General features: G+C 43.9%; 2 protein-coding genes and 3 pseudogenes across 3 annotated transcripts; 2 read left to right on the top strand and 3 right to left on the bottom strand.

Moving 5' to 3' along the window:
• Positions 1–59: 59 nt before the first annotated feature.
• On the bottom strand, positions 60–15,546 carry LOC123641473 (calcium/calmodulin-dependent protein kinase type 1D-like). Its single transcript, XM_045556321.1, has 6 exons — positions 15,446–15,546; positions 10,359–10,471; positions 9,120–9,198; positions 3,120–3,207; positions 2,038–2,161; positions 60–685 (listed from the first exon to the last, which is right to left on the bottom strand). The coding sequence occupies exons 1-6, from the start codon at positions 15,544–15,546 to the stop codon at positions 663–665; spliced, it is 528 nt and encodes a 175-aa protein (XP_045412277.1). The 3' UTR covers positions 60–662.
• A 12,393-nt stretch (positions 15,547–27,939) lies between these two features.
• LOC123641414 (patched domain-containing protein 3-like) lies at positions 27,940–33,599 on the top strand. The gene is made up of 4 exons (XM_045556197.1): positions 27,940–28,011; positions 28,994–29,989; positions 30,949–31,070; positions 33,361–33,599. Exons 1-4 carry the CDS (start codon positions 27,940–27,942, stop codon positions 33,461–33,463), a joined length of 1,293 nt encoding a protein of 430 aa, XP_045412153.1. The 3' UTR covers positions 33,464–33,599.
• A 9,242-nt stretch (positions 33,600–42,841) lies between these two features.
• Positions 42,842–49,170, bottom strand: LOC123641365 (annotated as a pseudogene).
• A 347-nt stretch (positions 49,171–49,517) lies between these two features.
• LOC123625195 lies at positions 49,518–51,021 on the bottom strand (annotated as a pseudogene). Its single transcript, XR_006730419.1, has one exon. The product of XR_006730419.1 is annotated as a serine/threonine-protein phosphatase 2A catalytic subunit alpha isoform-like (transcript).
• A 93-nt stretch (positions 51,022–51,114) lies between these two features.
• On the top strand, positions 51,115–51,676 carry LOC123641298 (annotated as a pseudogene).
• Positions 51,677–71,372: the final 19,696 nt, after the last annotated feature.

Genomic DNA, 71,372 nt, shown 5'->3' with positions numbered 1-71,372 from the left:
TATTAGAATTTTTAAAAATACCTTTAAATTCCCCTTGGAGGAAAAGAAAAAAAATCTCTTATAGGTTAACATAAAACCACTATTAAAGAGCAAAAGATATAGATCATGTAACTGAGAGATACAGTCAAAAGGACATATTTCTTAGAAGGAAAAAAAAACCCTAATGCACAATATTTACCAATGTTTAAATAATCCAGTTGAAACCATTTTTTTTTTGTCATGAATGAAAAAATACACCATAGACGGTTACCTAAGCCGAGGAGAGTGGACACGGTGGCGCCGGGGCAGAGGGATGAGAGGCCCGTTCAGACACAGCTTGGCCAGACGCGTATGTACAGCACCAGGTCCTGTTAGGTCGGCTCCCCGTGAGTCAGTACAGTTTGTGAGAAATGAACACTTCAGAATCGCAGTATAAAATATGGCCATAAAAAAAAACTTCTGTCTTCCGGTCCGATGCAAGGAGGTGCACCATGCAAGATGGGGGGCTCGCTGGAGGGGCTCGCGGCACCGGCGACCCTGGGGCTCCCCTTCCCCGGCCCCGCCCCGGGGCCCCCACCTCCAGAGCCAGTCACTTGCTTCCCGTGTGCACTGTCGTCACAGTGGTGGGCCTGGGTCTCCGCTCAGCTCCGACTCCTGAGACCCCTGACGAAGAGGACATGAAACTACACAGCGTGGAAGGTGCCAGGCCTGCGGGGGAACAGCAGACACGGGGTGGGGGGTCAGAGCTCCAGAAGCAAGTTCTCACCCCTCCTCCCCACCACAAGCGTGTCAGCCTGGCTGGATTTGTGGGGGGGGGGCAACTTTTACTCATGTGACCCTACATCTGTACCTACCTACAGGAAGGCCTTTGCAATGTGTCCAAAATGCTTTATTCTTAGACCCAACTCTCCTTTCTTCATTATAACTGATTTCTATTTGAACACACCACCATGGCTTCGCTACCATGATATGCCAGGTTCCACGCACTGAGCGCTTACTATGAACTAGGTGCCAGGCTACCTGTGGAACACACACTGTCATTGTAAGAACTGCTCTTGTCTTATAACAGCTCTGTGAAGCAGGTATTTTAAGAACGAGGGAAGATTCTGACAGCTGCTTCTGACGCCTGGTTGGCGTGTTGTTGGCGTGTTGTCTAGCTGAGAAGCATTTTGTGACACAGAGCACTTGGAAATAAGGATGTTCATCTATTGCCGTGTGAACTCAGCAGTCCCCTGGCCTGGGAAAGCTCCCAAGCGTGTACGCACGAACACAGGGAGATCCATGACGTAAATTCCTAAGACGGGCTTCGCTGTCAACGCCATTGTTTGAATCTTTAAAGAAACAATCAGTCACAGGGCTCCCTTTGAGCAGAAGGTGGGAAGGAGTCACGTTGGAATTGTGAGTGTGGATCTTCAATGTGCAACGCGCCGGGGGTGGGGGGGGCATGTGCTGAGTTCTTGGGAACGTGTAAGGGCAGGGCGGTCCCGAAGGAGATTAAGATAAATGCAGAGAAATGCAGGAGATTAAGATAAAAGCGGGAGAAGGAAATGAGGGGGGCGTAGTGTGCCCTCAGGACGGAACAGCCCATGCAAAGATGAAGGATGATGCAATACTGTTACTATCACTTTTTTTTTTTTTTTTGCCAAGCCAATGCACGCCGTATAAACGAGCTCTAATTATTATCATCCTCATCACGGAAAAAATATATATTCGAAGTCAGGGAGATCAGGCCATCCCTCCCTCCATCCTGAGAGTGACTGCACAGTGAGAGACAAATCAGAGGGAAGGAGACAGATCACAAAGCATCCGGGCCTCTATCCAGACAGAAGCTGTGGAACTTGAGCCATGGATTTCTCATAGATGGAAATAGTGATACCCAGGGTCATGTGAGTGTCAAATGATTCTATTTTCTAGAATGTCCCAGGGCAGGTGTGGGAATGGGATAATGTATTGCAAACGCCCGGCAAACAGTAGGTACTCGGCAACTGACAGTCCTCCCCCCCCCTCCGCCCCCGACATGTCTTCCATGCCACCTAAAGAATTCTGCTTTTGCTACATATGCACAATCTTTTCGGCTGGCCCGACTGAGGTTGCTGGAGACACTTGCATTGGAACTGTCCAGGCTGCTGCCAAGATGTAGTTCTCTCATATGTCTCATGAGAGCTGTGGCATTAAACGCTTGCTGAAATTTAAGAAAGGAAAAAAAGCAGACAAAATATTCCAGCTAATTAGGAAAGACTCTGGCTGTGTCCTGTCCTGTCCTTTATCCTGTCACCCTAAGCGTTTCAAACTTCTTAAGTCATTCTCATGACGCTCTAGAAAGAAAACGTACGTTGCCCTTTCTTTCAAAAGTACACTGATGTATGAAACCCCCTCCCCATCAAAATATATCTTGGAGATTTAAAATAGTTTTCTTCTGATGTCATAAACACATAGAATACATGTCAAACAATTCTCTATAATTTAAGTGATTTTTAGAATAGAAGACATATAATAGCTTAAAATCTGACATTTTAAAATAGTTATTTTCCTATCGTTGGTACTTTTGTCCTAAATATCATTTCCTTTGAATAAAGCAGGCCTGTGGAATGAATTTTGTTTCTTACTGAGTCTCTCATTGTTGGCTCTCAGGACAAAACAGAGGGCCCATAATTCCCCACGCTGATTAGAACATAAGAGTTTGGGTAATTAATAGATGAGCACGAAAACTCTATGGATTCAATCTGTCAATTTTTTAGCAGGAAATACTGGTGAGTTCAACTCAGGTTTCCTGGAGTTTTCCTCCCTTCATATCACTTTTATAAAAGTCAATTATTCAAAGTTCTAGCAAAGTGAAGAAAGACAAAAGGGATTATGTTGCTTAAGAAACAGCAAATTAGTCAGAGCTGTCACAATTGCTGTGTTTGCATTACAAAGGGGCAATGTTTAATCACTCTCTCTGTCCCTCTCACACCATGACGCTCCCTCTCAGTCTTATTTATTATTGGTTAAAATTGGCAAAATCATTCGGGTGAGGTTCTGGGGAATTTTGTCCAAACTCAGATGACCGTAACCTTTAGCAGTGAGAAATGCTCCAACTGTAGAACAAGTTGGACGAGAGTGGCTACATTCACCGGGCATTTAACACACTCAAGACTTACTCTCCATTTGCTTTTGGTGAAGTTCTTCCGGATCTGGGAGCTGACGGACTCATGGATGTTTTTGTTGAGGGCTGTGTCACCAGCGATCCTGAAACAGAGGCAGAGACGCCTCTTTGAAAGGGTTTCTTTGGGGCTCTGATGGAGGCTGGTCGGGCAGAGGGTGGCCACTGCCTTGCCAGCTGCCCGGGCCACCACCTGGCTCTTCCCACTACCATCACCCCCAAGTCCTACCTGCCTTCCATACTCTGCACCCTCCCCCTGGACCCACCAACACCCTCCTGGTTGGCCTCACCTGGTTGGCCTCACCACCTGGCTCTTTTTCGCTCTTTTGACCAAATTCCTGCACCATCGGAATCCACAACATCTCCCACGACGCCTCCTAGGACTTCCGTGCCATGGACCCCGCTCACATCCTGGGACTCTCAGCTCCCTCCTGGCTCCAGTGCAGCTGAGCTAAGCCCTGTGATGCTCTGCTCAGCAACACCTGCTCCGTGCTCAACCCTGCCCATGCGTCCTCTGCCCCTGCATTTCCTAGAAAGTTCTCAGAACTTTGAGGACCACGTTCACTCTGCATTCAACTGGGCCCTCCACGGCCCTGGGCAATCTTTTCTTTGGCTGGTGCTTGTTCCTGAACCTTCTCCGATCAGCAGGGCAGAACTCAGGTGTGCTCATCAGCCCTCTCCGTAGAGTCCTCCGCACCCTACCCTTTGCTCCCTCTGGTGTCTCTTTCCTTGGGTCTTACATCTTCCTGCCTCGCTCAGCTCACAATCTCTAGGCTTGGAATTACCTGGAGGTCGCTCACAGCTCTTGCTACCCACACACATGCCCTTCTGGAAGGTGGCAGCCTCCCCACACTGTCCCTCTCCCTGTCCCCCAACCACCGTGTTCTGCTCTCAGTGTTTCTTGGGCTTTGATCCTTCTATCTTCCTCCAGCTCCAAACTACTAAATTCTAGGTTGGTGTCTGATGCCTGAGATCAGACAGGTGTTTATTGACTCTTGGCAAAGTTAAAGGGCAGATGTCAAGGCCTGGCTGGGAGGTAACTGGTCGGTGAGGAACCGTCCATCTCCCAGACCCTGACTGCTCTGGGGACAAAGCAGCCCTGGACACCACCAACTGCTCCTTCCAGCTGCCTTGAGAGATGAAAGGAACAAGCTCAGGGCTTATTCAGGCAAGAAAGCACCCAACCCAGACTCCCCCTGCGGAACTGCAAACATGGCTGACAGCCTGGATGTTAAGTCTGTGCGGGGCAGGCCTGGGTTTAGAATCCAGTCTGATATCCCCAGCTAAGAGCAACTTCCCCCTAAATACGCTCCTCTTCCTTCCCAGCAGGGCTGGAAACAGCCAAGAGCACTCTTAGAAAGTCACCCCGTGAACCAGGTTTCCGTCTCCAACCAATGTCAATTGTCCCCTCTTCCTAGACACAGCACCGAAACAGAGATGGGATCTCTGAACGGCCAAATCCGTCTGAAACCAGAGTCAGGAGGTTAGGGAGCTGCAGACATCTTCATGAAGCCTTTTCTCCTAGACAGCCCATGGGAGGGTTTCCTCCTGGACCATGTTTAAAAGCTACATCCTCAGAAAAGGATGCCAGTTCCAACTTGTCAGTGGCCAGCTGTTTCTGGGAAACGACAGGGCCAAAGCGGTAGGAAGGAAGGAATTCCTGGGGCCCAGCGCTGCTGCAGGGCGGGGCCGGGCGCCAAAGCAAACAGGCTGGTTGGGGGTGGGGGTGGGGGGGTCAGGGAGACTCCGGGCCTCCCGTTCCACCTGCCTGTCAGCAGCATGGTCTCAAATGCTTTGAGCCTGGGGCCTGTTGCCTGCGCTCTGCTTCCTGTGCCATCTCTGTGGGTTCATGCAGGCCCAGATGGAAGGAAAATGCAAGCTTTCGATTATTTCAGGAATGTTTCCTGCTCACTTGCCACAGTCCCAGGCTGTGCTAGGGCTGGGTGGAGGCCAGCTGTGCAGAAGGTGGCCCGAAGCCTCCCTGTTCGGCAGCCTCTTTTCAGGGGAGGGTGCTGCCACCTTGGGCCACAACTGCATGACATGGTCCTCCTCAAATGGACACCACGATGACAACAGTTGCTGCTGCTCACGTAAGCTAGGGAGTTTACAATAACAACGCAGGGCACTGACACCAGCTTCAGTATCATCCCCCCACAAAACCGAGGCCTGGAATCCTTAAACTTGGAAGAGACCTTTGTGGTCACCTAGATCATCCTAGGAAGCAACCAATACTTTGGATACAGCAGAATTTCCTTATACAACTATAGACACACACATATATGTAAAGTGATGGGTGCGCAGGTTTTATTCATGTCTCTCTTTTGCTGTCTGGTTTTAATACCTACATGGACAATAAAGATGGCATTTACAGAACCACACCTTTTGTGGCCTGTCTTGCTATCCTTATCTGTGCATAGGTCATCAAACTCATCTCTCCCTGCCGCTGGTGTTTTCGCCTCATACGTGGTCTACTCTACCTCCACCGCTCTGGGTCTGCATTTTTCCAGCCACTTGCTTAAGACAGGCTTGGTGATGCTTGGCGGGAATCCCAGGCAGTGCTTTGTCGGGCTCCCGGGCTGCTTCCCGATTCCTACAGCCGATTGGATCTTAGCTGGCTGGAGCCCGGAAGAGGGAAGGGGGTCTCAGTGAACATTCCAGGGTATGATGGTTAATTTTATGATAAACTTGGCTAGGCCATGGTACTCAGAGATTTTTGGCCAAATGCTAGTCTAGATAATGCTGTGGAAGTATTTTTTAGATGAGATTAACATTTAATCAGTAGACTCTCTAAGCAAGGTCTGTTACTGTCCATAATGTGGGTGAGCCCCACTGAAATCAGTTGGAGGCCCTAAGAGAAGAGGAAGAGGAAACACGGTTTCTAGACTGTCTTCGGACTCAAGCTGCAACATCCGCTCTTCCCAGGTCTGCAGACAGCCCTGTGGATTTTTGGACTCTCCAGCCCCCGCAATCATGCGAATCAATGCCTTAATTCCTTAAAATCAATTATCCTCTCTCTTTCAGTCTCTCTGTCTTGCTCATCCCTGTACGTTGCTTGTCAATGCTGTTCACCATTAGCTGAGAAGTTTACAACAACAGCATAGGACGCTGACACCAGCTTTGGTCTTATTCACCTGCAAAACCAGACACAGATGCTCAGAACAACTGACCGGGACACATGAGCTCCTCTGAGGCGCTGCCCTGAGACAGCCATCAGTCAGCAGCCTGGGGGACCTGGCCACACACCAGCGAGAGGAGAGCAGGCCTGCAGTGAAAGGGGCTTGGGAACATCTGGGGAGAGGGCTGCCTGCTTTTTGCAAGGAGAGCTCTGGAAAGAGCCCTCTCCTGCCTGGAGGCGTCTGTTTCGAGGCTAAGGGAAGGCGTCTGTGATTCCTGAGGCCTCAGTAGCCCTGGGTGGTCTTGGTTAAGTTGGAGGCGCAGGTGAGGAATGACAGATGATGCTCCCTGGGTGCAATGGATGTGCTGGGAACACATGTGCAGAGTGGGGACGTGGGGTGCTCGCTCCACTGCAGGAACGGCTCCGCCTCCTGCCGGCTCCCAGTGGAGCCTGCGTTCTCTTCTGCCCTGGCGATGTTACAGAAAACAGACAAGCATGTCATAAACGCAGGCAAGTGAAGAGTTGCAGTGATGCTTGGGACAAATGCATTTGTTTTTGTCATTTTCCAGCGTTTGACTTTCTGGAAGTCTTCAGTAAAAATATAAAGCACTGGAAAATAATCACCTCTGAATCAAGCCTTTCGCTGCTACACTCACAGGCTGGTACACAGGCTGGTCACTGAAGTCATCTAGCTGACGCCACGGGCGCCCGGCTCATTCGGCAGAGCGCCCACCATGGAGCTCCGTGTGCAAGGCTCCCGGGACCTCCAGCCCAGTGTGCCGAGGCTGAGTCCCCTCTCTGCCCCGAAGCCTGCGTCTCCTCCCAGCACAACCATATGGGAACAATTTCCGACCTCTCACTATCTCACGCTGCCTGCCAGCGCTTTGCCAGTGCCTGTGGCTCTCTGCCCAAGTGTGGTGCATTGTCCTCTGCACCCCTGCCCCTCCCTGTCCTGCTGCCCGCCAGGCCACCGTCACCCTCCTCTGGGCCAGCCTCCTCCCACCTCTGCACTGCACCTTCCTGCCACACTCCCCCATCCCCTCTCCCGCCACCCACCCTCTCTCCTCTGTGGCCAGATCGGGCTCCCTAAAATCAAATCTGGTCACCCTGCTTCAAACCTGTCAGGGGCCCCACTGCCCAAAGGGAAAAGCACAAATCTCTTAGTACAATAATAAAATAGTGGCCACTCGTGCATGTGTCAGGGGCCAGGCACTCGTCTTCGTTACATGAAGGCTGTATGTTGCTGCTATTCGTGATCTTGAGTCTACAGGGGCGGTTCCCCAGGGCTAAGGAGCTCGTCCACACGGCAGTGAGTGGTGAAGCCGGGGCTGGGAGTCGAGCAGGCTAGGCCAGAACCTGCCAGTTCCTGCATTCCTTTCTAGCCTCCCCTCCTGCCTATTTCCTTTGTCCACTCTTACTCCAGAAAACCAGGTGCTGGGGGCTCCAGGACAGTTGCACCCCCAGCCCCGTGGCCCCGGCTGCTTGCCCTGCCTGGAGTGCCACCGTCCCCTCCCTGCCGGCCTGGGGGAAGCTTCTCACGGTGCAAGACGTGTGGGCATCGTGTTCTGCTGGGCCCACCTTGCCCCGCTTCCACGCCCCTCAGTAAAACTTACATCCCCTTCTTTGGTTTCTCCTATTGGTCAAAGTGACTTATTAAAAATATCAAGGTGATGCACAATCACAACTGACTACTTTTCCAGAACATTCTTTCCTTCTGTCCCTAGCCCTTTCCTTTCTCCCTCTTTTCCTTTTCTTCAGCGTGGTGGTGAGGAGCATCATTTTGGAATCGGACAGTACTGGCCGCACCCCTGGCTCTGCCGCTAGCTAGTCGTGCAGTCTTGGCTAAGTTTCTACATCTTCTATTTCCTTAGCTCTGAAATGAAGACAAAAACCTACCTCACAGTGTTATTATAAATCAAAAAGGAGACAATACGTTAAAACAATTAGCTCAGTGCCTGGAACACAAAAGAGACTGACAAAGTGACGGGTGTTACCCATTAACATGCTGTGAAACTGGGTCAGGACACGACCTGTGAGCAAGTCCCCTCTGGAAGGCCAACCTGCATGTGTGACCCTGGAGGAGATGCCACAGAAGACAGCTGGCTAAACAGGGGATGGCTTTCTAGAGTGCTTCCTAAAAGAGTTGTAGGAAGGTTCTGTGCATTTATTTTCATTATATTGAGTATTTCACTACTCTTGGCATTTGTTTCAAAACGGATGCTCACAGTGCTTTAATAATAAGAGCTACAATTAGTTGAGCATCTATTATGTACCAGACATCATGCTAAACCCTTACGGCTACTATCTCCATGATTTCTCAGGTCAGCTCTGTAAATTAGGTATTGTTATTTTCATTGTAACAACGAAAAATCTAAGGCCCAGAAAAGTCTAGTATAAGCCCAACGTCACAGCTAGCTGACAGTAAAGCTGGGTTCTAAATGCTGAAAATGTGAAAAAAGCCATAAGCTATTAATTATTCCCTCTAGAACTGAAGAAACACTAATTCGAAAGGTATTTTCAAAGGAAAAAATAGGTAACTTCAATTCATTTAACTACTGAGTAATAAACTCAAGGAATAAAACTCCAATGCCTCACTGGGTGATTACTTTCAATAAAAATGACCCTTAAAAACTTTCTGCAAAGCGACAGAGCGACAGAGCGACAACTGTCTTTTGCACCCTAACTTCTCATGGGTGCATCCAGAAGATCATGTCCTGAAGCCATGAAAGAGTTCAAATGTTGGCTCGGGGAGAGAAGTACAGACGCCAGGCAGAATGGGATGAAATTAACACCCATGTGGATTTCATAAATGAGAATGGCCACAGAGAGCTGACTCTGGGAGGCATAGACGACACAGTCTTCATACCAGGGGATTTCTCTTACCATGGGTGCCGCGTCGCCTGCTCACAGGTGTATCTTTTATTTGGGTCTTTTTCCATCAGATTCCGAATGAAGTCTTTGGCTGTTCATAAAGAAGGCACATCGGAAGGGGTCACTTTGTGGCTGGAGATGGGACTATATCATATATCACCATGTCGCCGGGAGTATCATGTACAGCATGAAAGGTAAGAGACCAGCCCTCCAAGGTCCCTACTGTACCTTGGACCACAAAAGGCACCAGCACTTGGGGAAAAAGAAGGCCAAGGCTGGGGCGTCCAAGGGTGACCCAGTGAATGGGGTGGGCAGCAGGGCCAGGCCCGAAGCCCCAACTCCCCAGCTCTAAGGCCCTTGTCTCCAACTGCTAGTGACACCTTTGGTTCAGAGAAGAAAGTATCTTTGTAATCATGTGCCTCTAATGAGTTCCCCACTGCCTTAGAGGGCTGTTTTGGTGACGTCCTCTCCGAATGTTAGACATGGCTGATCCAGCTAAACCCACCAAGCTTCCTGCTAAGCCTGGAGGCTCTGGGCTAGGCACTGTGGATACCGAGTCCTCAGGGAGCACCACGTGCAGCCCAGGCAGACTATTACAAACCACTCCTGGAGCACCCAGATTGGGGCGTGGTGAGGACAGGTGGGAGAGGGAGTTCCCATCCCACAGCCTGGCCCAATGAGCCAGATGTCCCAAGGTTGCCCTCTGCTTTGCAAGTTAAGTCAAAATATATGGCTCATGAAGCTTCCTTGAGTGCTGTTATGAACTGTGTGCTCTGAGTGTGTTGGCACATGCACATGTCCCTCCAAAGTTCATATGTTGAAATCCTAACCCCTATGTGATGGTATTTGGAGGTGGGGTCTTCAGGAGGTGATGAGGTCATGAGGGTAAGGCCCTCATGAATGGGATCAGTGCCTTTATACAAGAGACCCCAGAGAGCTCTCTTGCCCCCCTTTGCCATGTGAGGACACAATGACAAAATGCTGTCTGTGAACTAGGCAGTGGGCCCTCACCAGGTACCAAATGTCGCAGCACCTTTATCTTGGACTTCCCAGCCTCTAGACCTGTAAGAAATGAATGCTGGCTGTTTAAGCTGCCCAGTCTATGGTACTTTGTTATATAACAGCCAAAATGGACTAAGGCGGGAGCCTCAGGACCTCTTTGAGCCCCCCAAGGGAACCCTGGGCCTATCAGGGTCAGGTGGTCTGGGTCCAAGTGTCGCACCTGCTGGGGGCTGTATGTGGGAGACCTACCAGAGTCAGAGATGTCATCCCAGTAGGAAGAGTCAAACTCATATTCTGCCTTCAGGATCTGTTCAAAGAGCTTGGAGTCATTTTCATCATAAAAAGGAGGGTAGCCACAGAGCCTGGAAGACAAGATGGTGTAAGATCTGAAATGCCTGCATATCCAGTGTGGTGGTTTTATGCTCTGCCTGGAAGGAAGAGACATTATCACTCGGATTAAGGAAACCTGCATTGTGTGTGTGTTGCAAATACAATCTCAGCAAAGGGACCCCACATTTCATGGGCACAGGTGGTGTAGAAGTAAAATCATGGTTTAATATATAGCAAAAGGGTTAATTCAAGCAATATCAAATGCCAATACCTATATTTAAGTCCACCTGAACTCTCTATACATTATTGACCACAGAGTCACGTACACCCTAAGAACTCACCAGATAGCCTTCTGTGCATAAATGTTACTGATCTTACTGTCTGTAAACCTGGCCCCAACAGATGATGGGTCGGTGGAAAAAGCCAAAAACATATGTTTAATATACATTTCAGGGCCCTTCCAAGTTCATTTTATTTAAGAAATCATCAGAGGAAGAAAATGAAATTTTATAATCTTAAGTTTCCAGTTGGCAAAAGTCACCCCAACCTGTACATTGTCACCCAACCACATCCAGATTAGGCAGGTGGAGGGCTGTGGTTTTCCCACAAACATATAGTATCAGTGTGGCTGACACAAGCCGTAAGCCTGCAATATCATAACACCAACCATTTTCCATTGAACCGTTTCAAAGTTGATTTTTAAAAGATCATATTAGGATGTTGGTGCAAGTAACACATAACTTATAGTTCTGGTGAGACAATAGTCACCTGGTAAACATGATAGAGTAGAAATTTTGATTAAATACTACAACCATAATTTGTCCTATAAAATCTTGGATTCTCATTCCAGTTCTGCTATCAGTTCTGATGCCACCTTTACCATTAGTAGGCCACGGATGCGTTTTCTGGGGACCAAAATTTCCTTATCTGAAAATGTAGAGGACCAGACTAGAAAATTCCTAATGTTCTTTTTGGCTTTAAGATGCTGTGGCTCTATGACCCAGTCTGGCTGGATAAAACACTTGGGAAAAGACCTAGAACAGGTTTGGGGGCCTGGGTGCCAGAGGGGCAGGCCCTGGCTGGGATGGGACAGCTACAGAGAGGTGGGATTGAGGCCACAGAGCAGGGGACGGCAGTGCTTGAATCCAGAAGGCCAGGCGCAAAGCTAGTGGCGCAGAACTCGCTTCTGGGCCGCAACAGCCATGACCCAAACAAGCTCTGAAGAGCCTACTGTTGCTCTACACCCAGCTACCGCCTAGAGACCAGGTTAATGAGAACAAACTAGCAGGAATCAGCAGACTGCAGGCCTGCCGGGGATCAGGCTGTCGGCAAATAAGAAATGCAATAAAGGTGAGAAACACGGCCTTGGTACCGCTGTGCTCCTGCCACGGGACTCGGATCACTGGCTGCCACTGTGCAGGGCAATGGTTGATGACAATATTAAAGGCTGAGAGGCATTCCGGGGGCCCACAGATTCAAAATCATCGATTCCCACAAGGTTGTTTTAGGAGCCAAGAGCCTGGAAAATTTCATTTTTAAATATTTGCTGCTTTTGGTGAAATGAACAGGGGCCAGCGCTTCTGAAACCACCAAGCGGTACTTCTCGCCACCCAGGGAAACCCTGCAGCCCGGGGACGCGCGTGGGAATTTCTCCCAGAACAAGCACTCGGGCGAAATGAAACGTGCGTGTTAGGAAAAGCAGACGGAGCAAAATGTTAGTTTGTCTTGGTGAAAAACTACACTTGAGATATGTGAGGTTTTTGTTTATTTACAACCACATGTGTTTTTATTTTACGGTCTGGCTCTCTTTGCAAGGAAAAAATTCTTTAAGAAAATTTCAAGGAGGGTTGATTCTTCTTGTGCCAATTTTCTTAATGTATATTCCAGTCTCTTCTGGTCTTAGCTCTTTTTGGTTTCTTGGGTTTTTTTTTTTTTTTTTTTTTAATATACAATATGGTGTTCACACAACTCTCCCGTGGACACAAAACAAGTTAATGGATCTAGCTTGGTACCTAAAGTTAAAATTAAGAAAGAAGATTTAAAATTAAGAATTGTAAAGGAACAGAAGGGCAAAGAGAAGTTGTAAAATCTTCCTCAGATCTAGAAGTTTCGCAGAGAGCTCCCTGTCATTAGCAGGTGTTTGTGGAGGTCGCCTGAGGAGAGACGTAATCTTCCCATGCAGAAGGTGGGGCTTCCATGACTATAGCGCTGCCTATTTGCACTTGGAATCCCAGTGCAGGAATGTTCCAGAACTGGAACTTATTTTACATATCAAACCCTTGAAATAATCTATATATTATGTAACCACGGGGACTCAAAGACAATAAAGCCATTCCCCATTTTTCTAGGCCTCAAAGTTTGTGGTTCAGAATTAACATCTGAATTTCCCAGTCCAGGGACCGTCACATCCAGTAAGGGTGACCCCCTTTCAAAAGCCTCTTCTCACCTCCACCCAGCCTCGGGACTCTCTTTCGTGCATTTTATTGGTCTGTGGCACATGTATGCAAACTAACTACTAGATTCTAGTTTGCTTTTTCAGTTCAGCCTCGATTGGGCATTTATTTGGGGTCTGGAACTCCTCTAAGAGCTTTGCTGCAATATCTCACTTAAACCGCACTCCCCAACGGGGTAAGAGTCCAGACATCCTCCATGGCCTCCTTAGAGACACTCTCCCCTCCGCTCTGTGCCCCGGGAGGCTGATCTATGCAGATGGATGAACGAGCAGCAGTGAATTCTCTGGGTCAGCGGAGACGGGGAAGGAGGGGAAACTGAGGACAGGCGTCTACTGCCCTGGCCCCTCTCACCCAGCTCTTGGGCTGGTTACACTGCCTGGCTGGAGGCTGCTGCTCCTCTCCTGGACTCCAGTGATTCTGGCGGCCTCCCTCCCCGCCCCCATGCCCTCGGGTGCAGAGGTGTTTCCGGCCCAGCTATGGAGCTCGCACCTCCGTATACAGTCCTTGCACCTCCCTTGTTGCAGAGGCAGAGACAGGCATGTGCAGCCGAATCGGGACCTGGGCCCACTCTGATTCCAGGCCTGCGTTCTTAACCGGCCTGCCTGCTCACTGAAGGGAAGGAGATGTGAGAATGAAACCTTCTGCTTCCGTCTGACTTTGAGTTCTCTCTGCAGGCCATGTGGTTTGTCTCCAACCCCGCCTCCCACAGTCCGGGCCTGCTTCTGGAAGATGCTTAGTGCTGGCTCCCTGCACACAGCATACCCCTGTTTCTGGACCCAGGCAGGGGTATGCGCTCTACTGGGGCTGCCCTTCCTTTGCCCTTCACCTTGACGCTGGGACGCCCTTGAAGACCAGCTGGGAGTTACGAGGAGGACCGGCCCCTCTCTGCCGGGTGGGCAGGTGCTCCCTCCCCAACCACAGTCGGCAGCTCCACGGTGCCACTGCCCGCGCTGTACACAGCTTGGACCTGGCCACGAGCTCCTTAAGGCAGGACCACGTCTCGTCTGTGGATTCTCAGTGCCCGGAGCCCGGATGCACACACACGCTCACAAAGAGCAGGCCCCACCTCTGACTGCTGTCCCCTGGCTGGGCTCTGAGGCACAGATAAGGAGCTAGGATGCAGGAGGGCTCGCCAGGGCCCTAGCCCAGGGAGTCTTCCCCTTCCCCACCTACCCTGAGCCTGCCCTCCTGCATGTGCCCCCTGCGGGGGGAGGTGGAGACAGCATCCCTGTGCACCGGGGACAGGCGTTCCAGAAGAGCCTGGGGTACAGGCATGACGTTGAGGCAACCTGGCCTGCCTTTATGCAGAGAATGCTCTGTGGTCTGCGGTGCCTAAAATGCCAGTCCTGGGCGTGGCCCCATTCCATAAAGGAGAAGGTTTGCCGCGAAGGGAAAGGCTTTTAAAGCAAATGAATGTGAAATTGGCCCTGGCCAATCACGGCTGATTCAGCGGCGCAGTTTGTCTTGGCCACTGAAATGCCACAGTAGCATAAAAGCCCCGTGGAGAGGCCCTGTGAGTTCACACGGCCATTATCCTCCTACAAGCCACGCTCTTCCTGCTCATTTGCCCTGGCCATGTATCTGTGTCCCTGTGACAACGATGTCCCCTGGAAGGATTTCTAAATAACGGTCAAAGAATCATGCAGTATTTGTCTCTCTGTGCCTAGCTTATGTATGCACTTAGCATAACGTCCTAAAGGTCATGCTGTCGCATACTGCAGAATTTTCTTTTTTAAGGTCGAACAGTATTTAGCACATTTTCTTTACTGTCATCTGCCCACGGACATTTAAGTTGTTTCCACCTCTTGGCCATTGCTATGAACACGGGAGCACTCATATCTCTTTGAGATACTGATTTCAGTCTTTTCATAATTGCTAGATTTTATGGTAATTCTGTTTTTAATTTTGTGAGGACCCTCCATTCTATTCTCCATAGCAGCTACACCATCACATCCCCAACAACACTTGTCTTTTGTATTTTTGGTTTCTCAGAGACATACATAGGGCCAACAGGTGTAGGAAAGAGGGCTCAGAGCCACTAATCATCAGGGAAATGCAAATCAAAACCACAGTGAGGTGCCCCTCTCCACCTGTCAGGATGGTACTGTCAGGCAGTGTTTGTGACAGTATTTCCACCTGGGTCTTACAGTCCCTCAATGTCCTCACTTTTAATCAGCTGACATACACATAGTCACTTAGTGCCTTTGGCATACCTAGCATTCATTCATTGGTCAAGTATTTATTTTGTACCTACTATGTACCAGATACCAGGCTTGATACCTAAGAATCAGTTCCTGCGTTTAAGAGCTCAGCCAAGTGGATGAGAGAGACATATAACCAGATAATAAGGACAAGTAGCAGCAATGACAGAGATCTGCAGAGGTGACCACAGGTGTACGGAGCACAGGCACCCACGCCACGTGGCTTTGGGAAACTGCCCACTCCGGGAAGTGGCTCCAGGCCGTTCCTTGTGGCTGGGGGGTGAGTGGGAGACAGGACAGCTGAGCCACCTCAGGGCGACCCACGAGGCAGCCAGACGCCAGTGGATCTCACCTGGTGTGGACTGCAGACTGCGAGGGCTGGGGAGAGGCGCAGAGGCGAGGCTGGGAGAGAGCCTGTGTCGGGCTGCCTTCACGCTGGGGCTTCCGGGTCATTCTTCTCGAGGCCGTGTGACAAACCCCTTCTCCTTAAGGCAACCTGAGAGAATCCGTGCCCTGCAACTAGAAGGAAGTGCCAACGTCCCACAGAGGATAAGATGAGCAATTCCACCAGGCCGGGGTGGGCAGGAGTAGGTGCGTGGGGGGGAGGCAGGTGCAGGCAGCTGGAGGCAGAGGACTGATGCCAGGGCAGGTGTGGCCTGGGGACACTGAGACAGAGCCAACAGCATTTGCACGGACGCCGGGAGAGTGGACAGGATCACTCTGTGTGATGCTGTGGACACGACCCTGGGCCCCAGACAGGCCCTCCTGTCTGATCTGTCCTGCAGATGTGTGTGTTTGGCCAGCAGTCATTTCAAACAAATGTGACTTTGAATGAAAACAGACAGGTGTTGGTCTAGCCAGGTCACCACAGCCCCCACAAGTCACCAGAGTCTTGGCACATATAAGCGCATTGTGCATAGGGACCAGAACTCAGAATCCCTGGAAGTTTAGCACAGACTGGATGGCTGCGTGAGAACGGGCTCATTTATCCACGTCTTTGCATGTGCCAGGAAGTCCCAGCATGAGCAAGAATCACCCAGCTGATCACACATCACGTTATCTCCAGGGCTCTCCGCCTGCTAAGTTGGTGACTTTGAGTAGAGGGCCAAGGACAGAGCGTGGGAGAAGGCCACTTTCAGGGAAGCAGGAGCTTGAGCACTTTGTTAGGCATGTCGGGCTACATGAGCCACACAAGGAGTGAGTCCCTCAGGCCAGAGCCCCCAGGCTGCATGCTCCGGGGCAGGAGGATTCTGCCTCCACACCTGCTGCAGGAAGGCCGGGAGAGTGGACAGTATGATGGGGTAATCAGGGAAGGCTCCTCAGAGGAGATGTGAGCTATAGTTCCATCTCTGATTCAGGCTCATGCCCCTCAGGGTCACCTGGGAAGCTTGTGAAAACTTAAAAGATGCCCACATCCTCCCCAACCAAGCACGTCTGAATCTCCGGGCAGGGCTTGAGTATTTTTATTTTAGTGATGCAATTATATTCTGAGGGTTTATGTGAATAAATATTAGCTGAAGATAGACAACCATTCAACAGGAGTGCATATTTGGAGAAAATGGAGGGTTTTTCTTTTTACCTTTATAATCAGAATTTCCTTGATCAATTGTCATTGATCATAAATGAATAACATTAATGTGGATCGCATTTATTGGCTTTGTGAGTGTGTGGTTAGCTGACAGAGAGGGAAGGGAGGAGAAATAAATCCACACACAAATTCTTCTTGCCTAACTCCTTAAGCACAGGAATTCGATAATATTAAACTGTTACAGTATAACATATCTGGCATAAATGTCCGTATTGACAGCTCCCCACCCTCCCTTTGCAGAAAGGCAATGAAATGCTGAGGTCTTTATCTTGCTTCACAAAGCACTACAAAGTGGAGTTCAAGATGATGAACTCTTAGCACCCTGGTTCCCAACCTCAGATCTCAGTATGAATTTAGGGCTATGAAAGTCCACTAAATGTTTAAGAAAATGTTTAAAGAAAACTCTAAACATTTTTCCAGTAAAAAGTAGGACAAACTCTGAAAGGTTGTTCTGAGAAAGGGCTAATGGACCAAGGAGGACATTTCCAAGGGAGCTCCCCTTCATCCTCTTAGGAACCCAGAGCCTGTGTCAAGAGAGGACTTCAGGTGGCTCCTGAAGTGCTTCCTGCCTGGAGTGCCAGGACACTCCCTGACCTTGTCATCCCTGCTCAGCTCCAGATACTAAGGACATTCAACCCATGGGTTCAGGCCCTCCCAGTCTTTAAGCCAACTGAAAGCAAATTTAATAGGACATTGGAAGGTCTAGTCTCACCAATTTATGAGATTTGGCCTTGCTCTTGCTGCCTTAAACCCAGCCCCTATGTGGAATGCCAGGTGCAGCCTGTATCAGACCTGGATGTCAATCTCCCTTTAAAACTGTAATTTGGATTTCTGGCTACCTCTTTTGGGGCCAGCCCTACAGCGCAGCTCTGCTCAGAGACCAGTTTTAACAACTATTCTCCCCTTCCCATCCTTGAGGTCCTAGCCTATGGCAGATGTTCTGTGGGTTTTTCCAACCAGGAATCAGGGGTCAGGAGATGGAAAGAGACATGAGAGGAGCCTTCTCCTAGACTGAAAGAAGCTGATCCCAATATTAAAATTTAACTAGAATTTTATTTTGTGAATATGTGTAATGATATCTCAATATTATATATAATCTCTATATGCAAAATAATCATAAGAGTCACACATGCATTTTCTCAACATTTTCTTATGTAAATATTCACATATAGGTACAAATGGAAAGAAATGTACAGTAAGCACACATATATCCACCACCTGGATTCTACAATTGTTAACATTTTGCTATAGTTGCTTTATTATATTTTCACTTATCCATTTTTCTATCTATTACATTTTTTTGAAGCACACATTGGTACATTTAATCCCTAAACATTTCTGCATGTACATGTGGTTTTAAAATAGGGTCTATCTACTTCAGATCTTGTCTGGGCTTCAAAGTTGTAAAGATCTCACCGGTTCCCACGGTGTTGGGAGGAGTTGGGAGTGTGAAGAGGATGGTCAATAACAGCTATAAAGGTTTTAAGAAAGTAGAGACTAGTCATACTAAACTTATTTGTTTTAAACTCCTGGATGTCATGGAGCTATTATAAGGTGTTTGTGAATTCATATATGGACCAAACTTTGTTTATAGACTGAAAAAAATTTGCATAAGAATGTACCAATACACATCAAATTTACATAGGTAATGTTGTAATTACCAGTAAAGTAATATACATGTATTTAAAGGTGTGATTTAATTTGTAGTAGCTTTGGTCATCATGTATTTTCTCAAATAATGGTTAACAAAACACAATGACTGACATGGAAGATTATTAGAAACGTTTTCTCCTTCAACAGGAGGCTTACACTTCACAACATTGGAAATGACCTCTTTAAAGAGGATCAGAGAATTGCCCACTGATGGGGACTTTGGGGATGCCTGTGATGTCTGGCACTGTGCTCTTCACTCAGGATAAGAGTGTGCTGTAAATGAGCTACTTTAAGCTATTGCCCAAACAAACAGCAGAATACACAGCTGTTCAAGCCATCAGGTCTAGGTCAAAGTCTGCAACACTAAATAGTCAACTCTGTAGCCTTTAATCCCATGACAGAAGTTGGTTGGGGGCTAAGGTGTGGGAGCACAACATAGATTCCTGGGTTTTGATGCTCACAAAGAATAAAACCATATTGATATTAATTCAGCAAGAAACAAGGGGGGTGGCCTTTTGACAGCATTAAAGGTTTCCTGCAAAGGTGCACTTGTCCTGTGCCTAAAAAAAATTTTTTTAATTAAAAAAAAAAGTTTCTGGAAAACGTGGTTGTGCTGAATTCTCCATCTCTTTTAAAAGTCATTTTCTAGAGGTCAGTTACCTACCCGTTTTGGATGTGCTTGGTGCACCAAAAACAGAAACGCAAGTTTGCCTTTGTATGTAGCTGATGCTTTTATTATCTAAAATTGACAGATATTGATGCTGCTAGTAAATTATCTCTAACAAAAGAACCATAGCTATATTTTCCTAAAAATAAAGGTTTTATTTATGAGAGGTGAAAATGTAGTTGCTAAGCAAATGTGTTCTAGATTTAGACAACCATCTCTACTATTTGTGAGCCTATTTGACATGAGACAAATTATATGACCTCACTCTACCTCATCTGCAGATTAGTAGTAGTAACAGTTTTTGCCATATAGGACTGTCATGAAAATTAAATGAGATAATGCATTTGAAGTGCTTACTTACCACACTGCTTGGCTATTGCAAACATACAACTAAAGTTTATTATTATTATTTTAGAAAATAAATCTCCAGCTTTTAAATTGGTTATAAAGAGAATTCCCAGGCAAAATTATTTTTCAAAATGAAGCGTGCCTGTGTGTACCATTATTTTATTATAAAATTTCAGGATTGAATGGTGTCTTGAATATTTGGCTTATTATGAAAGATTCTTCTAGAAGTAGAATTGCTCAAACCTGGCATTCTGGGAGTTAATAATTTAACTCTGCTGAAGTGAAGGTCTGGTTACACTTGTCTTACAAATTTCAGGCTAAAACTATTTTGCCCCTGGCAATGAAATGGAACTTTGGGAGATTGAGTCATTGACCATTTATGGGAGGAAAATTCAGAAGTAGCTGAGGATGATCTTGGCCCAATCATCAGGTTCTCCCTCAGGTCACTTCAGTAGCTTGGATTTCTGGGTAGGCAAGAGCCCTTGTTGGTTTCCGTGTCTGGATGTTGACTGACTGACCCATGGTTGACAGCTATTAAGAAAGCTGAGTTGATTCTCACCTGGCTGCAAAGAACAGCTCTTGTCCTGAGCTGCCTAGAGGACCAACCGTGTGTTCACTGCCCTCCAAATGATCAAACACAATATGCAAGACGGAATGCTTCAATACATCCCTAAAGCAAACGTTTGGGAGAGAGGTAGACACTAGACACCTAAACTACAATAATTTGGCCTTTCTAGGATTTGTTTAAACAAAGTATAGATTGCTATGATGTCATAATCGCATGTAAGGGCCTTACAGAAAAGGCCGTGAATATGTTGCAAAGATATAAATTACGTTGCACCTTGCCCTCTTTTTAAGGAAGCCTGGAGAAATTCCCATCTGCACCTAGAATCAAAAATAATTGTAATTTTTCTGAGCTGTTGTATTTGCTTTTATCTCACAAACACTATAAGTCAGATCTGTTCCGGTGCCTTTTGTACCCTGACTGAGATCACTGTGGTGGGCCTTCAGCTGCCCACCAATGTCTCCTTCCACATGGAAGACTAGACCCTCCACCCCTCCTGTGGGGGAAGTCACAAGGTGAGTTCTGGCCAATGCGAGTGAGTAGAATTGACAAGACCAGAACGTTTAATTGCTAGTGCAAGACCTTTGAAAGCTCTTTCCCTCTGCCACAGTGACAGCCAGCGTGAGTGACAAGGCCTGCACCATTAGCATAGACGCCAGAGAGAAACCTGAAACCTATAACCTGCGAGGAATGAAAGCATGGTTGTCGTAAGCGTCGGAGATTTTGGAATGGACTTTACCATGGCATAAGCTGATATGCCCTGATTCATATGAATACATACAGCTAACTATACAACCTATTGACAGAAGGATGGCCAGTGGTTATTTTATGTATTTTGATCTAATTTCTTGATCTCTTTGTCTCACTCTTGTCTCCTTTTATTGTGCAACACAGTGTGACATTTCCGATTGTGGCATATTTTATGCAATCTTGTAAGCCACTTTTGAGAAAGGTGGGAAGTAAATAAGATAAAATAATAGATGTGTATGAACCCTGGAGAAACACCCCAGTACGAGTTGGCTATGCAGGGTAAACTAGATTTTAAGCACAGCTGCTTTGGAAATTCTCTTCTTACAAAAGAAAATCCTTACGTAAGTGTAGGACTAGCGGCTGCGTTTCCAGAAGGACACACTAGAGGGCGCGTGGAGTTTAACGCACTCTTCAGTGATGCTAACGTTTGGCCCTGAGGAGGGATGTTGTTCAAAGGTTTTGGTGGGAGCTTTTGTTTGCTGATTTTTCCCATATTTGAAGTTTCAGAAATTCATCCTGATTGTTTCTCCTTTCATGCAAAGTTGGTCCTAAGAAAAATGACTTAAAAAATGGAAGTCTGCCTACCTATGACATTATTTTATTATAAAATTTCAGAATTGAAAGGCATCTTAGCGGGGGCCAGGGGGTTATTCACACAGGAATTTTCTTTCCATGCAGAATTCTAGCCAAACTTGCTCAATGTTCTTCAATTTTTCTACTTCCTAGGAGGGGCCTGTTAAGTGGCCAGTTTGTCAATCTGGTGATCTAATTTGAGATAAAGTGTAAATGGCTGACAATACCTTAGCGGTTAACCATGCCTGCCTGTCCAAATAGAATTATATTTTTAACTAGCGGTAACTTCAACATCAAAAGGGGACAAAAAGAGCGAGTGAGGGAGTAGCTCTAGGGTAGGGCAGCTTCCAGGCACCAGTTCTACAAGCAACTTCCCATATGGTACCCATCAGCCAACACAACAGCTCCGTTCTGAGTAGAATTTCTACTTATGTAGCAAGTTAAATGCCATTAAGTATATTATAGAGGAATTTTGTTATTCAGATTCCAAGTTTGAGGATAATGCGTTGGACTTTTGGTATATTATAAGCTATTTTTATGGTTGTTTAAATCTTTGGTAGTAGTCACAGGAGTTGGATACAGAGTTTAAATGTATTAGATCATCTCCAGACATTCTTTTGCTCAATAGCTTCAACCTTCTCTCTTTGGGGAAAAAGTATGGGATAAATAAAAGAACACAGATTTTGGAGTCAAATGAATCTGGATTTAGATCCAAACTACCACATTATCCTGACCTTTGTGTTTCTTAACGGTGAAACGAAGGTAACAACACACATCTCAAGGACTCGGGGGAAGTCTTATGTGTTATGAAAATGACTTGCAATGTTTCGACAAAATGTTAACTTTTTCTTTTCTGCCAAACCTTTTGTCAAATGCGAAAACCATGATGAAAATGAATTTATTTAAATTGCATTGCTGATATATGGAATTGAAATGGCACTTCTAGTTAATATTGGTGAAGTGAAGCAGCCAATGCAGAGTCTAATAGTGAGAGGCCCAAGGTCGGCAGAGCGGATCTGGGTTTGGTGTCAGAACCTGAAGAACAGTCGAAACCTGTGGCAGCTGTCCACTGTTTAAGGTCCTGGCACCCCGGTCCCCCAGCGGGAGCGGCTCAGTGGAGAAAACTTCAGCTGACGGCTTCCATCCTCTCAAATAAGCCTGTTTCTATCTCAGCTCTATCTTACCAATCACGTGATTCCACATGAAAAGAGATGAAAATTTAGACTAAGAGAATGTAGTTAAAATCCTTATGCTGTTTAGACACAAGTTTTGTTTTTAAAATTAGTCTTTTCAATAGAATAATAAACTGCCCTGAAGAAATGTTCAGTCTTAGAACTGTTCAGAACATTTCAGAAGAAATGTTTGGATTTCCCAGATCATATACTATCTTAGTGTCTAGCAAAATAACTGTATGCCAGATTAAATTCAATTATTGTAAACCATCATTTTCAAAGTTAAGGTCAACATGTTTTGGAGTTTTTTTTGTGCACAAACAGAACGCTCTATTCACCATTCTGATATCCCACAAATCACTGCTTCTGACCAAAACCTCAATTCACAGAAAAAAAAAAATGTGGCAATGAGCATATTTGCCCATGGAATTCATTGATCTTACTTTATACTCCATCACCCAGAAGCGTCACCTAATAGAAGGAAGAAAAGTCCAACTAAAGGTTTAGTTATGACCAGTTGGGAGATAGATAAGACAAAAAATATTGGGCTCTATCTCACAGGAGATAGAAAATGCTTTAAATCAGCAAACAATACCTACAACATGTTGTTTTTTAACCAATTAGAACATGTAGCCAAGCCAATAAAAATATGTGTGCGTGTGTGTGTGTGTGTGTGTGTGTGTGTGTGTACATGAAGAAACATTTCTATTATAAGTGTCTGCTATAGGATGTACCTTTTGGAAGAAGTTATTGTTCTAGAAAATTGATTACTGAAATGTCAGCAATTCTAATAACAATCTAAACCACTCTTATCTGCAGAGTGAACACAAAGGGAAATGTAAAATTCCATGAAATCCTTGATTCTTTATATCTAACATTTTTTAGGCTTGGCTTGCTCCTCAAGCAAATCTTTGCCACAAATCTTTTATGTTTTTGTTCATTTCCTGGAGCCTGCACTGAGCGGATCGGGGGACGAGGAACACATTCTCCCTGTAGTTTCTGACCTAGGTCTCCAACTCTGAGAGGAGACGAATATTTTTCATCACTCTCTTTAGAAGGACAAGCAGCTCTGGCGAAAGGATTAATTTCTATGACCATCTTATTATGACACCCTGTTTGGACCAGAGATAGTCATCCAAACTGATTAAAATGCAACAATTAATGTGTGCTCTCTTGGGTTTCACCGTAACATATAATTTCGTGCATTTCAAGTTTAGTTAGTTAAGTGTTTATAGCTAAATTTTGAGCCTTTCTATGTTAACTTGTGTCTACAGAAAAATACCAAACTCTGTAAAATAATTTAAAGAGGTTTATTCGGAGTTGAATACGTACAATTACGTTCCGGGGGAAACGTGGTCTCAAGAGGTCTTGAGAAAGAAAATGTGTCCAAGGTGGCTGGGTTACAGTTTGGTTTTACACATTCATGGAGACAGGAATCACAGGCAAAACCCTAAGTCAATACGTGGAAGGTGTGCATTGGTTCTGCCCCAAAAGATGGGACATCTCAAAGGGGGGGGCTTATGAGTTATAGGCAGATTATAGGGGTTCTTCTTTGGCAATTGATTGACAAGTTAATCTTTGTCTAAAGACCTGGAGTCAGTAGAAGGGAACACTAGAGTTAAGATAGGGGGTCTGCTAGGATGCCCAAGTTAAGATAAGGGGGTCTTCTATCTGTCATGTGATGCTTATACCAGAATTAGGTTGAAAGTAAGCCACATTATATAGGATTAACAAAAACCTGTTCAATTGAGATTTTATCATTTGTAGGCATGACTCACCAGGCCTCTTAGAAAGGAATTTGGGCAAGAGAGAAAAAAAAGGTCAGAGTTCAGTCCTCACTTGTATCATTTTGAATCATATATATTATTAAATAAGATTCAACAAAGCTACTTCAGAGAGGAATCTATTCTGTGTTTCTTGTTTACTATTTGTTTTACTCTCACTGGGGAACTAAAAAACTGAATCGCCCCCACTCTAGTGACAAACTTCTCTGGCCGGCTCTCTGCCCTCTTTGTAATCTTTCTCCCTCTTCTTTTCCTCTCCTCCGTACCTCTTCTGGCTATCTGGTTCCTTTGTCATTTTAATCCTGGAAAATTGGCAGAAATTGCATGTAAAACTTAGTTATTTTTAACAAAGGAAATAGATAAGCAGTACAATACTAGCAGTGAGAGGGACAGTCCTGGAGGCAGGGGGATACAGTTCTGGGGGAGGGGAGGAAGTGCTGGCAGTTAAGTCTTTTTTTTTTTAGAGATGAGGTCTTTGCTATGTTGCCCAGGCTGGTCTCAAACTCCTGGCCTCCAGTGATCCTTCCACCTCTGCTTCCCAAAATGCTGGCCACTGCGCCTGGCCAGCATAAATCTTGACGAGGGAAGATGCCCCCATTCCGCAGGCAGGGGGAAATGAGTGCCCTGAGGAAATGGAAGAGGAAGAGCGAACTTCAGTGGGACTGGGGGTGAGGAGAGCCCGGCAGGCTGCTCCCATCTCAGGACACGGAGCTGAAGAAGGAACTCAGTGCAGAGTTTAGGATTTGGGGTGAACCAGAGGAAGGAGCTGCTGCCCATGTCAGTATTCTCAAAATGCCAGTTGGTTTTCTTGGTTGTGAAAAGCAAGAATAAAACCAGGAATGCTGAGGAGATGGATTCTGAAATACCTGGAATCCTACAGGATGTACAGGGAGGTATCGCACCCCACTGTGGTCTTATCCAGAGACCTCTTTGGGTATATCTGAGCAGATGGGGTCAGGGCCCTCTGCATGATGAATCTATTATTCTGTCTTTGAAGCTTCTCTGCAAAAGGGGAGAGGTCAGAGGAGGGAGAGTGGGACATGTGAATTGATATGGGCCAAGGACTGGCTGGGTGCAAGACGGGCATCCGGTCAGTAGAGACAAAAGCGAAAGTGCCAAGGTGACAGGGAAGAGACGTTTGCAGACAGGGCAGCGGAGGGAGAAAATCCCCACACATGACATCTGTGTTTTTTTTTTCAGGAAAGAGAAAAGCAAGGTCATCTGCTGAGAATAAGAGGGAAAGGGCACAGGGGTTTGGGAGGACTAATGAGAGTTCATAATTATTAATCTCACATGCCAATTGAAACCTGAATGTATTTTAACTAAAAACTATCAACCCTTTAATTTATAGTGGCCTTATGGAGTGCGCAGAGACAGAAGAAACAATTCTCTCTCTCTCCAGCAATTTAACAGGGCTGAGGGACTCTGGAGACTATCCTGACAGTGTAGGTTTAGGAGAGATGAGAAAGGGGAAAAAACACTGACACATTATCAGGAAAGACAAATGGCTTTAAAATTAGGACTGGATGAAATACCTGGGTTCTTTGTTCTTTGGATTTTTTTGCTTGTTTCACTCCTGCGTAACACAAACCGTGATCACATAATCTAGTTGGCAGAGAAACAAGCAAAACTCTGTTTACCAAAATCACACAGAAAAGAAATGGGACGTGATATTGAAATAATAATGTATACTTCTAAAAAATATGTATTGACTACTTTTCATTTTCATTTTCCACCAGCAGTGACGGTACTGAATGAGGCAATTTGAATATGTAGATTCAACCAATTCATATTCTAGTCTTATTTTGCATTCATGGATTAAAGAAAGATTATTAAATGTATTTGGTACATATTGATTTAGCAAAACAAAACAAAAATACTCATCACCATTACCCTACCCCAGACCCTCACAATCTCTTCTTCCTTTTCTTTTACTCATTTGCCTTATTTCATTATGATAGAAAGACCCCAGGCTGGGGATTTTAGGTCCTAATACACCAAAATCTAGGCATGTGATCTTGAGCAAGCGGCCAAACCTGCCGGAACCTCAGTCTTCACATTAACAGGAAGGGGGGGAAAGGCACCAGCTCTGCCTCTTTCTGGGATATTGGAAAGATGTCCCCAAGCTTCTGTCTTGCCCAGAGACTTTCTTCTAACTCACTGGAGAGGTGAGAGTTACAAAGCCAACGTTTTTTTTTTTTAATTTCAGAGTATTATGGGGATACCAATGTTTTTGGTTTCAAGGATTGCTCTTGTAAGGCTTGAGTCAGAGTTATAAGTGTGTCCATCACCCAGATAGTGTTCATTGTACCCATTAGGCAGATTTTCTCCCATCCCTCCCCCCGATTGATTTCCATTGAGTTATACTTCTCTCTATGCACATGTGTGCTCATCGGTTAGTTCCAATTTAAAAGTGAGTACATGTGGTGTTTGTTTTTCCATTCTTTAGATCAGTGGTCCCCAAACTTTTTGGTACCAGTGACTGTTTCCATGGAAGACCAGAGGTTGGGGGGGATGGGGTAGTTTCGGGATGGTTCAAGCACATTACATTTATTGTGTACTTTATTTCTATTATTATTACATTGCAATATATAGTGAAATAATTATACAACTCAACATACATTGGGAACCGCTGCTTTAGATACTTCACTTAGGATAATGGTCTCCAGTTCCTTCCATATTGTCATATTTCAAAGATCTAGAAAAAATAAGTCTACGCTTTGTCTGGAATCAGAAAAGAGCCCAAATAGCCAGAGCATCTTAAGCAAAAAGAACAAAACTGGAGGCATCACATTAGCAGACTTCGATCTATACGACAAGGCTGTAGGAACCAAAACGGCATGGTCTTGGCACAAAAATAGAGACATAGACCAATGGAACAGAACAGAAAACCCAAAGCCGAACTTTATGGTTAAGAAAGCACCCTACAATTCCTGAACATTCCAGAGCAAAGCCTCCGGGGCTTAGTTACTGAGAGATGGGCTTCCTGTTTGGGGGGGACTTTTGGAGATTCAGAGTCATGTAACGGGAATATGAGTAAATGTGACTTTATTCTGTAGTCACAGGCCTGGAACATCTGAACCACATCTGCAATATCTCATTTAGTCTTCATGACAGACTGGGGGGAGAAGAATTATCGTTCTCAAAGTGTAGATGAGAAAACTAGGATGTGGCCAGTTAAGTGTCTTATTCAAGATCATCGAGTGGGAAGCACAGAGCTGAAATTCTAATCGGAAATTTCTGAGACAAGCCTTTGTTTACAGGACTGCCGTGCTTTATAAAGGGCCCTTTCTGCCCAGGAATATTAAGGTAGCATATTGTCAAAATAGAAATTTCACACATGCTAACACTTGGGCTTGTTCTCAACACTTGGGGCACAACTTAGAGTATAGTTATTTCCATCTGCTTCCTGTCCTAAGCTGTAAACTCCTCAAGGACAGGAGCTGTGTCATAGTCATCATTGGATGTCCAACCAAGGAGAGTTTTTTCAATTAAACATTTGCTGAATGACTGGACATATGTGTGACTAAGCAGACGAATGAATGAACAAACGTGCGAGTATGTGTCTTGTCCCCTTGCTGGAGCACAATCCTGAAGAGTGGGGACCCTCATGGCATCTAGTGTAGAGTTCAGTACATCATGCTCAATGAAATAATCACAATTCTTTGATTGACATTTCTGGTATGATCTTAAATATCTAAATTCACTGACTTTCAAATTGCTTTCTTACAAGTACACATTAAACCATGACAGTTGATGTCAACACACCACAAACCAAGAACGATATTAAGAAGGCTCTAGAAGAGAAGCCAGAGATTGTAAGAACAAATAACATCCAATAAAATATAGTTGTCTATGCGGTCTAGTTATTTCTGCAGGAGTTTCTACTGCTTTTTAGTTCAAACAATGAAATATCTGCTCACTCACCTGGGAGAGGAGGTTCTATTATAGTCAACTACATACAACTTATTTTTAAAAAATAATCTATATTTGGTAGAGTATGTATCCTTTTGTTTAATTTTTCTGGAAGAAAATCACTTTATTCTCATTAATTCACAAACAATTAACAGCATAACAGCTCCTCTAAGGAAGCCACACAATCTTTGCCCAGACCCAAATCCACACCATCTCGATTGATTCCTCCCCAGGAAGAACATCCTTTTACCATTGTGATTCCGAAGCAAAGAGAGGTTTATCTGGTGGTTTTGCACTTCATCGTTTCTCTGTTCATTTTAGTTGTGTGCTAAATTAACTGGGTCATGAGAGCCACAGACTTTCCATTTCTTTGGTTTAAATTTTTTGATTTGGGCTGCTCACTTGCAAACCTGCCCTCCGTCAGCACCTCACTGACCGCCCCCATCCCAAAGCTTAAGGTCACTCTGGGTCTGGGCACACTCCAACAGCTTTCATCTCCTAGTGGCAGGGACTAAACTGCTGCTGGCATGCGGGTGGGACTCCCTGAGGTTTTTGGTCCAGCAGTTACGTCTTCCACTGCGGCCCCAGGGATGGTGTCAGGCGACAGGTCAAACCACGACAGGTCAAACCACGTGCTCCCCAATGATGCCTCGGGCCTCGGCCCGAGCAGCCCCGGCTAAAACAGACTTCCTTGGAATCTCCAGGAAACCGTGGGGTGCGTGGCGATTGGCAGCTCCGGCCAGCAGTTACTTTTCCTCCCACTGGCCCCAGTGAGAAGGTCGCCTGTGCTTCCCGGAAATGAGGCTCAGTCGCTCCCAGGTGGCGCCAGAGGCCCAGCGGTCTCCGAAGAGCAGGCGGGAGGTGGCGGTGGGGCCGGACCCCTAGCCCGAGTTGGAGGCGCTGGACGCGGCAAGCCCCGCGTCCCAGGAGCCTGCGGCGTCGGCTCAGGGACAGGAATGGCCAGAGAGCTCTCCTTCGGGGCAGGCCTCGGAGCAGGCCTTGGAGCAACGACCGTCGATCGAGCTGGAGAACCAGCCGACGCTGCAGGATGAGCCGTCGCGGGAGTCGGGGACGAGAGACCTGTCCCTGAGGGAGCCGGAAATCCAGACGCCCCGGGCCGCGGGCCGGTGCTACTGCACCGCCTGCCTGGAGGCGCCACTGTCCCGCGCCTTCTGGCGGCTGGGCTGGGCGGTGGCCGAGCACCCCTGGCTCTTCCTGCTGGTGCCCGTGCTGCTGACGGTGGCGCTCGGCAGCGGCCTGCTCTACCTGCCCAGGGACGAAAAGGAAGACCTCGAGGAGCTGTACACCCCGATCAGGGGCCCCGCCAAGGCCGAGCGGTGCTCCGTGCAGGCTCACTTCACCACCAACGACTCCTACCACTTCTCCGCCGCCAGGAGGAGCGCCGAGGCCAGTTTCGCCTCCATCCTGGTGGTCGGCATGGCCGACTCGCTGCTGGAGGAAGACACCTTTACGGAAGTGGGTAGACTGGACGACGCAGTGCAGTCTCTGTCTGTGGGACAGGTTAACGGCACCCAGATCCCGTACACGCAGGTGTGCGCCAAGTACCAGGACCTCTGCGTGCCCCCCAACCTGCTCCTGTACACCTGGCAGAAGAACAGGAGGCTCGACCTGAGAAACGTCACCTTCCCCATCTTCCACCACGAAGGCCACCCCATCTACCTGACCGGCTTCTTCGGAGGAAACACCCTGGGGAAGAGGATGGGAAGGAACCGGTTGCTCCTGGGGACCAAAGCCCTGCGGCTGCTGTACTACCTGAAGACCGAGCGACTGCAGGACAAGCTGCAGAGCAGGCAATGGCTGACTCATTTCCTGAACCAATTCAACAACACTAAGAACCGTCTGAACTTAAAGAAAATCAAGGTACCTGGCGGTTAGAGTTTACAGGGAGGCCCGGAGATGGGAGGGATGAGGAAGACTTGCTCCAAGAACACTAACAATGGCACTCCCTGACTATGTGATAGGGTCCTTGCCTCAAAGCTGGGTGTTCTCTACTGTATTTGGTACTTAATCCAACTTTCTTAAATTAGCGCCGAAGGATGCCACAAATCATAAATCCCTGGTAACATTCAAGTCCATAACGCACATCCTATGTCCACCAGGTAGATCTGTGCAGTACGGACATTGAGCTTCACATTTAATTTGGGGGCTTGGTTTTCTAATCAAATTCCAGTACTTTGAAATTCTTACTTTTAGTTAGGCTTCACTGGTTTGGGAGAGTCCCCTCAAACTTGTTTGGAGTTCATTGGGATGAAAAACAACTTTTAAGTGCCATGGTTAGGAAGGTAACTAGCTCAACATTTTTCCAGTGAGCTGTAGAGAGCGCACCTAGCTTAGTGTGAGGAACATACTAGAGATGTTGAGTAATTGTTGGGTCTACGACTCAACTAATACTTATAAACATGCCTGGCAGAGGTGAGATGGCTTCTGTTAAGAGCCTTTGAAGACCAGGCCGTCTTGAAATGATATTTATGCAATTAAAACAGTAAAAGATACCAACGTAATAAAAATTTAGAGAAAGCTACACTTTCTACAGTTATTAATGAGGACAAGATTTCATAGTTTTGTATAAAATTCAGATTCTATATATTCAAGAGTTTTAAACTTTGGATTTTGAAAAAAACTTTGGAAAGTACACCATACCTTTGTGGGAAGAAGCATACTTACATTATCTTCTCTATTCTAAAATCATAATCCATGTATTTTGATCTCTAACTGAATTTTAACATGTTTCAATGAGATAAAGTGTTTCAATGTGTTTTGTAATTCACACATGAATACTGGAATTATAAGTTATTTACCTGAGTATATTTTTGTGGCAGGTGGTCCACTTTACATCACTTTCTAGACAACTGGAACTTACGGCAACTGCGAAGACAGTGATCCCTTTGTTTCACTCGGCATACATTCTAATCATACTGTTTTCAATCACATCATGCTACAGGTAAAATGATTTGATTGGTTTTTTTAATCTCATACTTTGTAAGAAATATTGTGGCAAAATATGTATAATATATAACATAAAATATGCCATTATAGCCATTCTGAAGTATACAGTTCGGTGGCATTAATTACATCCACACTGCTGTACAGCCATCACAAGAGTTTCTAAATATTTTCCATCACCCCAAACAGAAACTCTGTAACCATGTCACAATAACTCCCCAAGGCCCTCTCCCCTCCAGTCCCAGTTAACCTTTAATCTACTTCTCTATGAATCCACCTAGTCTAAAGATTTCATGTAAGTAGAGTAATACATTTGTCTTTTTGTGACTGGCTTATTTCACTTAGCGTAATGTTTTCAAGGCCTTGTAGCATGTATCAGAACTTCATTCCTTTTTATGGCTGCATAGTACTGAGTCTTCCAACTTTGTTTTTCTTTCTCAAAGTTGTTTTGGTCATCCAGGACTCCTTGCAATTCCATGTGAATTTAAGGGTTGGCTTCTCTATTTCTGGGGGGAAGAAATGGTTGTTGGAATTTTGACAGGGATTGTGTCAAATCTGTGGAGTGTTTGGAGTAGGACTGGGCATTTTAGCAATATTGAGTCTTTCTACCCATGAACTAAGCATCTTTCCATTTATTTAGGTCTTCTTTAGTTTCTTTTACCAATGTTTGGTAGTTTTCAGTGTGCAAGTCTTTCACCAGGTTGGTTAAATTTATTACTAGATATTTTATTCTTTTAGAGCTATTTAAATGGAATTGCTTTCTTAATTTCCTTTTTGGGTTGTTCATTGCACACCTATAGAAACACAACTGATTTTTGTGTGTTGGTCTTGTATCCTGTAGCTTTGCTGAATTTGTTTATTAAATCTGGTAGTTTTCTTGTGGATTTTTTGGAATTTTCATATATAGGATCATGTAATCTGTGAAAAGGGATAGTGATATATTTCTTCCTTTCAACTTTAAATGCCTTTTGTTTCTATTTCTTATCTAATTGCTCTGGCTGGAACTTTCAGTATAATGTTGAATATCACTGGTTAAAGTAGGCATCTTTGTCTTGTTTCTGATTTAAGGGAAAAGCTTTCTGTCTTTCACTCGAGTATGATGATGGTTTCATGACTTTCACAAATGCCCTTATCATTTTGAGGAATTTCCCTTGTATCTCTAGTTTTTGAGTGTTTTTTATCATGAAAGAGCATTGGATTTTGTCAAGTGTCTTTCCAGCATCTATTGAAATGATCATGTGGTTATTTGTTGTCCTTTGTTCTGTTAGTGTGGTATTGATTGATTTTCCCCTGTTGAAACACAGGATTTTCCCTGTTGTGTTTCGGGGATAAATGCCACTTGGCTATGGTATACAATCCTTTTAATATGCTATTGGATTGGGTTTGCTGGTATTTGTTGAGGACTTCATAAGAGATATTAGTTTATAGTTTTCTTGTGATGTCTTTGATATTGGTATTGGTGTAACGATGGTCTCATAAAATTAGTTAGGAAGTGTTCCCTCCTCTTCAGTTTTTTGGAAGAGTTTGAGAAGGATTAGTGTTAGTTACTTACTGTTTCCTGTGACTTTCCAAATTCCCCAGCATACATGGTTGCTTTTCAATGTCTTAAATTGCCAGAGAAGCGCTCCCCATCTTTTGCCTTAGATAGTCTTTTGTACATTTGGGTTGTAATCTTTTGCCCCAGGCATCTGAAGGTGGTTAATTCTGGTTGGTTATGATGTTTGCCAGCTCTTAATACTGTCACACTGGGGGTTACGTTTCAACACAGGAATCTTGGGAGGACACCAACGTTCAGACCATTGCAAGAAGGAAGGAAACATTAAAGATTAGAACAGAGATAGACAAAATATAAAATATAAAAATAACATAGACAATAATACCAAAAGTTGGTTCTTTAAAACAATCAACAAAATTGACAAAATTTTATCTATGATGACAAAGGAAAAATAGATAGAAGACACAAATGACTAATCAGATATGAAAGTGGAGATATTACTACTGACTATTCTACTACTAGAAATAGAAAAGATTATAAGAAAACACTGTGAATTACTATATGCCAACAAATTGCATAACCTAGATGAAATGCACAAATTCCTACAAACATACCAATGACCTAAACTGGCTTAAGATGAGACAGAAAATCTCAACAGATCTATAACAAGACTGCCACCGCACCAGGGAGGGAGGGAGGAAGGGCACGTAAAATTACTACAAAAACTGTCTTGGAGTGCCTTTTTTTGGATTCATTACTCAGTTGGTTGCTGCAACTTTTCATTGTTTTCCAGAGTTCATAAAATTGGTTCTGATGTTTTCTACTTGTTTTTTGATGTTTCTGTAAGAGGACAAGAGCTTGCAAAACTCTGCCATTTTGCTGACATCCAGTGCTAAACCGTTATTTTATAAACCTGGTGACTGAAAAAATTTTACCCACCAGTAATAGTGTATAATCAAATGGAATAGTAAAAATAAACTGTGGCCAGTTTTGTTTGATTTGGCATATCTTTTTTAACCTTACGTATTGCATCAATTATGATTAACTGTTCTATTTTGAAGGCATATAAGTTGTTAGAACTAAGAAGCAGTCCTATTTCTACTATGAATTTGAAATAGTACTTTTAATATATAAAAAATTAAGCTCTAATTTAATTGGATGTCTCCATTATTCTGATGTGAGGTTTACTTTGCTAAGCATTTAACAGTTGTTATCTAGGTATTAGGGATAGTTTGAGTTCTTGAGATCAGAAAACTGAAATACGAAAGATATCAACAAACAATAGAACTTGGATGTAGAAGGAATCCCACAGATTATTATTCTACATTAGAGTCACCCAGAGAGCCCTAAACCTTATATTCTCAGGCCCTGCCCTACTGAATCAGAATACCTTGGGGTTAAATCTAGGAATCTATATTTGAAAAATTTCTCTAGCTAATTCTCATGTGTAGGTAGATTTAGTAACAAATCATATAATTTAACCTATCTAGATTTAAGGAAGAAAAAGAAGAGGTAAAGGGACTTGAGCAAAATGGGAATCTCTTTAGAGTCAATAAACTACCTCATACTTTTGTTAGTCTGGATAGGAAGACCACATCCCTTAGAAAATAAAGAAACAACAACAACAAAAAAGAAGCAGAAAAAATAAAACAAAATGCAGTCTTATTAAAGTTAATAGGATAAAGCATTTTTAAAATTAGTATGGAATCTACAAGGTACCAACAATTGGTTTGACAAAACTTTTCTACTAGTTGATTTTGAAGATAAAAATTTATAGTCAGTTCTTGCTTATCTTTACAAATGATTGCAGACAATAATGCAGAAAAATCTTACATTAAAGGCAACTAGAAAATTATTTATATTTGTCTTTGAAGACTGTTTTATGCTTATGTAACCAACATATTGAACACCAGGACACATAAGGTTTAAACATAAAGCAACTTTATTTTTGTCTCCCTTTGTTCCCTTTAAGTTTTGTAGGCAAAGCAAATTCTTCCTCTGCTCCATGAAAACTCAGACAGGCCCTGTGACTTTTGTGCTTATTCTTAGGTAAGACCAAGTCCTCCAGTCAGGATTAAAATGTCCCAGGAAAGCTAAAGTTCTAAGACTCCCCTTAGTTGTTCTGCTGAACTGTTTAAACCAAGGTCCTTTCTGAGGACTGGGTATCTGCAAGCGTGTTCATCAAATTCCTACAGTGCTCTACTTTCAAGTCTTTCCTTCCATTGTCCATTGAGCATTAAAAGAAAGGTCATTTAAAGAATGTCAACACAGCAGCTAGTCAAAGTAAAGTTACTACAATCGATACTATACCTCACTCCCCCATCCCCTGAAAAATTCACACCTAAAAAATCCAAAAACTGCAAAGAAAGAATTGGATGGAACATGTCATAGTTTTATCTTCACTAATCATTCTGGCTTCAAATTTCATCTTTGTTACTTTGTTATGTTGAACTCCTATGAACCAGTACTGTTGTTTTAAGAAAGTGTTACGATAAAATTATATTATAACAAAGCAATTTACTTTTTCCCTGGAATTAATATGTGTTTGTGTGTTGATTTGGGGCCCTGAATTTAATAAATAGGACTAGTGGGTTCAAAAAAAATGAAATTCAGTCACAATTTTATTAATAATAAGAAATTTTATCTATTCAAATATGTTGCCTGCAGGTCTTCAGTCGTGTTTCTGCTGTTTTGAAATCAGTGGCTCCAGTTCTTCAGTTGTCTTTCCTAGACTCCAATTCCAAAGTTGGTTTCTCTTCTCTACTAAGGTGTCCAGTCATTTGTTCGAAGCAATTTCTGATAAGTAAAATCTAAAACTAGAGGTTGTTGCCAATATTTTAAAATGTAATGTCACAGTTGTTGGAGAGGCAAAACACTGAATTGTACTTTAAAATGTTTTGTAGATATTCCCATTTCTGTTGGTCTGACAAGGAAACAGTCATAGGTCATTGGGTCATTCAAACTGTAGCACATTTCCTTTTTTCCTTTTCCAAATGAGTAGCAATTTTTCCACAGAGCCCACTTCACCAGTAAAAAAGAATCCTGAAAATTATTTAAAAGAAGACTTTCACACTCTTTGTTAATCACAACATGCATTGAACTAGTTTTGAGATACGGGAACTGTTTAGTATTATGTTTATGGCTAGTTGCAGTTCAGGGGGAGTAAAAAGATAACTGGATCTGTTCTCTTTCTCTGGTACAGTCTGCCCTCCATTACCTGTTATATTCCATTCACACCCTTCTGAAGATCAGAGTGCGACTAACCATCTGCAGTGTTTTAGTAATTCTTTGTGTTTCTGAAATGGTAGTCCGCGAATTAGTGCTTGGCTAGTTGCGTAAGAATTACCTAGGAGAGTTTGGTAGATTCTCAACTTTTCTGTTCCTTTTTTTTTTTTTCCAGTTGGTCTGGGATAGTACCTGGGAATTAAAGGTCCCCAGCAGACAAGTGTGGAAATTATTGCCCCAGAGGTTTTTGAATAGGTGTCCAAGGCAAGAATGCTATCAATGGATGGAATTTCAGTAGAGATGCTACCACCAAAAATTCCATGATTTTTCCCTCTAAATTTACAGGTTGGACTGTGTATGAAAGAAAATATGGGTTGCAGTCTTTGGAGTGATTTCTGCTTTCTTGGCAGTGGTGAGTGGCTTTGGCCTGCTGTTGCACATCGGGGTGCCATTTGTGATCACAGTTGCAAATTTGCCATTTCTTATTCTAGTTGAGTAAAACATTGTGCATGTGGGGGTGTGGGGAAGATGAGGGAAAGAATTGTAGCTCTACAGATCCAAAATGAGCTGTCTGGAAACTGGAAAATCAAATTTAACTGTGTATCTTTAGAGGTGGAAAGATCTAGTAGCCCAAATGGAAAAACAGTGGATGTAAATAGCAGTTCATGTAAAAAACAAAATACAAGTCACTGAAAATATAGTCATGCATCACTTAATGTCAAGGGTTCTGAGAAACGCATAATTAGGCAACTTCGTCTTTGTGCAAACATCATAGAGTGTCCTTACACAAACCTGGACAGTATAATATAACCTACTACACACCTAGGCTATATGGTACAGCCTATTGCTCCCAGGCTACAAACCTGTACAGCATGTTACTATACTGAATGCTGTAGGCAACCGTAACACAATGGTAAGTATTTTTGTATCTAAACACAGAAAAGGCACAGTAAAATAACAGTATAAAGAATAAAAAACATAGCACACCTGTATACTGTACAACATGAATGAAGTGTGCAGGACTGGAAGTTGCTCTGGATGAGTCAGTGAGTGAGTGGTGAGTGAATGTGAAGGCCTAGGACCATACTGTACACTACTGTAGACTTTATAAACTCTCTATACTTAGATGACATTAAATTTATTTTTAAAAAATATATTTTTCTTTCTTAAACAATAAATTAACCTTAGCTTACTATAACTTTTTAAACTTTTAAATTTTTTAAAACTTTTTGACTCTTTTATAATAACACTTAGCTTAAAACACACACTGGATAGCTGTACAAAAATATTTTCTTTATATCTTTAATCTATAAGCTTTTCTCTATTTTTAATGGTTTTTTTTAAACTTTTGAAACTTTTTTGCGAAAAACTGAGACCCAAACACACACATGAGCCTAGGCCTCCCCAGGGTCAGAATCATCAGTATCATCCATATCTTGTCCAACTGGTACGGCTTCAGGGGCAGTGACACGTGGAGCTGTCATCTCCTGTGATAACCATGCCTCTTCTGGAATGCTTCCTGAAGGAACCGCCTGAGGCTGTTTTATGGCTAACCTTTTTTTCCGTAAGTAGAAGGAATATACTCTCAATGATCAAAAGTATAGTATAGTAAATACATAAACCAGTAACAGTTGTTTATTACCAAGTATTGTATACTGTACATAATTGTATGTGCTATACTTTTATATGACTGGCAGAGAAACATGTATGTTTAGGCCAGCATCACCACAAACACATGAGTAATCAGTTGTGCTATGATGTTATGAAGGCTATGACATCAATAGGTGATAGGAATTTTTCAGCTGCATTATATGGGACTACCAACATATATGTGGTCTGTTATTGACCGAAACATTGTTATGTGGTACACGGCAGTATAAGAAAAAAAATTGATCTTTCAATTAATCAAGGGATGTAAATTAAATCAAAAGTGAGATATCTTTTTTGATTAATCAATACTAGCAAGATTGAAGATTTTGGGAAGGTTGTGTGCACGTGAACGCTCATGGTCTGCTGGGGGAACATGTGAATTGGTACACACTTTTTTTCATCCAAGTTTGGAACAAATCAAGACTTAAAAAGGGAATACCTTTAACCCACCAATTCCATTTTCAGGAATTTGTCCTAATAATTGGACAAGTGCTCAAAAGTAGCATAAGTATGTTCATTTTGGTGTGATTTAGAATAGGAAAATATTAAAAACAACCTAATCCCATATCTATATGGGATTGGTCAAATCAAACAGCATATTAAAACATGAGAATTACATTCAATCTTTTAAAAGAGGGAGATATTTAATATTAAATGAAAATTTCTGGTTATAAGATGTTTGAAATAGACAGTTATATGTGTATATTTGCACAGAACAAATTCTGGACGGATATGTATTAAAATGTTAGCAGGGATTATCCCTGAAGGGTAGAATTAGAGTTGTTTTCAATTTTTCTTTTTATTTTACAGTAAGCCTCAGGAAATAAAGGTGTTTCTATTTTAGAAAGTAAACACCTTGGAAGAAATAGTATTTGGTTTTCTGGAGGCAACAGTAGGTGAGCTATGTACTGGACATCAGCTTATTTATTCTAGCTTTTCAGGGCACATTTTCCTCATACACATTCACACTTAATCATTAGTGACCCACAGCCATAAATGGAGTTAAGGTATATATAACTGATTTAATATAAGTCATTTTTGTATAGCTCATGTATACACAGGAGTATGTGCACATGCACATATGTACACATGTGTGTATGTATGTGTGTATGTGATTTCAGCAACTTTAAGCAAAGAATATGTAAGGACAATTTCTGAACAAAGTTCTATAAATATTAACACTAGTTTTTAAATACCAAAAAAATATCAATGAGTTTATTCTTGGTCTCTTAGCACTTCTGATTCTTCCCTTTTGTCGTGCTGAATACAACTGGAATCCTCACAGTTGGCAGCAGACGGGTGCCACAATACACAGTCTATGTAGTCTATGACAGGCTACGTGGACTTGTACCAATTTGGATCCTTCTCCCTTGATCATATCCATAGAACACCCGAACTAGAGGCAAGGTTGCAATTCCCAGTATTCTCCTAACTTAAGCGTAATCTGTGGGGAAAAAATTGAAATTAAGATCAACATTTCAGTTCCAAGTACCAATTTCATATCAGTACACATGGAAACAAAGGCATATATGAATGGAAATAGTGTCAACTCTAGTAGAAAGTATGAGGGAGGTGAAATTTATCTGCAACATGCTCATACTGTTTTTTTTAGTCCCTGTTCTTTGTAATACTCCTTTCCCAGTCTTCAGTGATGACTTGAAAGTCCTCAAATGCTTTCTCGTTCTCTCTATTCCACAGCAATCTGAAATGTCATTGAGCAAAGGAATTAATTACCTAGTAGGCATTGATATGTAAAGAATTCTTAAGATTTACTTTGGTACATACTTCTGATCTTAGGAGTGGTTGAATTGTACTGAGATAGCGCCTTAACCTGGGCAAGTGAAGTTTGAATAATAGCATCCTAGGTATCAAAAACAGACTAGCAGAAAAACTACATTTGTGCATGTGCCTACGTGTGTGTCCATAAACTATGTGTACCACGTAGATAGCCAGATGCTAACTGTGGAACACAGAAATCCAGCTTATATTTTAAGTGAGAGAATTTTGGCTGGATGTGTCTGTACATTAGCATGAAATGTCTTATGAGAGAAAATGATCTCTCACCAATCTAGTGGAACAAATGATACATTGTTAATGCTGCTTCAGCTAACACCCAGTCAGCCAGGTTTCCTGATTTCATCATTAAAGGCACCCTAAGTGAAGACTAGGAGTACACTGTGCTATGTGAGAATTAACAGGAGTATGTACAAAGCAAGGACTTATCACAGAGGACGGAGTGATGAATTCTGTTGTGAATTCAGAGGCAACCAGAGAAAGCATCACAGAGAAGGTAGTATCTAAGCAGAGATTGGGCAAAATAAATAAGACCTTAAGAGATAGAAAAAGAAAATGGTTTGAATCAATCTGTTTAATTGTTAATGAATATTAATATGTATGAATATTCTGTTTCTTTTTCACAGGTGTTGGAGTCGATGACTTGTTTATCATGATTTCTGCCTGGCAGAAGACCAGCCTCGTGGAAAGCATAGGACGGCGGATGTCCAACATCTATTCAAAGGTGGCAGTGTCCATTACAATCACCTCCGTCACCAACATCCTGGCCTTCTATACAGGGGTTATGAGCTCTTTCAGGTCCATACAATACTTTTGCATCTATACAGGAACAACCCTGTCCTTTTGTTATATTTATAACATCACTTGTTTTGGAGCATTTATGGCCCTGGATGGTAAAAGAGAAGTAGTCTGCCTACGCCGGTTGAAAAAGCCAGAGACTCCTGACCAAAAAGGTTCCTTATTAAAAAAGTTCTGTTTCCCATTTGGTTCTGTTGTAGATGAACAGGGAATTGATGTCCATCCAATGAATATATTCTTTAGAGACTATTTTGGTCCTTTTCTCACAAATACTCGGTCCAAGTTTTTTATAGTGATGATATACATTTTGTACCTTGTCAGTAGTATATACAGGTGTTTCTGAGTGCAGGAAGGTTTAGACCTTTGAAATCTGGCAAGTGACGATTCCTACATTACACCATATTTTAATATAGAGGAAGAGTATTTTTCAGACTATGGTCCCAAGGTTATGGTTGTCATTACTAAAAGTATTGACTACTGGGATGAAGAAGTTAGGCAAAAATTGGAAAAATGTGTAAAAGATTTTGAAAAAAATGACTATGTATCAGATTAAGGAAGCTCCTTTCTGCCCCTAGTTTGCTCACATTTTAAAGCATGAATAGGTATTGAATTATGTCAAATACTTTTCGTCCATCTGTCAAAACTACCACATCATTTTTTCTTTTAATCTGTTAATTTGATGATTTATGTTGAATGATTTCTTTTACTATTACACCAACATTGCATTTCTAGGATGACCCATATTTGGTCACGGTATATTATTCTTTTCATATATTGCTGTCTTTGACTTGTTAATATTTTGTCAATGATACCTGCTCCTATTATCATGGGGATTATTGGTCTGTAATTCCCTTTTCTTGTAATGCCTTTCTCAAGTTTTGATATCAGGGTTATTCTACCCTCAGGAAATGAGCTGGTAAGTGTTCTTGTCTATTTTCTGAAATAGCTGATGTATGGTTGATATTACTTCTTCATCATTTCTCCCCTAAATGTTTAGCAGAATTCTCCAGTGAAGTCATCTGGGCCTGCAGTTTTTCTGAAAAGGTTATATATATATATTTAAATTTCAAATTCACTTTCTTTAACAAATACAAGATCATTCAGATGTTCTATTTCTCCTTTGGTCAGTTTTGGTATGTTTTGTCTTGTAAGGAATTATCCATATGATCTAAGTGGTCAATTGATTATTTCCACACTATCATTTTAATATCTCTAGTGATGTGCCTGTAGAATTTTCTTTTTTTTTTCTTTTTCTTTTCTTTTCTTTTTTTTTTTTTGAGACAGGGTCTTGCTCTGTTGCCCGGGGTAGAGTGCAGTGGCAACATCATAGCTCACTGCAACCTCAAACTCCTGGGCTCAAGTGATCCTCCTGCCTCAGCCTCTTGAGTAGCTGGGACTACAGGGGCACGCACCACCACACCCAGCTAATTTTTCTATTTTTTTTAGAGATGGGGTCTCACTCTTGCTCTTGCTCAGGCTCGTCTTGAACTCCTGACCTCAAGCGATCCTCCCACATCGGCCTCCCACAGTGCTAGAATTACAAGCATGAGCCACTGCACCTGGCCCCTGTAGAATTTTTGATACTGGTAATTTATATCTCTTTTATTTCTTGATCTATAAAACAAAAATTTATAAATTTTATTAAATTTTTAAAAGAAACAATTTTTGGCTTTTTTGGTTTTCTCTATTATTTCTCTTCACTAATTCATTGATATTTGCTATTTATTCCTTCCTGTTTGCTGCCTACTTTGGGTTTAGTTTTCTCATACTTTAGCTTTAGAAAGTAGTAGCTTAAGTCATTGATTTTAAACCTTGATTCTCTTCTAAGGACGCATTTAATGCTATAAATTTCCTCTGTACTGGGCCCACATCCACAAATGTTTACATACAGATGGTCCCTGCCTCATGTTGATTCAACTTACAGTTTTTTGACTTTATGATGGTGTGAATGAAAGTGATACTCATTCAGCAGAAACCATACTTCGAATGTTGAATTTTGATCTTTTCCAGGCTAGTGACATGTGGTATGATATTCTCTCGCCACACCTGGTAGTGGCAGCAAGCCACAGATTCTAGTCAGCCATGGGATCACAAGAGTAAAGAACCATACACAATAGACTCTACAGTGTATTGTATTCCACAAGTTACATGAGATATTTGACACTTTATTTTAAAATAGGCTTTGTGTTAGATGATTTTCCCCAACTATAGGCTGATGTAAGTGTCCTGAGCACATTTAAAGTAGGCTGACCTAACCTCTGATGTTTAGTAGGTTAGGTGTATTAGATGCATTTCGAGTTAGAATATTTTCAGTTTTGAATGGGGTTATCGTTGGGGACGTAACCCCATTGTTAAGTCAAGGAGCATCTGTATGGGTGCTCATTATCATTGATTTCAAAACAAATTTCTCTTTCTCTTGTCATTTCTTCTTTGACCCATGGATCAAACAATGCCTTTATTTTCTCGTTTTTAAAGAATACTTTAACTGGATATAGAATTCTAGGTGGAGAAGGTTTTGTTCTTTCAGCACTTTAAAGATGTCATTGCACTGGCTTCCTGATGCAATGCTTTCATTAGCATTCAGGCTAATTCTTACATTGTTCCTCTCTATATAATATGCCTTTTTTTCTTTAGCTGCTTTTAATATTTCCACTTTATTATTGGTTTTCAGCAATTTGACTATTGTTTTTTCTATATAACCTTCAATATATTTGAGCTACAGCTCAAATATGTATATATATATTTTATTTTTTGTAATCCACTTTTTAGTGCAACAAGAGCTCCATGTTATACTTGTAATAAATTATTCACAAAGGAGCTGGGCTGGTGCATGGTGACGGGTCCAGGCGGAAGAGGTGGGGCTCAGCCTGCTGCCTGCGCAGGAGGGCGGCGCTCACTTCTGGGTCACAGTCCCCAGGATCAGCCAGCAGCTCCGCCATGTCTGCGAAGCTCCTTTTCGGGCAGCGAGGTATCAGCTGCAGCAGAAAAAGACCAGCTTTTGTGATGAGTTCTACAGGGCTGCCCTGGCCCTGAAGCTCTGTGTTCCTGCCGGCCAGAAGTGACACCGCATTTGTCTCCCCAGGCACGAAGAGCCCGATCAGCTTCAGGTACATATCGACGGCGACACGCAGGAAGGCCTCCTCCCTGACAGCAGCGTCTTCGTCGAAGTAGGAGAGGAGACTGTAGAAGGCGAAGGGCAGCAACCAGGCCTGCTGACCCGGGGCCACACGGAGGAGGAGCTGCCCCAGCCCGGCATCGTCTCTGTCAGCTGGAAGAGCGCCAGCCAGGGAATCCTCCTCCTCTGCAAACACGTCAGGACCTCGGCGCACACGGCCAGAGCCTGCAGGGAGTCGCCGGCCTCTTTTGGGGTCAGATGTGAGGACAGCAGGCCCATCAAGGAAAAGAAAAAAAGGAAAACTAAAAGCTCCTCTGTCGCACCGTCCAGCCTCTGCAGCTGTCTCCCGACATCTTCCTTCCCAACGTGCTGAATCTCGAAGTGCAAGGCGGGGAGGCTGCCTCAGGGGACAGGAAGTCTCTGGCAAAGCGCCGGGCGTCCTGCAGCCTCTGCAGCTCCCGGGCAGTGGGTTTCAGCAGCGCCGCCGCCACTGGCACAGCAGCACGGGCTCCAACCTCAGCCACCAGCGCAGCGCAGACGTCAGGATCAGGGGGCAGTGGGCCTGGCACTCGGCCAGCAGCAGGTCGGCCGTCAGCGAGGGGTCGCTGCTCTGCAGACAGGCGTGCAGCAGGCCCCTAAAGAAGTGGGCGGTGATGTCGTGCGTCAGGGCGCCTCCCTGGGAGCACGAGGCTCTCAGTTTGGGGTTGACCAGCTGGAAGAAGTCCTCGCAGCGGGGGGCGGCGGGCAGCTGGGCCTGGAAGCTGCCCAGGAGAACAGATGGCGGCAGGCGGAGGAGCAGCTGTTTGTACATGAGCAGCTCCCGCTGTCTCTGGAGGCTGGCGGCCACGTCCCACCCGCTGGGCAGAGCCGGAGCCGTGTGCGGAAAACCCAGAAGACGAAGTGAGCCCGCGAGTGGGGGGCGGGGCGGCCGCCTCGCTCCAGCTCCAGCTCCACGTTCATCTCCTGCAACCTGGAGAGAATGTCCGGATTCCCTGTGCGGCCACCGGGGGCCCAATCAGAATCCTCTGAGTGGTCACAGCTCCTCGAACTCCGGCAGAAGTCCATCAGCACGTCGACAAGGACCCCGCACGCCACCTCCAGGTCCCCATCACAGTGGCTGGCTGATCTAATCCATCTGTCATGCTGCTTGGCCCAATTTTCCTTTCTATTTCCTTGGCAGACTTTGGGTTCCTTTAAGGAAACTGTGTGGCACTTGTTATCCTTTGGACACTACTAGAGGTTGATGATCAATCTAGCCATCCCTGAGATATCTGACTGAGGTATCTGTGTGTGAAATTGTTTCCTGGACCTCATGATTGGATAGAATAAGATCAAGGTAACAAGAGTTAGGAGATACACAGTGGTAACTTTCAGTTACCGGCAGGCGCAGGGAGGTAGTGCTCACGGATCGCCCACTGGTGGAAGTCCTGCCTCTCTGTGTTTGAAAGCGTGTCGGCTTCAGGCTGCACCTCCAGTTCCAGCCGCAACCAGTCCCTGTAAGTCAAGTGCAAGTCTCTCTCCTTCAGCAGCTCCTGGAAGGTGCTCTGTCTCCACAGCAAGAGCGTGGCTCTCTGCCAGTCTGCAGGCGCAAGGCACATGGGACTCCAGGGAGGGCCTGTTGTGTCCTCCTGGGAGGGAGGTTCTCGGGTCCCTGAGAACAATCTGAGCACGAGGAACTGAAACTTTTTTTTGAGGCCCGGAGGTAAACAACTGCACAAAATATCACGTGACTGGGAAGAAAATTTGCACAAAGAATAGGAAATGGCCGCTGTACAAAATTTCAGGCAGAAGAGCGAGGACTCCCTCGTCCCGCAGGTCAGGAGGCTGTTGAGCAGGTCGGGGAAGGGAAGGCCCCCGGCAAGGGCAGGAGGGAGCCAGAGCCAGGGCTCCCAGGTACAGGGCCAGAGCAGCCAAGCCTAGCACGTGGGAGGCACGTGGGAGGCACGTGGGAGACATTTCCAGCAGAAACTTCTGAATCTGATAGCCAAACTTTTCCGCTCAGGAACCTGACTACATCAAAAACTTTGCATGAGGAGACTCCTTCAAAAGGGAAGTTTCCTGAAGTAGGTACAGATTTCATGAATTGGAAGACAGATCTCATGGTAATTGAAAGAAATGAGAAGGGGGATTCATTTGCTTTTGGATGCTCTTGGAAACGGAAGATGGAATACATCAAAAATGGATTTCTGTTGGAGGTTTCCCAGATGTCATTCTTTGGGATGTGAGGACATTAAAAAACCTTTGTTTATTTGAAAGCAAGAATGGAAGAACCTTGAAAATAGGGAAGTAACTATTGATACATTTCTTTTATACTTAGAGAATTATTCTTTTTTTTTTTTTTTTTTGTATTTTTGCTGAAAGTTACTGCCCAATCTGGTGTAAAAGGAGTTGACAGATAAGATTAAGACTGGAAGAAACAGTTCAGTGTTGTTTATATTTGTTTTTTTTGTTTTTGTTTTTGCTTTTCAATGCCAACTCCAGAGCAATGTATAGTGTTTAGTTTATGTGTATTAATCTTGTTAAAAGAACATTTCATTGTGAGAACACTGAATGTCATAGTGAATGTTTATTTCATAGGTCACTACATAATGTAAAATAAGTTGATAATTTGTTTCTTTTTACTCAAATTGTATTGCTTCTGTTCAGATGCCCTTTCATTAATGTGTTCCTGGGGGCATTAACTGGAAAGTATGGAAAACTGGAAAGTAGCTTTGAAATAATTGGATTTTATAGGAAGTAAAACTCTGGCAGATTGAATATTACATGGTAAAAGAGTATGGGGATTTTGTATAAGCAGGGAAAATGAAAAAGATATTATAGAACTTGATTTCTTAATTGATGTAATTAAAACTTAGTAAAACAAACAGTCAAGTAACTTGGTAAGAAAATAAATGTGTTTCTAAAGAAGTTTCTCAAAATGTGCAAAATGCGCCTTTTCACATTAGTCGGTGCTTATCCTATGGAAAGTGATCTTTTAAAAGAAATAAAGAATATTTTCATGATTAGAATATACTTTTCTTAAAAAAGAGGGAAAGCTATTTCTCATCCCAGAATGAAAATCCCATGTATACATATATGAATATATATGTGGACACACATACGTATATATATGGATATCCATACAGATAATTTGTTTCACAGTATTATGTAGATTGTTAGAAGAGTTTCCTAAGTTTCATTTTTTTAAATCTGGGCTATAAACAAAGTCCTCAAATACATAAGCAATAATGTCATGATTGAATTTCAGCAGGAATAACTTTATTTATTTTACCTATTTGTAATTAAAATATTTTTGTTTTGTTTGAAAATGTGTATTAAGTTTGCATTTTTGAGTTATGAGACAAGGGTTTTATAACTACTTGAATTTTTAAAGTAAAAATATCTTAATATGGTCTGTAGTCACTTTTGATGAAAAATTACCTCACATCTGCTTTCTTCAGTGTTACTTAAGGCTGTTTATTTAGTTGGAAAGTTTTTTTTCTGCCTAGAGGTAGGTAGATATTTTGCCATATGGGTATTTATGGTCTGTAACTGTATTTAAATGTGTATGCACATATGAAAGTTGATATGTTGGCAGTATAAAACTATTAAAAGTTATCACTCTTCAAAAAAAAAACATGTTTTTTTTTTCAAGTATAATTCGCTTTTTAATTAGAACGACGTGTGTAAATGACAGAACACCACAGCCTTGCGCAGACGGCGGCCACAGAATACGCGTCAAATTCATTCTGCCCAGGGAGGGAGGGAGGGAGGACGCGGAGGGGCTCGTGGGCCGGTGGCCCCGCCCCTTGGTCCTGCGAACGATGGGGTCGCCGACTGCCAGCCTGCACACGCCTGGACCGTGAGCAGAGGTCGAGCACAGCAGCAACACTGGGTTAAGTCCCTCCTTGCGTAAAACATCTGAATTAATTCATTGAAGGTATCAAAAATATACCCTGTAAACCAATCATTTACACCTGCCTTTCCTTCCCACCGCTGCGGCCACCATGCGTGAAAACGACAGTCCAGTTCCTCGAAGCGTCCACTCGCCCCAGGCCGCACCCGGCCCTGCAGTCTGCCCACCTGGCCCGACTCGGCTTCCAGCGATCTCGGTGGCTGGGGCAGCCGTGTGGACTGGAGCAAGCGCGCCGGGGGCTGGACAGGGCCTGTGTCCGTCTGTCCAGAGCGCTAAGCGGGACGGGGGGACGGAGGGAGGGTGCGGGGGCTGCGAGCTCAGTTTAGACTTTGGTTCCAAATGCATTAGGGGGAGCAAGTGGCATGGAGGTGCGTGTTGTCCTGCTTTGGGTCCCTGGCCACCCCGGCCACCTGAGTGTGGCTGCCACACGCCTGCTGCGCCCCCTCCCGGGCCCCCTCCCCTCCCCTCCCCAGCACCAGGTAAACATCTCCTGAGTAAGGTCACTGCACAGGGCCAGCCCGGGGCGGGAGTCTTAGTTAAGGCTTGAGCCCAGGTCGTGTCTCAGGGAGGACATGCAGGGGGTTAGCTTGGAGGTGCTGGGGGCCCTAAGGTGGCTCCCACCCTGGCCTCCCCTCCCCGTGAGTTTGGCTGCAGGGAGGCAGGCAGGGAAGGCCCTCGGCAAGTGGGGCAGCAGGGTAGGGCCCTGAGGCCGGGTCGTCTGGTCAGCCTTGCAGGGGCTGGCTTCACATGATGCCTGGTTCTCATCTGGGCACATCGATACTTAGTGGCACTTTGGAGTCACAGTTTTAGCCACTTTGGGGGGGGCTGGAGCAGTAGAGGGGGTTGGGGGTTATTTTATGACTGTAATAAAATGGAGCTGTCTCTAAGGCCTGTGTGTGGGCAAGGTGGTGATACAGGGTGTGTTTCCGGGAAGGCCTGCGGGACGGGCCCCCCACAGTGGCCTGGCAGGCCCACGGCAGCAGCAGGGTGGAATGGGCTCCCCCAAAGCCAGGGGGAAGCTGCAGTTCTTTCCAGTGTCTTGAGCGTAGCCAGAATGAGGCTGGAGGGGGCCCCGCCTGTCGGCTGGGGTGGCAGCAGGTCCGGGAAGCCTGGCTTTGACTCTCTGTTGCCAGAGGAGATGCCTTCCCGGGACACCTCGGCCCGTGCTGGCAGTGGGGGTGAGGAGGGGGTGCCCCCAACCCCACGCACCGAGTCACGCCAAGTCTCAGCAGGTAAAAGCATGTGACCTAGGGTGAGTGGAAGGGGTCCTGGTGGTCCCGAGGGGCAGGAAAGCAGCTGTCCTGGGTCCTGACGGAGCGGGGCCAGGGCTGATGCTCCCAGGCTGGAGCTCCTGGGTGTTCCTGTGCCAGGAACTGGGGTCGCTGTGGGGTGGCAGGTGCATCTGGGGCACCGGGGACGCCCGGTGTGCACAGAGTCCCATCCGGCAGTGCTGATGGAGGATGGGCCCGGCATGGCGCTAGTCCGAGCTCAGGCTGATGGCAGAGCTCCAGGTTTGGGGGCCACGAGAGCAGGTGACTAGGTAGGGGAGCTCTGGGGTGGCATTTCCGCTGCAGGTTCTCCCAAGGGCTGCGCCAGTGGGGGGCTGGGCAGATGGAGCAGGACGTGTGGAGGGAGCAGTGAGGTGCAGCAGGTACAGAGTGGCTGGGTCCCCGAGGTCCTGGGAGAAGAGCTCTCTTACTACCTGTGGGGTGGCTCCACGGCAGTGGCGGGGGCAGCTGGGCTTCAGAGATTCCGATGGGAGAGGGGCAGGGGTGACACAGTCCCACTGCCCCTGCCCCCAGGGCTGTACATACTCCCCCCTCTCCAAGCCCTGCTGTCCCCATGACACCCCCACCCCAGGTAGCTTCAGTGACCACCTCCTAGGCCTGGCCCCCTTGGGATCTGACCCACCCATCCTGCATCACAAACTTTGGTTTGGGGGACATCTTTGCGTTCGTTTTATTTTTCATTTTGTACAGAGGAATATTCTTTTCAAAAGCGTCTTTTGACTGAAGTAACTTTTCTGGTGCTGTTGTTAGCTTGTTCCTTTTTTAAATTTATTTTCCTGTCCCCCAGCGCCCTCCAGCTTCCTACTCACCTTCTCTCCTCGCCTCCACACCCTCCATCCCATCTGTACCATGTCATTTCTTTTCTTTCCATCGGTTTTTGGATAAATTCTCTTCTCCTCCCCACTCCCCTCTACTCCATCCTCCCCTTGATTTAAATAGTCACTGCTACAAGTAACAAATGCACTGTGAGGATTCCAGTATTAATAAAGTGGTACTGTAATTTTAAAAAAACCTTTTTTTCAGTTCTCAGTTCATAAGTTTATTGTGAAAAACACTGCAGTGCTCTTGTGCAGTAACATCATCCTACAGGAGGGGGAAAAACAGTTGTGTTCCGAACAACTCACAGGTTCTGACAACAACAAAGAACCACATGGGGCTGAGATCTGAGAAGGGAATAAACTGAGTGCAGACAAATCATATAATTAAATTAAACAGTATCCCTGAAAATAAACAAAATGATTTCAAAACTCACAAGTAGAGGGGAGGCCTTGGTACTTATTTTAAAAATGTTCATTAAGCTCCAATGATTGTTTGCTGCTATCCTTATCTACAGTCATGCTGAGTAAAGCTATAGCTAAATGGAAGTTAAAGTGTATTCACGAGGTGTTAATGTTTACATCTTATTATCTGCAGTCTCTCAGAGAAAGCAAAAGTAACTACAAATAGCGCTATGCCAGAAACTGGTTTCTTGACCAACAATGTCGCTTCAGCATGCAATGAACTGGTTCATTCTAAAGTGGTCACGGCTGTTGATGACAAGAGGCTTTGTATTTTTATATGGCACATCTTTTGGTCCATGTGAAAACAAGTTTTTTGAATGTTTATTATTTTCTGACACTTTGGAGTTACTGTTGCTCTTCCCACGTGCATTAGGTCAATGTACGGTTCATGGCAATACTGTACAAGTGTGAATTTTCATTACAGGAAGTAGTTTGGAGTACGACGAGTGACATGTGGCTCGCCTCTACGGGGTGCTGGGTCAAACTACAAGAAAGAGTATTTTAGAGTATCATCAAGTTCCATGATTGCAGCTTGGTTACCACAACGATAATAGTTTGGAGCACTGAAAATCGTTACTACATTCCGGCCATGGCACCAGTTATATCCCTCCATCACCAACTGGTGAGCTGCGGACACCAATGTGAGGCCATTGGCATGATTAAATGTCTCAGAAATATCTTGCCCAAAGGTAACCAGCTCCTCGAGGAGATATGCCCCAACCACCACGGTCATCCGGATCTGACCACAGCAAGTCACACATTGGACCCTCATGGGGAACTTCTTGTAGGCGATCGAGTGCTCTGATGTGATCCAGTGTATCTATGGACGGAGAGAGGCCACCATGTAGACGGAAGATCTGCCCGTCCACCAAGGCAGTGAGAGGAAGATAGTCAAAAAGATCTGTAAAATATTTCCAAACATTTGCACTTCCGTATTTTCTTAAACACTCATCATAGAAACCATAAACTTGTGTGATCTGTCTGCTCTCGTGATTCCCTCGAAGAATGGTGATGCGTTCACGGTAACGAACCTTAAGAGCTACAAGCAGTGTAACTGTTTCAACTGAATAATATCCTCTGTCAACATAATCTCCCATAAACAAGTAATTTGTATCTGGTGATTTGCCACCAATTCTAAACAGTTCCATGAGATCGTGAAATTGCCCGTGCACATCTCCACACACAGTGACTGGACATCGCACCTCCTGCACGTTAGATTCTTTTGTCAGGATTTCTTTAGCCTTCTCGCAGAGGCTCTTGACCTGGGACTCGGACAGCTCCTTGCACTCGTTCAGCTGCTCGATCCACTGGTCCAGCTCCTTGGTGAACACCTTCTCGTCCAGGATGCCGCCCGCCCGAACCGGCTGCCGCTCCTCGCTCCTCCGACGCCGCCGCCCGCACACGGGCCACTCAGGGGGACTTCAGTGGCCACTGGCGGGTGCTCGGCAGCCGGCCGCTGCGCCTCCTCCGCTCGCCCTAGCTCCGGGGCCACTGACCATTTTGCTGTGGCTTACCCGGTCATGTGTGGACGTGAGACCAACCATGAGCTCCGTTGCAGTTTTGACCCAAGAGAGTTTTGCTGAACGTCGAAGTGGGCTGGTTCCTCAACAGATCAAAGTTGCTACTTTAAATTCAGAAGAGGAGAGCCACCCTCCAACCTACAAAGATGCCTTCCCTCACTTCCCGAGAAAGCGGCATGCCTGGAAGGTGCCCAGGAACCCGCTGGAGCCTGGAGTAGCAAGATCCGGCCCATCAAGGCTTCTGTCATCACTCAGGTGATCCACATGCCCGTGGAGGAGAGAAGATACAAGGACACGAACCAGTTTGGAGAAGGTGAACAAGCAAAGATTTGCCTTGAGGTCGTGCAGAGAACCGGTGCTCACCTGGAGCTGTCGCTGGCCAAAGACCAGGGCCTTTCCATCATGGTCTCGGGGAAGCTGGACGCCGTCATGAAGGCCCGGAAGGACATTGTCGCCAGACTGCAGACACAGGCCTCAGCAACTGTTGCCATTCCCAAGCCTGTCTCAAAAAGAATTGCATTTGTTGTTATTGGCACATGGTGATGATAGACACAAAATAAATAAAAAGCTAGATATATTTATGCAGAATAAAGGTAGGATAATTGTATAATTTATCAACCAAACTGGAGCATTTTAACAGAGAAAGGGGCATTCTTTATTATACGGAGGCAATAGCCATGAATGAGGGCTATAGATTATGAACAAACCAGAATATACGATTACCCTGAGCAAAAGAGACAACGTTGGTTTGAGATATGAAATTACCTTTGGGGCCCCCTGCTCTTGATAAACAGGAGGAAACCTGCCCCACCTCCAAGGAGGGTGTATTGTCCAAAGCCACACCCAGGTGTGGCCAGGGAAAGTCATGGGAAGGGAAGGACTGCTGGAGAGTGGGACCAAAGGCCGCGGAGTACATTGTGCTGTCATTATACTTCCAGAAACTGAGACAGTTTCTAGTCAAGAGACATTCCCTTCCCCCAGGGCAGAAAGGTGCTCTCACTATGTGCCCGATGGGATTTGGTAACTGCCACGGGCAAGTGACCACGCGTGACCCTCACATTCTTCCCCCTTCAGAATAGCCATGCTAACGGTGGTCGTCCTTTTTCCACTATTGTTTCTTGGGTGTATGGAGGTCAGAGGGGGCAATAACTGGCCTTTTTAGTTCAGAGAACCCCAGATCAAGGAGAGCCTTATCTGGACCTGCTAAAGTGACTGTCATGAGACGATGGGCTTTGAGCTTGATAGAATACCTCACCAGAACTCCTACAGTGCCTTCCTTGGGGAAGGGGTGAGTGTATTTTGCTTAATGAAGGGACAGAACAGGAAGTGGGACTGTTGGAAACTGCATTACTGTTCCCACTCAAACGCAGCTTTCCCTGTGGGAGTATTACACATCCATCCTTGCCCGTGGGCTCACGACTTGCAGGGCCCTCCCAGGAGGAAATCATTCTCTTCCCCATTGATTTCAGGATTGGCCATGTGCAAGCAGAGCTTTGAGAGTCTTCATGTTGTTCTGGCTCCGTTGTTCTCTCTCTGCCACAAGAACAGAATGTAATAAATTGAGAGTTCTCCCTTGGCCTAGATTTCAGAATAAAAAAGGCACATGGAGCAGAGCCAGGCAGAGCCCAGGAAAAGCACAGCTGTTCCACAGCCAACATATAACAGGAGCAAAATATGAGACTTTGTTGTTGCAAGCCTCTAAGAATTTAGGGTTGTTTGTTACCACAGCACAACCCAGTGAGAGCTGACTGATGCTGAAAGTCTTTTCAATGTACTGACCAAACAATAGCCTAGACTCCACCAGCTTAGCCCTTCCTGTGGACCTGTCAGCCATGTAGGTGTGTGAGGGGAAGACAATCCCATAAATAGGATAATTATTGAGGAGGTAAATGGCCTTTGATAGAATTAGAAACCATCCTGTTAATGAGGAATCTATTCTTGGGAGACTCTATATCTTAATTCCGTTCTAACTGCTGCTTGAGGGTGATAAATGACTGGAAAGTGCATTCTAAATTTAGATTTTGAGTTTGCTCTTGGAATGTGCCAGCTATGTCAGGTGCCACAGAGCTCAGTGAGACAGTAGATCTGAAGCTCTCTCTGAGTAACCTCCTAATGGTGGGCTTTGGGTATGAGAAAGTTTTACTTTTACAAGGGTCCTTACACACTGAAGTATTCTTCTCTCACAATGAGGTTTACATTACTATGACACCTAGACTGTTGCACATCGAGGGATCAATTTGAATTTTCTAACTGGCTTTAACCAATTCACCTATGTGGCCACCCTGTCTTAAAACTAGGATTGCAGAAGATGGTGCATTGGGAAATAACAGCCAGTAAGTAATTTTGAAGCCTGGGTTTCTGTGCTTCCACATGTTTTGCCCCCCTTGGTTCAAGGTGGTCACTGCATTTTTTAGGCTTTCTTGTGGTATAACACTATTATAATGTACTGACTTGATGCTGAGAATATACACTTGACCCTGAACAGCCGGGGAAAGGTGACAAGGCACCATTTCCACTGCTTCATTGGTAGCTGGTGATGTGTGCCGTGGTTGGTTCCAAGTGGCAGGCCAAGTTCCAGCAGAGCAATTTGTAAAGACCCAGAAAGTTTCCAAAGAAAAGTCCTTTGTATGTTTTACAATGAATAGTCTAAGACAAAATCCAGAAGAGAACTAAGCATGGACCCATCATAAGGATATAATGCCATTTTTTCCTAGAAATGTTAATGTAAGATTAATATTTGAATCAGGCAATACCGCTCTGTTCAGGAAAGATTCTATCCAATATTAAATTCAGGTGAGAAGATAGTGAAATGATAGTGCATTTGCTGAGTTGCTGGATTTCTTTGTAATTCATAGTTCAGTTGTCCACTATGTGGGCTAACAGCCCTTTCATCTTAGTCCATTTGCGTTGCTATAAAGGAATCCCTGAGGCAGGGTAATTTATAAAGAGAAGAGATTTATTTGGCTCATTGCTCTGCAGACTGTACAAGAAGCATGACACTAGCATCTGGTTCTGCTGTGGGCTTCTGGGAGCTTCCACCCATGGCTTAAGGCAGGGGTGGGGAACATTTTCATGTTGGGAGGCTGCATTAATTTATCTATAATCAAATAAGACTGCATTCAAGAAACTTCAATTAGATATACTTAAAAATGTACATTATTTTGTAAAAATCGAAATTTTATGTACTTAATAATTTCAAAAAATGAAAATTATTTGTTCATTTTAAAGTTAACTAACCTTTTAATGACTTTGTTGTGTCTGCTTTTTGTGGAGGTCCGCAGTTTCAGTTGATCCTCTAGATGGGTATCAGTCCTTTGTGACCTTAAGGGCGTCTTGATTTGTGTTAGGTAGGAGAATGTAGATTCACAGCAGTAAATTGAAAAGCAAGAAAGCATTTTCTAAGCATGTTACCAAAGGCGTGGGTATTCTACTGCATCTTCCCATATTTCAGTTGGATCTTTGTTAGCATCAAACAATAACTTTAAAATGTCATCTACTGAGAGCTCAATTAGGTCCTTCTGTAGTTCTCTAGGTGCCTGGTGATATCAACTAGGTGAGGCTGAAATGTGAGTGTGATGTCATGATTCTCAAAATCAGTGAAACTTTCATGGTCTTCTCCAATTAATAGGTCTATAACAGCTGAATATTGTGCAAATGATTCACATATATCATTCTGCTCATCAATGACCCTTGCTAACTAGGGAAAATGTTCATCTGAAATTTCGTTTTGAAGAAGTGTTTTGAAAAACGATAGCTTTTTTCAAAATGCTTGGATTTTTTTGCCAGGTATTATATATAGACTTAGTTTTACCTTGCAAAGAAATATTCAAGTTGTTTTGATTTGACATGATATCACACAGAAATGCTGCATTCCTATAGAAATCTTCTCTCAGTAATTCACATTGCTGATTCTGTTCTTCATAAAATTTAACTATTTGTTCTTTCAGAGATAAAATTTTGGCTAACACCTGTCCCTGCAATAGCCCATGCACTTTAGGATAATAGGGCAAATCCACACTGAATACTTCATTGTTCAATTTTAGCATGTTACAAATTTGATGATGCCATGTTACATTTGCACGAATAAAGTTAACAATACTTATAACTTGTTGGAAAGTCTCACTTAAAATCGTAGCTATCGCACAGAGATTTTGCTAATGCAAGATACAGTGGAAAGAAATGAGAGCATCTGGATCTGTTAATACTTTTTTTATCTGTGCAATAAACCCTTCATGTTTTCCTGTCATGGAAGGTGCACTGTCTGTACATACACTCACTAAAGTTACCAAATTCAGTCCAACCTCACGACATTTATCTTGAAAGTTGCTGAAGATATCTATTCCCTGTGTTCTGTTCACAAGAGGTCCCAAAGCAAGTAACTCTTCATAGCAAAGAAAATCCTGTTAGGACCCGAATGAAGTATAAAACCTGCGCTGAGTCAGTATCAATTGATTCATCTAAAGTGATTGAATAGTATATATTTTCCTTTTGAAGTATTGAATGAAGTCGTTCTGTTAAGTTGACGGCTAATTCATGCTACTGATCAGTTATGGTTCTCCTTGAAAGAGGAAGTTGTTTGTACTTTGAAACATTATCAGGGTCTAAGCATCCCACAACTTCGACAATGCATTCTTTCACAATTTCTACATCACTGAATGGCTTCCCTTCTTCCCGAGGTTATAAGCTACTTTACAAGTTGTTTCAGTGGCCAGGTTTTATTGCTGCTTGAAAGAATTGTCTTTGCTTTTGCTTTTCATCTTTTAATTTCTGCAATACAACCTTTCCTGCCTCTCCCTTTAATTTAAAATATTTGTGGTCGTTATGAGTGTTGTAATGCTGATGAGCATTGAATTTCTTTAATGTTGCTATTGCAGTATCACAAAGCAAGCAAATCATCTTATCTTTGGCAGAAACAAGATAATATTGCAATTTCCAATCCTCATTTAAAACATGTTTTCTTCCTTCAGCATTCTCTTGTTCTTCTTTGACATGATGGGCTGTTAATCAGATGTAATTAAAAAATACTGTTGAGCTGTGCAGCTATTCACAAATTCCACTTCAAACAGAAACACAGTGCACCATTGTCAGAAGCTGGTAACAGACTGGCATACTCAACCCCCATAAACTCTTGCCAACCAGCCTTGTGCAGTAGCGGTGCCAGTCAGGTGGGGGATGTTAGAACTAAATCAGGAGTGTAGCAGCCGTCAATTTAGACCTTAAGGCTACTAATGTTCTAATAGTGCCAATCTGGGAGGATTATTTCATTAAAACTTATTTTATTTGATATGTTAAATACATTCATTTTAAAAATAAAATAAAAATATAAAAGAGGAACAAAATAAAAATAAAACGATTTGTTTTGTAAAATTTGGGTTCAGTCAAAAGGCTGCACTTAAGAACCTAGAAGGCCACCTGTGACCTTAAGGCCACAGGTTCCCCTGGCATAAAGCAAAGGGGGCAGCATCACATGGCAAGAGGAAGGATGCGAGTGAGAGGGGAGGAGGTGCCAGCTCTGACAACAGTCAGTTCTTACGGGAACTGGTGGGGTGAGAAGTCATTCTCAGGAGAAGGCACCAAGCCAGTCATGAGGGATCCACCCCATGACCCAAACATCTCCCCCCAGGCCCCACCGCTAACAATGGGGATCAAATGTCAACAGGAGATTTAGTGGGGACAGATTTCCAAACTGTATCACTTTGCAAACCTAGTCAATTCAGGGTTTGGTTTTGTTTTTGTCCATTGGTTGCCCTCTATGAATTGAGAACTGAGCTTTGAAAAACACAGTCCCCATCTTTAAGATGCTTAATAGGCTTTCTGAATGCATTCGGTCCCCAGGTGTGCCAAAGCACAGAAAGTCGTTTATGGCTTGGGATTCAAATGCTCTGGAAACTAATCTGTAGATGGTAAAAGCTCTAAATGAGTGGGCCTGGCTCCTGCCAAGCTGGAAAGATTTACATTCCCAAGATTCTGTTCTCTTTGGGCTTGACCTTTGTGGAGCATCTTAAGCGTCAAGGATATAAAAATAACCTGGCATTTACATAGCACCTCTCTCCCACTCAGCTCAGAGAGTTCATTGTTCCAGGAAGTCTGACAGGCATTTTACTCATTGTGTCTCCTGAAGACACATCCCATTCTGAGACCTCTTCTTATTTATTGCCATTTTCTTAGCTGTATAAGAATTTGTATGCTTGTTTCCAGATTCACTTAAAATAACACAATGGTAGTAATCCAATTGCTTCATTTGCATCCCAAACATAAATTAGAGGTACATTATTTAGGACTTATTACCATTTAGCAGCCACATTTTCTTGATTTTTTTAAGTTCTCCTTTAAGCTTCATCTGACAGATGTTTTGGTTTAATCTTCTTGATTGTTTTTTAACATTGTAATACCGACATTTTCCACCTATGGGAGGTCTAACAGTCTCAGGGTTCAGGAACAGCCCCGAACCTGGAAGTGGATCAGGACTTGACAATAACCAGTAGCCAAAATGGCCCCCAAATGCTGAAAGCACCGAAAGTGTACAGAAGGCTTAGTGGAAAAGAAACGGCCTGAGGGCACCAGGTGAGATTGTTGAAGCCTCGTCCCAGTATCAACAAACTGAGAAGCATCAGTTAAAGGAATCATCGAAGGAGAAATAAGAGGCAAGAAGGAGGAAATACAAGCAGTGAACAGGGACAACTGACATGGAGGCTTGCACAAATAATAGCGGAGATTAGTAGTAACGAGGTCAGCAAAGTGCCTACCATGTGGCCCTGACAAACGGGACAGTCTGGGATCCTAAAGTATAGAGATGAAAAAAAAAAAATCAGAAACGTGAACAAACTCTGTGAAAATCATGATGTGAAAGCACAAAAATTATACAACTAATCAAATACTCAATACAATCACTCTGCTCCTCTTGAAGATGTATTTCATAGTATTCCCATGGTTAAAAGGGGACTCCAGTCACCAAATTTGCATTTTGATCGCTGTAAAGTGTTGTGCTCAGCTAAAAGAAAACGTGTTTGTTTCCCTTGAGAAATTTACGATCCAGCAAGCATGGAACAAATGCACCAGAGATGCAGTCCCTAAAACGGTGCACGCAAGGTGTTTCAGGTTTTTTGTGAATCAGATCCCATGGCAAGTGGTTCTAAAGGAGTAATTAAGCCAGTTTTCTAGAAAATTTTCTTTATGGGTTGGAAAAATCCAGTTACTATCCCATAACATAAACTTGAAACTTTTCATTTTCATGTGGAATGTTTGGTCTGCTCAAGGGGCTTCCAGACTGACATATAACAGAGAAGTAACCACTGTGCAAGCTGGAGCATAGTTACCCTGTACTTAGGTGCATGGCAAACACGTGGTTCCCTGTCCCCTCTCCTTGCTCTGATCTCCCCAGGCCCCCACCCCTCTGGGAGACAGGCTCAGCTGAGATTTGTTACTTATTAGTATTCTCATTGCTTCTAATCCAAGCAGGTTCTTTTCTGATTATAAACCTTCACTCTTTTCACTTTCTTTGGGATCATCTTCAGAATGATGAAATTTATGTGAATGATGTCATATTTCACCCCTCCCCTTCCTTTCCCTCCTACACTTCTGCATCTGGGTGTAGGAGGGACTTCACTGAGTTCTCAGGGTGGCTCAGGGAAACAGAGTCCTTGGTCCACTTGGTATACTCTGGAGTTTTGGAATCACTGCCACCAAATGGTCCGGTGTTGCAGATGAGCAACGTCCATCGACTCTTCTGTGATCTGCACTGCCGCCATCCCCAGAGCTCTGCAGTCCACCGGTACCCTGAGCACCTCCACATCTCGTAACTGGGGCACACAGAGTCATCTGGCTCCCTCGCATACCACATATAGGCCATGACAATCAGGATAGCTTTTCTGTTCAACCATCTGTGGTCTGCTCCCGCCTCCACGGCATCCCCCCCGGGTGTGCTGGAACTGTCCATATGTAGAGTTTCTCCCAAAGGTTGGCAGCCTCCCTCTGCTCCCTGTGCCAGGAGAATGATGCCATGAGCCTAAATATTCTTGGTCTCTCCCATGCCTCTCTGGGCTTTCTAATGCCTCTCCCCCACTCCAGATGGTCAGCCGAGAAGTTGGCATGAGTAAAAGGATGCAATCCCTGTGTCTGACCTCCTTGTTCTTCTCTTTTCCCTTTCTCTCTCCCACAACCCCACCCCTCATCTACATGAAAGGAATACCTTCTCTACCTCTGAGGAATAAACTATCATCCAGGCCTAAAGTAATTCAGAAACTCCTCTTTTCCTATATAAAGCCAGGCATGCAAACCTACTGTGCTGTTGCAAAATTTTATTTGGAATAACAGAATTTGACTTTTTATATGTGGACTCTTGGGGCGAAATCTTCATCCAGACCCCCATTTTAAGCAGACAGCTGGACATACTTGTTAGGAAGATGGTCATTTTCAAAGTACAACAAAGAAAAATATATTCATTTGGGGAAAAACAATGAAACCCTGTAATCTAAATACTGAAAGTATATTACAGAAATAAAAATTATGGAAACCTCAGTGAGTTTTGAGTTCAATATTCAGAGCTAGGAATTAACAATCATTCTGTATGTAGGAGGGAAAGAGTTCTTGAGTCAAAGCGCTTGAAAATCCTCTGGAGAAGCCGTCTGCTCCCTTTACTTCCTGCTGTCATGTTCGCCCAGGGCCTCTGACACAGAACCCCTGTGACATTTCCTTTGGAGGATGACTCTGACACACACAAGCCTTTTGCTAAATTTTCCCTAAATATTTTTGCTGGAGATGGCATTGCTCTCTCCTCAGTGCTGCTCTGTTGCATGATTTTCCTAAGTATTGGTAAATTCTCCTTGTGTCTTGGCATAACAGTCCCCAAAAGCAAATTCTTATATGGCTTTCCATAGTTCAGCCTCTTAGCTCACACACGCACACACACGCACATGCTTGCCAATTCCCAACAATGCCCCATGAAGTTCTTGTACTCACTCCATCAATCATGATTTATATGTAAAATAATTCTTTTTAAGGAACTCCTCTTTATTCAAATGAAGTGGGTTGAGTACTTAGCCATTTCATTCTAGTTCCCTGAGATTTTAGGTGTTCTTATCAATAAATTACAAACAAAATGCATCATAAACCTTTGGACCTAGAGCTTTGTTCACAGGAAGATGTCAGTGGTTTAATCAAGGTCACATTTAATCACTTCTAGTTGTCCCTTTTCCTCCCCACCTTCTTAATAGCTCCTAGAGATCTGCAAAGTAGGGAGTGTATAGACTTTGATCTTAAGAGGCTAGACCTGAGATAAAATTGCTGAACTACAAAATTGCTATGTCACTTCTCACATCATTTCTTCATTATCCTCATTGTCATCATAAAACTGACAAACATTTGCAGGTACTGACCCACCGGCACTGCACCAGCCAAGCACCTTGCATGCATTAACCCATTTAAATTCTCAATAACCCTCACGATAGATACATTTATTTCTCCATTTCCCAGAAGAGGAACCTGAAGCTGAGAGAGGTTAAGCAAATTGTTTCTCCTCTCACTCTTCTGGAGAGTAGAAATGACACCTCTAATCCCAACCTTCCCCTCACCCTGTAAACACCTGAATGGTGTAAAGAAAATGTCCTGACCTCTGCAAGCGTCAGGGCTGTCCTCCAAGAAATGGAAATCTCAGTCTGCAAATGCCCTGCCCCATCACAATGTCTTCACAACTCTCTGAGCTTTCATGTATGTATCTGGAACTATGAGCGCTTAAATAAAGCATGATGTTCCTAACCCCTTCTCAAAGTAGTCGGGCGGGGTAGACAGAAAAATGGACCCCCTCAAAGATGTCCACATCCTCATCCTCCAAATCTGTAAATATGTCAGGTGACATCGCCAAGAAGCATCAAAGCATTTAATCAGCTGACTGTGAAATAGGGAGCTGAGCCTCGATCGTCCAGGTGAGCCCAACAGAAACACAAATCCACTTGACAGTGGAAGAGGAAGGCAGAAGAGGAGTCAGAGTGATGTGGTGTGAGAAGGGCTCTGCCTGGTGTCACCAGCTCTGAAGATGAACAGGCGCCAGGGAATGCAGGTGGCCTCTAGACTCTGGAAAGGGCAAGGGACAAATCTACCTCGAGAGCTCCCAGAAAGGAACTCAGCCCTGCCAACACCCCGGTTTTGATGCATGATATCCATGTTGGACTTCTAACCTGCAGAGCTGTAAGATAATACATTTGTATTGTTTTAAGCCATTGAGTTTGCGATAATCTGTTACAGCAGGCACAGAAGACAAACACACTGGGTGACATATGAAACATTCCTTCATTTCTCTGAAATTCAATTTTCTCATTGGAAAATGGATATAATCCTGACCCTGGTCTCTGGCCTTAAACTGAATCCTAACTGTAACATTAACTCTGTTTGGATGCAAACTCTACAGCTAAGTGAGCGACAAACCAGTTAGTACAAAAGAATGCATTCTTGTATATTTCTTTGCTTACAAACGTTGCTTACATTACAGCACCAAGGTCAGAGTCAATGAACTAACGTGGATACCAAGGCTAGCACATGGCACTCCCTCAAGGAACTTTATATCCCTTCCCTTTCTTCCACCTTCAGACTCCACCATGCTAATTTCTTTTCTTTTCTTTTTTTATATTCAACTAGACCAACTTTATTTATTTATTTATTTATTTTTTATTTCAGCTCATCATGGGGGTACATAAGTTCAGGTCATATACATTGTCCTTGTCCTGCCCATCCCCCCGAGTCAGAGTCCCAAGCGCGTCCGTTCTCATTCTCCAGACAGTGCGCCTGGCACTCATCATGTATTCATACCTCCATCCCCCCCCCCCCCACCTCCCCGGGTCTGCACCTTCAAGCATGACCATTCCCCAGAGGATGCGCAACGCACTCGTCATGTAGGCATACACCCATCCCCTCCCCCCTCCCCCCATCCCAGTCTGATATCCAATTGGTATCCTTCCCCGATGTACATTTAGGTGATGATCAGGGAAACCAGTTTTCTGGTGAGTACATGTGATGCCTGTTTTTCCATTCTTTGGATACTTCACTTAGTATAATGGGTTCCAGCTCTCTCCAGGAGAACCAAAGAGATGTCGTATCATCGTTATTTCTTATAGCTGAGTAGTACTCCATGGTATACATATACCACAGTTCACTAATCCATTCGTGGATTGATGGGCACTTGGGTTGTTTCCACATCTTTGCGATTGTGAATTGTGCTGCTATAAACATTCGGGTACAGGTGTCTTTGTTAAAGAATGACTTTTGTTCTTCTGGGTATATGCCCAATAATGGAATTGGTGGATCAAATGGTAGGTCTACTTGAATCTGTTTAAGGTGTCTCCATATTGCTTTCCATAGGGGTTGCACTAGTTTGCATTCCCACCAGCAGTGTATGAGTGTTCCTGTCTCTCCGCATCCACGCCAACATGTGTTGTTTTGGGATTTTTTGATAAAGGCCATTCTTACCGGAGTTAAGTGGTATCTCATTGTGGTTTTGATTTGCATTTCCCTGATGATTAGGGATGTTGAGCATTTTTTGATACGTTTTTTGGCCATTCTTATGTCTTCTTTTGAAAAATTTCTATTCATGTCCTTTGCCCATTTTTTGATAGGATTGTTTGATTTTTTCTTGCTGATTTTCCTGAGTTCTAAATAGATTCTTGTTATCAGTCTTTTATCTGATGTGTAGTATGCGAAAATTTTTTCCCATTCTGTAGGCTGTCTGTTTATTTTCATGACTGTTTCTTTGGCTGTGCAGAAGCTTTTTAATTTAATCAGGTCCCATTCGTTTATTTTTCTTGTTGCTGCGATTACCTTAGGGGTTTTCTTCATAAATTCTTTGCCTAGACCAATGTCTGTGAGAGTCTTTCCTACATTTTCTTCTAGAATTCTAATCGTTTCCCATTTAAGGTTTAAATCTGTTATCCACCGTGATTTGATTTTTGTGAGAGGTGAAATCTGTGGGTCCTGTTTCAGTCTTCTACATGTGGCTATCCAGTTTTCCCAGCACCATTTATTGAATAGTGCTAATTTCAAATCACACCTTATTCACCCACTGCAAGAGCCAAAGGACTAGTATGCTGTAAACTTGAGGTATTTCAAAGATTATTGAATTAGAAATGCAAGTTAACCAAGGAAGGCATGAGCAGTTAAAGGAGATGAATCTCACTTCCCTGGAGTGTACTTACCGGGTACAAGCTTCACCTTGTGCAGTTCAGTGCACCGACCTGCCTTCCAGGCTTTTCCCTATTTCTTCCAGGAAAAAAAAAAAGCAAAGAAAAATCAAAATAGTTATTGGGGTAATTTGATTTGAAGTCACCTAGAGACCAGTGGCAGGTAAAATTAAACTTGAAAGCAAATAAGAATGTTGTCCAGGGGGGTCATGCTGTTAAAAAATAATAATAAGAAGGTCATAATTAAATGCTTATTCTGTGATTTCTTGGACTGTCTCACTTCTCTTCTTTGCCTCCAACTCTTAGTTTACAGTCACTGGAGGAATTAATCTATAGATGAAAGACAGTTGGAAAAAAATGGTACCTTCTCCTGTCTGAAATACCAATTTGACAGATTGAATGCATTCCAGGCCAATCATAAATCGAAAAGGAGAGAATTTTAGATCATCCATATCAAAAAGAAGTCACGGAGGTTGCTGATAGCAGAGAGGTTAGAGGGAGGAGTTTGTAGTTAGGATCCAGATAAGACAAATTTTAATACTATGGTGGATCTTGCTTTAAGGAAACTTGGTGCATGAAAATCTAGCTTTGCTCAATATAATTCAGGAATTGCTTATAGACTTAGCAAAAGGATTCAGGCAGTGATTCTTGAAAACAGGCAACTCTCCTAGTGCATTTTAAAAAAACTTTCTGAAAAATGCAATTAATATTGATTCTCCAGAAACACATCTGTTGAATAAGACAATTTGTACCTATTCTTCCCTGGAGAGACCATTATTTGAATTATTTATTCCTAGATTTACAACATCCATAGTTTTTATCTATTCTCTATTACCTTGATCCTTTGCTAGATTGTCTTCATGTATAACACATGAAAGCTAAATTTTGTTCTGCTGTGCTAAAAGATGTCAAGAGCCTGAAATTCAATGACCTTTGATAAATTCATCTGGAGCAAAGGAAATGCTCACACCAAGGGTTTTTGGCCAGATGATGGCCACAGCTTTGGAGCAGCTCTTGCTGAGTCAGTAGTTAATAATGATAAAAAGTTTGTTTTAGTTCTGTAGCTGTGGCTATGTTAGCTTTGGTAGAGGGTTTATTATGCTATAGGTTCTCACTCTTTTGAAAAGGACAGGTGAGACTGACTCACATCAGTTCTCATGGTGGGTACTGCAAACCTCCCCTGCAGTTCTGGTCTGTTCTGGGTGGGTGGCGCTGTTGCCTGGCAGGGAAGAAAGGTTCAAGTGAAAGTCTTAAAACCTCATTCTCTGGAAACTGACGAACCTGAGAAAAAAATGTTGCCTCCACCACTTACTGATTGGATGAGTTTGAGCATATTGTTTAATCTCTTTGAGTTTCATGTATTTCATATATAGGCAGACCTCATTTTATCGTGCTTTGTTTTGTTGTGCTTCACAGATACCACATTTTTAATAAAGTGAAGGTTTGTGGCCATCCTGCATTGAACAAGTCTATTGGTGCCCTTTTTCTAACAGCACATGCTCACTTTGTGTCTCTGTGTCACATTTTCGTAATTCTTGCAGTACTTCAAACATTTTCATTATTATTATATCTGTTATGGTGATCCATGATCAAGGATCTTTGTTGTTACTACTGGAATTGTTTTGGGGCACCAGGAAGTGCATCCATGGAAGATGGTGAGCTTAGTCCATAAATGTGTGTGTCCTGACTGCTCCACTGACTGGCTGTTCCCCCCTCTCTCTCCCTCTCCTCAAGCCCTGCTATTCCCTGAAACACAAAAATATTAGGCCAATTCATAACCCTGCAATAGCCTCTAAAGTGTTCAAGTGAAAGGAAGAGCTGCACATCTCTCATTTTAAATCAAAACCTAGAAATTATTAAGCTTAATAAGGAAGCCATGTCAAAAATCGAGACAGCCGAAAGCTAGCCTTCTTGTGCCAGTTAGCCAAGTGGTGAATGCAAAGGAAGAGTTCTTGAAGAAAATTACAAGTGCTGCTCCAGTGAATGCATGAGTGATAAGAAAGCAAAACAGCCTCATTGATGATATGGAGAAAGATTGAGTGGTCTGGTTAGAAGATCAAACCAAGCACAGCATTCTCTTGAGCCAAAGCCTAATCCAGAGCAAGCCCCTAACTGTCCTAGATTCTATAAAGGCTGAGAGTGGTGAGGAAGCTGCAAAAGAAAAGTCTGAAGCTAGTAGAAGTTGGTTCATAAAGTTTAAGAAAAGAAGCCATCTCCATCACATAGAAGTGCAAGGTGAAGCAGCAAGTACTGATGTAAAATCTGCAGTAAGTTATCCAGAAGATCTAGCTAAGATAATTGATTAAGGGACTACACTAAACAACAGATTTTCAATGTAGCCAAAAAGTCTTGTATTGGAAGAAGATGTGATCTAGGACTTTCGTAGCTAGAGAGGAGAAGTCAGTGCTTGGCTTCAAAGCTTCAAAGGACAGGCTGACTCTCTTGTTAAGGGCTAATGCAGCTGGTGGCTTTAAGTTGAAGCCAATGCTCATTAACCATTTCAAAAATCCCAGGACCCTTAAGAATTATGCTAAATTGACTCTGCCTGTGTTCTCCTGGATTATAGCACATCTGTTTACATCATGCTTTACTGAATATTTGAAGCCAAGTATTGAAACCTACTGCAGAGAAAAAAAGATTCTTTTCAAAATGTTCCTGCTCATTGACAAGGCACCTGGTCAATGAAAAGCTCTGATGGGGACATGCAAGGAAATAATGTTTTCATGCCTGCTAACACAACATCCATCCTGCAGCCTGTGGAAGGAGTCATTTCAACTTTCAAATCTTTCTTATTTAAGAAATATATTTCATAAGGCTACAGCTGCCATAGATAGTGATTCCTCAGACAGGTCTGGGAAAAGGAAATTGAAAATCTTCTGGAAATGATTCACCATTCTAGACGCCATGAAGAACATTCATGATTCACAGGAGGAGGTCAAAATATCAACATGAACAGGAATCTGGAAGGAGTTTATTTCAACCCTTGTCGAAGACTTTGAGGAGTTAAAGACCTCAGTGGAGGAAGTAACTGCAGATGTGGCAGAAATAGCAGGAGAACTAGGATTAGAATCGGAGCCTAATGATGTAACTGAATTTCTGCAATCTTATGAGAAAACTTGAATGGATGAGGAGTTGCTTCTTACAAATGAGCAAAAAAAGTTCTTGAGGTGTAATCTGCTCCTGGGGAAGATGCTGTGAACGTTATTGAAATGACAACAAAGGATGTAGAACATGGCATAAACTTAGTTGATGAAGCAGTGGCAGGGTTTGAGAGGACTGACTCCAGTTTTGAAAGAAGTCCTACCATGGGTCAAATGCTATTAAGCAGCATCACATGCTACAGAGAAATCTTCCATTAAAGGAAGAATGAATCCATGTGGCAAACTTCATAGTTCTATTTTAAAAAGTTGCCACAACCACCCAACCTTCAGAAACCACCACCTGACTAGTCAGCAGCCATCAACATGGAGGCAAGACCCTCCACCAGCAAGAAGATTAGGACTCACTGAAGGCTCGGATGATTGTTAGCATTTTTGAGCAATAAAGTATCTTTAAGGTATGTATATATTCCCACTGCCAGGAAAGCCACCTGCTGGCAGCCATAGACCTAAGAGCAAGAGAAGTAAAGCACTGGGAGGGGAAAGACAAACACCTTCCTCTTGCAGTCTCTCTCCCACGATTTTAGGTCTGTCAAGGACTAACCTGGCACTGGCTGCAAAAAAATATTCCACAGTCTGTCTGCAGTAGCACAAAGTGGAGCAAGAAAAGGTGAATTTGGAGCAGAGACATTGATAACTGGCATAGGTTCCAAGTAGGTAAAATGAAGGCACAAGTTTGGAGAAATTGCCTAAGTCCTGATTTTCAATGCCATGCTCATGACCTCCGACAAGGGAATATTGGGACCAATTAGTGGAATATTGTGGGCATAATGGCTCTCAAAATTAATGTGCTTCTCACCACGGACGTGCAAGTTCTCTAAGGTTCTCTTCCACCCAGTTCTTGTGCCACGTTCATTGCCTGCTGCCCAAGAGGAAGCCAATACACTTAGACAGCAGGGGTTACAGCAGAGAAAGTTTAATATCGCAGGTGCCATATGAAGAGATGAAAGCTCTCAAATCTACCTCCCTGAGAATTTGGGGGAAAGGGTTTTTAAAGACAGTTTGGCAGTGAAAAGGGCTAGGCAATCGGGTCTGCTAATTGGCTGGGTTTGGGGTGGAACCACAGGGGTGTAGAAAGTGTCTTCTTTGCTGAATTGGTTCTTAGGTGGGGGTCACAAGGAAAGTTGAGTCAGTTCCTTGGTATAGACCACTGGTCTGGGTGGCTCGGCTGATCCACTGGAATGCAGGGTGTGGACAACATCTCAAAAGCTAGCCTGAGGTTTCACAAGGGTGATGTTATCTAGGGGAGCAATGAAGAAAGCTATGAATCTTATCACCATCAACTGTGTGACTCATAAGTAGTGAGCAATTACAGGAAAGCAAGCTAGGGATATGTGTATTTCCCCTACCACAATTCCCACCCTATGGCCCTTTGTTAATTTTATAAAGTGTAGTTTTATTCTTTTTTTTTTTTTTTTGGCGCAGAGTCTCACTCTGTCGCCCCAGCTGGAGTGCCACGGCATCATCATAGCTCAATACAACCTCAAATTCCTGGGCTCAAATGATCCTCCTGACTCAGCCTCCTAAGTAGCTGGGACTACAAGTGTGTGTTACCACACCAGGATAATTTTGCTAATTTTTGTAGAGACGGGGTCTTGCTCTTGTTCAGGCTGGTCTCGAACTCCTGACCACCAGCGATCCTCCCACCTTGGCCTCCCAGAGTGCTAGGATTACAGGCATGAGCCACCGTGCCCAGCCTTTTTCTTAAGAGAAATGTAACACCCTGGCTTCCTATTTGTCTCAGCAGGTTCATCGAAGACCTAATGAGACGTCTGCAGCGTGCTCTGTTAGAGCGGCACCGATTACCAGCGACTTCCCCGAGCAGAAGCTGGAACTGAATGAAGGCAGACTTGGGGTGAACGTCGGCCACGGGAGCATAGAAACCCAATTTGAATATTTTAAAATTTAATTAACTGTTATTGTGGATTGCATGACTGAATCCACCAACTAATTCAATCAAAATAGTCAAATTAGTTGCTACTGCAATTTAATTTTACTTCCTAACCATACAATCCTATAATGGATTAGTGGAGAGACTGGGAAATCTTTTCCAGTGCAATATTTGAGAATAGAATTTGTGGCCTCCAAGGACTTAATTTAGACATAATAACTCCTCTTTTCTCTTTCTACTGCTGGAATGCGGGGAGTCTGTGTTTGACTCATTGGAGTTGCACCTGGCGACCTACCCACGTGACTAGAAGAAGTCTCTGAAGTAGGCTGAGGGGTTCCCCTTTTCTGGCCTGTAAATTCATTTTCCTGAACTAAACCAGTTACTCTACTGTGGACCAAGCGCCACGCTCTCTGTTGAGGGAGGTTTTTATGCAAGAAATGGACAGTCTAGCCAGGACACACGATTGTGAGAAGGCGAAGGGGCCTCAGTTACATGGCACAAAACATCAACTACAAGGGACCCTGTCCCTAATCAGAGTCAGGGACAGTCTGCATGCACTTGAACACCCTGGGCAGGACTCACGGAGAGGGTGGCACTGACCTTGCCCAACACTTGTCCTTTTTGTCTGTGTGTGGCTGGGGGTGGGGACAGTGCGTTGGGCGCTGCTAGTGGAAAAATGTGAAGTGAGTAATAAAAATCCTAGATTCCAGTTCTAGCTCATCTACTCCACGGTCCTGCGATTTTAAACAATGCACTCACTAAACCCTGATCTGGTTATTCCTGAAGTGAGACTGGTAACGGGTGATTTGTCTACGCAAAATGAGACTACATAAGCAGAAAAGTTGCATTGGCATTGACTATTATTAGGAAGGTGCACTTAGCAAGACGAGGTGATTAGTGAGACTCTTTTTTCCTGGCCACACCTGATTGTAGTCACCTTGAAAAGAATTGCATTCTAATGAGCTTGAAGGGCAAACCGCCTTCAGCTGCATAATTCACCCAGCATAAAAGCAAGAGCAAATGGAAACAAAATCCCAGGTTCAGACACTTTACATTTGTTTGTTTTTTTATTTTAATCTGAAGAATGCACTGATTCCTTTAAAGCTATGGGCAGTCATGCCAAGTGTGCAGGTTTTTCCGGCATATGACAGCTCAGAGTCCGGGATGAGCTGAAGCCTCTATTTTTAGATTTTAGTCAAAGGATGAAAATCAGACCTTCCTGCGGGAATCATCTATTCTGAGTCATGCAACACCATCAGGCCAGAATAAAATAGCTCCATAACCCCAAGCATTCATTACCTGGGAAATAAAAGAAACAGAAGCGTAGTTTTAAAGATTCCTCTCCCTGCAAACTTGGAGCTTTCGTGGCGTTCCGTGGGATGAGCATCCTGCCCTCAGCCAGTGCCAGTAAATTGCTTCACTGACAGCAGCTGAGCTTTCTGCTCAGCTGCACTGATAAGTCTCTTGTTTCTGTCTTCAGGATCAAACACACAACGCTTGGTTACTCCAAGAACGTACAGAATGTGACCATAGAAACGATGTTCAATATCAGCTGGACATTGTGCTCTCGTATTCAGAAACATAGATATCATCTGATTTAAACTCTTTATTTTTACAGTGAGTTAACTGAGACCCACAGAATGTTACCAACTCGTCCCAGTCAATTAGCAAGTTAGTGGCAGGGCAGGATCTAGGATGCGCAAAGACTGTAAATGGTCAAGGTCCTGATTTTCTAATCAGGGGAAAGAGTAGATTCCAAACACTACGGACTAATGAAATGAGGGAATCACAGAGTCATAGCTGGAAGGAGTACTAGAGATCACTTGCTCCGACCCACTCGTTTTCAAGATGAAACAGGATGAGACAGAGGAAGGTGCTTGCCTGGCGACACTCGGCTGGTTAACGACAAAGCACGGCTAGAACCTGGGTCCCCTGATCTCTGCCAGGGGATCTTTCCACCTCACTAGCATTGAGATTCTTCCCAGGCAAAATTCTAGAATGGATTATTGAACAGATGGCTCGGGAGCGTTTTATAAAGAAAGCAATCATTAGCAGCCAGCATGGGTTCAGTGAGAACAAGTCAGTCCTGCCAGGCTCCTCTCATTTCCTTTTGGATGTGGCTTTAAGCAAATGTACACACTGCGGTGGTGTGTGAAAGTGGAGGATGCTCCAGCAGAACTGGGGGAGCTGTATTTACCCAGCTAAGGTCATAGCCAGCCTGCCTCGGTCTACATGTTTCTTCTCCTTGTTTCCCTGCCTGTGCTTTTTGCAGAATTCTACTGTCCTTCACTTCGCTATGTAAGACTGGGGCCATCCACTGAGAATCCACCTTCCTTCTTCTATAACCTGTGTACTGCCAGGATCCTTTGCCTGTTCCAAACTGGAGATGTAGGATTGATACAATGGTAGAATTCATTTCGTTTGTGGATACTGGATTTTGGAGAGAAGAACGTAGACATGGTATCCTTGGTGGGAAGACATTGGCAGCTTTAGATTCACCTGGCTATTTTTCAAGTGCTATTGGGCAAGTGCTCCACACCCCCAAATGCCAAGAGCCCCAGGAAGGAAGGAGGATGCCGTTACCTGCTGGTACACGCAGAGATGAACATTTCCCGATCTGTGATAAAATCTAAATAACTGGCTCTTCTGCTAATGACCATGGTATGTATTATTATGGAAATGAGGGATGATTGAACTTTGAGGAAACTTTTAAAAATTTTGCAATGGAGTTTTAATTTATATTTCTTTGTCAAATCTCTACCTGGAGCTGAGCTTAATAACATTGCCTACGATCAGGATGCCAGAGGGCAGCATGAGGCCACCAAAGCTTCCCAGACTGGGCAGAGTGACCAAGAATGTTAATGGATACGTAGTGCCTCTTGACCTCTGTGCGACATTGCCAGAGACGTCCATGGTCCTCTCATCAAGCATCGTGACCAGATTTTAGGACACAGCATGTCTTGATTAATGGCTCTAGAATTCTCTAGAAGTTGACTACTGTGCTCTGTTCTTGGCTCCTTAGTGTT

Source organism: Lemur catta, chromosome 1 (genome assembly GCF_020740605.2).
Source record: "Lemur catta isolate mLemCat1 chromosome 1, mLemCat1.pri, whole genome shotgun sequence".
In the NCBI taxonomy this organism is placed as follows: domain Eukaryota; kingdom Metazoa; phylum Chordata; class Mammalia; order Primates; family Lemuridae; genus Lemur; species Lemur catta.
The sequence above is the reverse complement of the archived record's forward strand: the minus strand, read 5'-3'. Positions and strand labels throughout refer to the sequence as shown.

Excerpts from the sequence above, each read along its gene's own strand:
- LOC123641473 (XM_045556321.1), bottom strand. The coding sequence starts at position 15,546 with ATGACCCGGAAGCCCCAGCGTGAAGGCAGCCCGACACAGGCTCTCTCC. Across the intron at positions 10,472-15,445 it reads CAGTCTGCAGTCCACACCAG|GCTCTGTGGCTACCCTCCTT; the intron begins GTGAGATCCACT and ends CTTGTCTTCCAG. Across the intron at positions 686-2,037 it reads CAGCCGAAAAGATTGTGCAT|CTGGCACCTTCCACGCTGTG; the intron begins ATGTAGCAAAAG and ends TCCCCCGCAGGC.
- LOC123641414 (XM_045556197.1), top strand. The coding sequence starts at position 27,940 with ATGACAGTTGATGTCAACACACCACAAACCAAGAACGATATTAAGAAG. Across the intron at positions 29,990-30,948 it reads TGAACTTAAAGAAAATCAAG|GTGGTCCACTTTACATCACT; the intron begins GTACCTGGCGGT and ends TTTTTGTGGCAG. Across the intron at positions 31,071-33,360 it reads TCAATCACATCATGCTACAG|AGTTCATAAAATTGGTTCTG; the intron begins GTAAAATGATTT and ends ATTGTTTTCCAG.